At 44.0% G+C, this 72,089-nt stretch overlaps 1 protein-coding gene and 1 pseudogene across 2 annotated transcripts; both read right to left on the reverse strand.

The window, feature by feature from the left end:
- Nucleotides 1–26,065: 26,065 nt before the first annotated feature.
- Nucleotides 26,066–30,519, reverse strand: LOC136514069 (hexokinase-10-like). 2 transcript variants are annotated; one of them, XM_066508049.1, is made up of 9 exons: nt 30,066–30,519; nt 29,205–29,352; nt 28,961–29,128; nt 28,516–28,590; nt 27,502–27,657; nt 27,287–27,385; nt 27,054–27,181; nt 26,710–26,791; nt 26,066–26,604 (listed from the first exon to the last, which is right to left on the reverse strand). In XM_066508049.1, the coding sequence occupies exons 1-9, from the start codon at nt 30,341–30,343 to the stop codon at nt 26,233–26,235; spliced, it is 1,506 nt and encodes a 501-aa protein (XP_066364146.1). In that variant the 5' UTR covers nt 30,344–30,519; the 3' UTR covers nt 26,066–26,232. The 2 variants fall into 2 exon arrangements, with proteins under 2 accessions (XP_066364146.1, XP_066364147.1); XM_066508050.1 differs by lacking the exon at nt 28,516–28,590.
- A 1,742-nt stretch (nt 30,520–32,261) lies between these two features.
- Nucleotides 32,262–34,197, reverse strand: LOC136510797 (uncharacterized; annotated as a pseudogene).
- Between the last annotated feature and the right edge of the window lie 37,892 nt (nt 34,198–72,089).

Consider the following 72,089-nt stretch of genomic DNA (forward strand, 5'->3'; position numbering starts at 1 on the left):
CGTGTTAAAACGGGCCTGGTGGGTCGCGTTTTTACTGGTGTAAAATCTATTTAAAGGCCTTTCTCCTCCTTTTCTTTGGTACCCTACCTTTGCCTTGAAAACCCTAGCCTTTGCAACTCCGTCGTCGCCATTGCCACCGCCATCTTAGCGCCGCCATCCAAGCCTTTTCTTTCCCTAGTGCCTTTTTGCCTCCGTTAGTACATGGGTAGGAAGAAGGCCGCGAGCAAGTCCTAGGCAGCCTTTGTGGACGAGGAATCATCACTTTCCGTGATCGAGAACCAAGAGTTCATTGCCATGAGGGCTGCCCAGAAGGTTTGGCCGGCTCCGACAACGACTGAAGACTAGCTTCGCGAGCTTGTTGGCGATGGCCTGATCCAGAGCAAGGACATTGCTGAATGGAGGGCTCCGGGCGAGCATCGGGTCCCTGCTCTAGGTCCTGGTGAGATCATTCTCTTCGTTTCCTTTGTCCGTGCTAGACTTTGCCTCCCAGCTTCTGCTTTTCTTCATCAGTTTCTTGGCTATTTTGGGATTAGCCTGAATCATCTTGCTCCCAATGCCGTTCTCCATCTTTCTATCTTTGTTCATCTCTGTGAAACCTTCCTTGGAATTCCTCCTTCTCTTTCCCTATTTCGTTACTTCTTTCGTCTGAAGCCCCAACCTCGCCGTGATGACACCAGCGTTCTTGGCGGCTATGGGATTCAGTTTCGCCAGGGTTTTAGAAGTAAATTCTTTGACTATGACCTGGTTGATTCTATAAGAGATTGGCGTGCTGATTGGTTTTATGCTACCAACTTGATTCCCCCTCTTTCTGTTCACTCCGGGTCTGGTCCCTTGGTTAATGACCGATGGGAAAAGAACCCGGTGACGACTGCTGAGCTCCAGACGATCAAGCCCTTTCTCGAGAAGATTTGCACTCTGAAACAGCAAGGCTTGACCGGCTTCGGGATTATTTCAAGTTTTCTTCGTCACCGAGTTCAACCTTTGAAGGAGCACGAACATTACGGTTTCGAGTACTCTGGGGCGGAGGACCCTTCTCATATGGTCCCTGCCCTTGAGTTAACCGATGAGGAGGTGCTCGAGCATCTCCAGAAGATGCTGAAAGGAGTAAGCGTTGTTCCGCTTGCTGTTCTTGAGTATAGCACTAAGAACCCACCCCCTGCTGTGAGTTGTTCTTTTCTTTATGCGGGTACTTTTGATTCTCTTTCGTCGTATCCACTTTCGTTTAATCTTCCTTGTCTTGTTGTTTTACTCTTTTATAGGAATTGGGGTGTAATTTCTTTGATCCAATTCCCCTTGATGATCTCCCTACAAATGTGGAGGCTGGGGGTAGTCTTGCTGGGGCATCCTTGACCAGTAAGTCTCAAACTACTATGATGCTTCCTGGTGTTTCTTCCGCATTTTCTGACGTATATGAAGAGTATGTTCCTCGTCTAGTTCCTCGAGCTCCTCGTACTTCTAGAAAGAGGGGGCGAGCGGATAGTTCTTCTTCTGCTCCATCTGTTGCCAAGAAGTCCCGTCAGACGAGTACTCATCCAGGTACTCCAGTTGTAGCTAGCATGCTCTTAGGTGAGCATATTAATATGCTCTGTCCTTTTGTTGCTTGCTTATATCTTTGACCGAGTACTTTTGTCCTTTTTTAGCTGGTGCTATGGTGGCCTTGGTTGAGAGTGAGGAAGAAGAAGATGATGATGTTCCCCTCGTTACTCGTCGGTGAGTTTTTTTCTTGTTTTCCTGTTGTTGAAACCCTCTTCTTGTTTTGACTTTGGTCTTGTTCTCTTGTAGTAGGCGGTCGTCGGGTACCAGTTCTTCTGAGGCTCCAGCACCGAGTTCTTCTGTAGCTCCGGTACCGAGTTCTTCTAGTGCTTTGGTACCGGCTACGCCGCTCCTGCCACCGAGTGGCAGTGATGTTTTTGCTACCATGGTTCCCCCTGTGAGGTCTTCTTTTGGTTTTATGAAGAAGAAGATAGCTGAGTGAGTGAATTATGGTTTTATTTCTCTGCTTCTGTTCTCCTTTTTTCTTATTCTTTTTTATGGGTTTCCTTGTCAACTTTTAGGCCTTCATCTTCCCCGAGCCTCCAGTCGACTTCTTGTCAAACCTCTAGTGCACCCTTGCGTACTGAGTCTCAGGACTCAGAACGCATGGGCGCCGAGGTGGCTGTGAGGGGGATAGAGTCTATAGCTACTAATTTGCTAGCTCCCGAGGTGACCGTGGCCATGGCGGCGGGTTCATTTGAGGGATTGGCCTTGGCTTCCCAGGAGATTGCCCTGGTCATGCCTTCTTCACCTCGGTCGGCTTCTCCTTCTCCTCTTCTTGCCTCCAGTGGTCCGCCTTTTGCTGATGATGTGGTGTAGCAATTTGATGCCACTCATCGACTGTCGGAGCTAACTGCCGCCTGGGGAAGCTTATCGACCCTTGCGACTTCTTTTGGGGAAAAGCTCTAGGTAAGTTTTCCTGCAGTTCTTTCTTTGGATGTTCATTTTTCTTCTATCCTTATGTCTTATTTTTCTTTGTCTCTTTTTGCTCAGTCTTTTTCTCATGATCATACCGGCTTCTTTTTCTCGTCTGAAAACGAGAAAAAGTTGTCCTCTGGGGTGAGTACCCAGAAGGCAGAGCTTGACCTCTATCGGGCCGAGCTAGAGACTGAGCATCAGACGCATCAGAAGGAGGAGAAGGCTCTTCGTGCCTAGGTGGTAGAGGCGGAGAAGCAAAAGGATGCTGCGGTGGAGTCCATGAAGAATGAGTGCAAAGGTATTGCTTGTTTCCTTTTGTATTCTAACTTCCCTTTCTGCTGACTTGTTCTTGTTGCTTCGCCTAGCTCTCTGAGTTGAAAAGCAGAAGCTCTCGGAGGGTATCGAAGAGATGAAGGCACTCGTCCGTACTAACCACAACAAAGCTGAGGAGGTAATTACTCGAGCTGAAGAAGAACTCGCGCTTGCTAAGTTGATTAGGCGTGGAGCCGATAGGGATCTTATGTAGGCCCAAAAGACTGTTCAAGACTTGACTAGTAGGTTGGCAACGGCTACTGATAACTAGAATGCTTTGTGGAAGTCTTTTCGGTCAGTAGCCGACCTTCTCCGGACTCCAGTGGATGACGGTCAATCTTGGGCTCAATTTATTCCCCAAGTGTCGACTCGTTTCTAGGAGTTCGTGAAGAGGTGCGCCCATCTGTGTACTAGGAATGTCATTGCCCAGGTCTAGGTCCTTTCTCTGGACTTTCCTTTGTCCAAGGTTGCCAATGAAGCCGAGAGCCAAGAGTACTTGGATGCTGTTGAGAGGTTGGAGCCTGAGGTCGATGACTTAGCCAGGAAGATTGTAGATAATCTTAACATTGATGTTTCTTCTCCTGATGACAATGCCTGATGTAATCGACTCTTGTATTCTAGCTTCTGTAACAAAACACTATACTTGAAAACTAAATGGAGATTTTTTGTTCTTTGTTAATGTATTCTTTGTTTGTATTTCTTTGTCTCATAAACAACCTGGGTTGGGTAAATCATTGTCTTGACAAACCTTCTTGATCTGTCGATTGCCTTTCTGGCTTTCGTTTGTGACTTGTAAACAACTCGGTATAGACCGTTGTGTCGACAAACTTTGTGTTCTTGTTAGTACTGAAAAGACTTAGGATATCTCCAGCTTCTTCTTCTTGGCTTAGCTTGTAGTGTGGTCAGCATCTGGTCCTATCTCTGGTTGCAAAAGTATCCTAGGACCGGCAAGCCCCCGAGCACTTCATGGTAGAGCTCTGGAAGCCTCGTCTTGTTTTCTTCAAGTCTTGTTGAGCAGGAACAAGCGTTGTCCAAGTGCTTTCTTGAGCGAAACCATGTAGCGCTTCTTGGGATCTTCTAAGTGTAGCCCTCGAGCCTCTTGCTATTTGGAACAAGGAGTTGGAGGGTCTTGTCTTGAAGTTGCTTTGATTAATGTTCAGGCTTAGTTTCTGTCGTTTTGCTTTTTGGTTCGGGTGTTAGCTTATTAGCTACACTCATCGGTGGGCCCAAGCATCTTTTTAGCTCTTTTGCTCTCGGCCGATATGCTCAGGCGTCTTTTTAGCCATTTTGCTTTTTGGTTCAGGTGTTAGCTTATTAGCTACCCTCATCGACGGTCTCAAGCATGTTTTCAGCTCTTTTGCTCTCGGCCGGTATGCTCAGGCGTCTTTTCAGCCATTTTGCTTTTTGGTTCGGGTGTTAACTTATTAGCTACCCTCATCGGTGGGCTCAAGCATGTTTTTAGCTCTTTTGCTCTCGGCCGGTATGCTTAGGCGTCTTTTCAGCCATTTTGCTTTTTGGTTCAAGTGTTAGCTTATTAGCTACCCTCATCGGCGGGCTCAAGCATGTTTTCAGCTCTTTTGCTCTCGGCCGGTATGCTTAGGCGTCTTTTTAGCCATTTTGCTTTTTGGTTCGGGTGTTAGCTTATTAGCTACCCTTATCGGCGGGCTCAAGCATGTTTTTAGCTCTTTTGCTCTCGGCCGGAATGCTCAGGCATCTTTTTAGCCATTTTGCTTTTTGGTTCGGGTGTTAGCTTATTAGCTACCCTCATCAGCGGGCTCAAGCATGTTTTCAGCTCTTTTGCTCTTGGCCGGAATGCTCAGGCATTTTTCAGCCATTTTGCTTTTTGGTTCGGGTGTTAGCTTATTAGCTACCCTCATCGGCGGGCTCAAGCATGTTTTCAGCTCTTTTGCTCTCGGTCAGAATGCTCAAGCGTCTTTTCAGCCATTTTGCTTTTTTGTTCTTATTGGAAACAACTCAGGGAAAGCCATAATGAGACATATGTTTGTCGAGAAAAAACCATCTTTATTGATCATGAATATTGATAGGTCACAATAGTACATATGTTTTTGATGAGCGCTATGTTTGTTGATCATGAACGTTGATCTCTTGTGTCTTGTATACATATTTTCCCTTGAGTTGTTTTCATGCATAGAATCTTTGTAGCTGACTAATGTGCCATGTATTGTTGACTTCTTTTCCGTCTTCGGTTATCAACTTGTATGTGCCTGGTCCGATGACTTTTTTGACGATAAAAGGACCTTCCCATGGACTGAGTAGTTTATGGCGTCCGTTGGTTTTTTGTATTCTTCTTAGTACTAGGTCTTCGACTTCTAATGATCGAGACTGGGTATTCTTGTTGTAGTGGCGTCTTAGTCCTTGGAGGTATCTTGCTGATTGAAGGATAGCGTTTACTCTAACTTCTTCTGTACTGTTGAGTTCTAATCTTCGGGTTTGTTCTACTTCTCCCTCGTCATATTGCTCTATCCTTGGTGACGTCTAGATCAAGTTGGCAGGTAGTACGACTTCTGATCCATAAACTAGGAAAAAGGTGAGTGTCCGGTGGCTCTGCTAATTTGAGTCTGTAACCCCCATACGACTTTGGGTAATTCTTCAATCCATTTTGATCCATAGTCTACTAGTTCTTCATACAATCTTGGTTTTAATCCGGCTAGTATGAGTCCATTAGCCCTTTCAACCTGTCCGTTGGCCTCTGGATGTGCGACTGATGCATAATCTATCCTGAAGCTGCAGTCCTGTGCCCAACTTTGGAATTCTATGGCTATGAAGGAAGAACCCAAATCCGTAATGATTCGATTGGGCATGCCGAAGCGGTGCATAATGTCTTGGATGAACTCGACTGCTCTAGCTGCGCTGTATTTTGTGAGTGGTTTGTATTCGATCCACTTGGTGAACTTGTCAATTGCTACAAAGATGTACTCGAAGCCGCCTTTTGCTTTCTTGAGAGGTGCTACTTGATCTAGCCCCCAGCAGGAGAAAGGCCAAGCAGGTGGGATGCAGATGAGGTTGTGAGCTAGCACATGAGCTTGTCTTGCGAACATTTGACAACCTTTGCATCTTCTGACAAGTTCTTCTACGTCTTTCAAAGCGGTTGGCCAGTAGAAACTGGTGCGGAATGCTTTGCCGACTAGTGTTCTTGAAGCAGCGTGATTTCCACAGCAACCTGAGTGTATTTCATCTAGGATCTCTTTGCCCTCTTCAAATGAGACACATTTTTAATAGTACTCCTGATGATGCGGCTCTTCTGTAGAGCTTGTCTCCCACTAGGACGTAATTCTTGCTTCTGCGAACAACTCTGGTAGCTTCCTCCTTTTCCGCTAGCAACTTATTCTCTTTGATGTAGTCAATAAAAACCTAGGTCCATGAATTGGTGATTACCAAAATCTAGATGCCTTTAGCTGAGATTTTAGGGGTTATCTCACCGGGTTGTTTGATAGAGGGAGCTGATAATTCCTCTATGAATACACCGGGTGGGACCTTCGCCCTATCTAATCCAAGCTTGGCGAGGACGTCTGCTGCTATGTTAGAATCACGCAGGACGTGTAGAATTTCTAATCCTTGAAAATGTTTTTCAAGCTTTCGTATTTCAGCACAGTAAGCGCTCATGTTTTCTTTGGTGCAGTCCCAATCTTTGTTGACTTGATTGATTACCACTGTTGAATCGCCGTAAACGAGTAAACGCTTGATTCCGAGGGTAATTGCCACTCGTAGCCCGTGGATGAGGGCTTCGTATTCTGCTTCATTGTTTGTAGCTTGCCATAATATCTGAAGGACGTACTTGAGTTGCTTTCTGTCTAGAGAAATTAGGAGGACCCCTGCACCGGCTCCGCCTAGCTTGAGTGATCCGTCGAAGTACATCTTCCAGTGATCAAGGATGGTATTTGACATAGGTTGTTGAATTTCTGTCCATTCGGCAACAAAATCAGCCAGGGCTTGAGATTTAATTGCTTTCCGTGGGGTGAAATCGATATTGAGAGCACCAAGTTCAACTGCCCACTTAGATATGCGCCCTGTTGCGTCTCTGTTGTGTAGGATGTCTCTGAGTGGAAAATCTGTTACCACGGTAATCTTGTGGCTTTCAAAATAGTGGCGAAGCTTGCGTGAAGTGACCAGGAGGGCGTAGAGTAGTTTTTGCACATGCGGGTACCGGATTTTTTATTCTAACAGTACTTCGCTGATGTAGTATACGGGGCGTTGTACTTTATATTCACGCCCTTCTTCTTCTCTTTCCACGACAATCGCTGTGCTGATCACAGTAGAAGTTGCCGCAATGTACAGCATCATGTCTTTGTATTTCTTTGGAGGTGTGAGAACGGGTGAGGATGTGAGATATGCCTTGAGTTTTTTGAAAGCTTCATTGGCTTCTTCTGTCCACTCGAACTTGTCTGTCTTCTTTAGCAATTTAAAGAAAGGTAACCCTTTTTCGCCCAGTCTTGATATAAAATGATTTAGTGCCGCGATGCAGCCTGTTAGCTTCTGCACATCTTTGACACTTCGAGGAGGGCTCATCTCTGTTATGGCTCGAATTTGCTTGGCGCTTGCTTCGGTTCCATGATGACTGACTAGGAATCTGAGTAGTTGTCCTGAAGGAACTCCGAATACACATTTGTTTGGATTCAATTTCCACCTCCATCTTTTCAGGTTTTTGAAGGTTTGCTTTAGGTCTTCAATTAGTGTATCCGGGTTCTTTGTCTTTACCACTACATCATCCACGTATGCTTCTATGTTTTCGCCGATCTGATCACCGAGGCATGTTTGGATAGCTCTTTGGTAAGTTGCACCAGCATTTTTGAGTCCAAATGACATGGTTTTGTAGCAGTAGGCACCGAATGGAGTGATGAAAGATGTCTTGCTCTGGTCTTGTTCCTTTAATGCAATTTGGTGATATCCTAAATAGCAATCAAGGAAGGATAATAGGGCAGATCCTGCTGTTGAATCAACTATCTGATCAATGCGTGGTAGCCCAAACGGATCTTTTGGGTAGTGTTTGTTGAGATCTGTGTAGTCAACAAACATGCGCCACTCGTCCATATTTTTTTCTATACCAGAACTGGGTTTGCTAGCCAATCTGGATGGAGGATTTCTCTGATGAATCCGGCTGCCATTAGTTTTGTAATTTCTTTTTTAATTGCTGCCTTCTTGTCTGGTGAGAATCGTCGTAGTCATTGCTTCACAGGCTTGGAGCCTTCATTGATATCAATTATGTGCTCAACCAACTCTCTTGGGACCCCTGGCATGTCGGCCGGCTTCCAACCAAAGATATCTTTGTTGTCCCGAAGAAAGTTAGTGAGCACGAGTTCCTATTTTGCCAATAGGTGGGCGCTGATGGTTGCCGTTTTTGAGGGATCACCGGTGCCCAGGTCGATTTGCTTGACATCGGCTTCTTTTGGTGGTGCTAGGATGCTGGGTTTTTTAGCTGGTATCTCTAGCTCTTCTGGGCTCATTTCTGCTACAACAGTGGTTATTTCTTTTCTTCCATCGTTGGCCTATGCTTTTGCTGCAATTTGGATTGCCTGAACATCACAGTCAAATGCACACTTCAAATCACTCCAAAGAGAGAGGACACCGTTAGGCCCTGGCATCTTAAGCAACAGGTATGGATAATGCGGTATTGCCATGAATTTTGCTAGTGCTGGGCGCCTGAGGATTGCGTGATATGATGAATCAAAGTCCGCAACTTCAAACTTAATGAACTCTGTGCGGTAGTTCGAGGGAGTCCCAAAAGTAACCGGTAGAGTGATTTGTCCAAGTGGCATTGCTGCCTTGCCGGGTACTATGCCATAAAAAGGCGTGCTTGTAGGTGTGATCATCCCGGCGAGTTGTAGTCCCATCTTCCTTAGAGTTTTCGAAAAAATGATGTTGAGTCCGGCTCCTCCGTCGATTAGTACTTTTGTAACAGTCATACCGGCAATGGTTGGATCTAGAACCAGTGGATAATGGCTTGCTTTTCCTACACTGGTCCATTGGTCTTCTCTTGAAAATTGGATTGGATACTCCGACCAATTGAGATATCTTGGTGCAGCAGGTTCTGCTGCCATGATGGTTCGTAACGCTAGCTTTTCTTGATGTTTGCTTCTAGAATCTAGAACCCCGGCAAAGATTACTGCCACTGTCCCCCTGGATTTTTGGAATCCCTTGTCTTTGTGGTTGTCGTCTTCTTTTTTCTGATTGCCTTCTTTGGTATTCTCCTTACTATCTTTCCTTGTGTATCGATCTTTGAAGGTGTAGCAATCTCCGATGGTGTGATTTCCTTTGGGGTGCAAGGGGCAACGTATGTTCTCAATGTTGTCATATCTTCTGGGTTTGGAAAACTTCCTTGATTTGTCAGTCACTACTACGGTGTTGTCTAGTCCACGTTTTCTTTCCTATTATCTGTTGTTTCGAGAATTTTGTCTGTCCGGGTTGTCTCTGTTGTTTCTATCTAGGAATCTTTCTCGTGTCTTTTCCTCTGCGGTAATCATCTTTTCCACTGTTCATTTGAATTCTTCATTGTTTCTTAGGTTTTCTTTGCAGAAATCTTGAAATTGCCACCTAGCCATGATTCTATGAGAGAAAGCTTCGATTACTTCTCATTGTGTGATGTCATGTACTTGAGCTCATAGTTCACCAAATCGTCGATAGTAATTTCTAAGACTTTCACCCCCTTTCTGCTTGAGTCCTTTTAACTCTACGTGGGTGATTGGGTGTGTAATGATACCCATGAAATTTTCACAGAAAGCTCTTTGCAAGTCCTCCCAATTTCTAATCGATCCTAGATTCAATTTGTCAAACCATTGCAGTGGCATGGTTTCTAGGGCCATGGGAAAGAACAAGGTCTTGATGTCATCGTCTCCTCCGGCCAATTCAATCGATTGTGAGTAAATCCTGAGCCATTGCTTTGGTTCGGTCTTGCCGTCATACTTGGAATGGTTGGATGGCTTGAACTTGTGAGGCAGTCATATCGAAGCAAGTCTGTTTGCAAAACAGGGGAATCTATCGTGCGTACTGGCTTCTGTGTATTCTGATTCGGCACCCCCTTCTTGCCAACTGTTGTCTTGGTGAGAGTAGTTTTGTGTGGTTGTCCGAGTAGGTGCTTTGCTTCTGGCCTTTCTTGGTTGTTCGACCCGGTCATTTTGACTATGGTTTCTTTTACTTTCTCTGTTGTAACTTCCACTTGGTCCAAGTCTCTCGAAGGCGGACTTCCTCTGATTTTGATCTTCATATTCATGAGATGTTGCCCTTCCATCATGCGTCCTAAGGACTATTGATCGGAGGAAGTCCCAGAGCTATTCTTGTTTTTCATTGGGATATGAAGTCGCGCCTGAGTTCTTCTAGTGCTTCTCGGATCTTATCGTAGGGTGTGTTCGCTGCTCGTCCTTCTTTGACCTCTCGCTCTGATCTTCTTCTATTGTACTCAGCTAGGTCTGACTCATATTTGATCTAAGTTTCCTTTCGTTGTTTAGCACGGCGTTGATGTCCTTGCTTCAATTTGTTCTTTCTACCTGACGTCGGGTGCTTTTGGGGTGACCAATGGTGATCGAGGATGGCGAATCATAAATACTTCTCTAGCGTGAGTTGTTCTGCCATCGTCGTTGATTTCCATACTGCTAGAGCTGTTGATGACTTCAGTAGAGGTTTCACGGTCATAGATCAAGTCTCCTTCTTGGTAGGGTAGAGTTGCTGTTGTCGTATCATCGACTAGTTGGGTGCCGTCATCCTTAGGAATGGAACCTGGCCAGTGGACGATGCAGTTTTGAGATGTTATAGTTAAGACGAGACCTTCCTGGGCGCCTTTTAGCGGCATTCTAAGCACAGGATAGGTGGATCCTCTGGGCCATGTCTAATAAGATGTTGCCATGTCATGGAGTCTGAATGGAAGAGGACCCGACTTCTTTGAAGTACTCTGAGTGTACTCCGAGTAGTATTCTTGATAGGTTGACGTCGTGTTCCAGAGCTTTGTCGGAAAAGAACTCGGTTTTCTGAAAGAAATCGGATAAGACTCTATCTCGGAAGCGGAACCTGAGTTTGAATTGGATGCGTGAAGTCACGAAATCCGAGTTGGATTGGACATCACGAGCTGCGCAAATCTTCTGGCAAGCTGATCTTTCATTGTTGCCGAAATGAAAAAGTCCTGATGATGATCTGAATCTTCGAGGAGACGGCCTTGGAGCTTGCCATCGTCACCTGCCTCACAGATCCACGAACCGAAGATGAAGGTTGATCCCTTTGGGAAGATCATGTTGTCAAGGTCCGTCGAGCTCTCGGATGCAAAGTCGCCGAAATCCCCTACCTGGCGCGCCAGCTGTCGATGTTTGACCACCAATAGCCTGCCACGGGGGTCCCCAGGGCAGTATGTTCAGGCTTCAGCGTATGCGGAACTCGACGGTTAACGCAAGAGACAGTCGATTTATCCTAGTTCGGGCCCTCGACCATGATCGTGTAATAGCCCTACGTCCAGTCGGCGTTAGCCTTTGCGTTGGATTGATTGTAAAGTGTTGTGTTGCGTTGTGTTCTCTGAACTCTCGATCCAAGGAGCCCTGCCCTCCTTTATATAGTCAGGAGGCCAGAGTCCTAGTCGGTTTACAATGAGAGTTCCTAGTAGGATTACAGAATAATACTGCTACTAATATTACAGGGGAAGAATCCTAGTTAGACTAGGTCTTCTCCCTTCCTTGCGGGGTATCCTATGGGTCCCGCACCAACACCGACCTCGACTATGGGGCGCCGAGGGTCAGGGCGTACAACGAGCAGGGAGCCGCGGCATTCCTCGAGGATGCCCTAGATCAGCTCAACGAGGCGTGCGACGTTGCCCTCCTCTGCTCGGCCAAGTACCAGTAGGCGTTGTGTCGATACCATAGCCGTTGGGTGCAGGGTTCACCCTTCAATGTTGGGGACATGGTACTCTGCCTCGTCCAGAGCAACAAAAACTGTCACAAGCTCTCTCCACCGTGGGAGGGACCGTACGGCATCACGGAGGTGCTCCGAGTAGGCACCTACAAGCTCAAGACCATTGATGGCAAGGTCTTCATCAATGCATGGAACATCGAGCAGCTACGTCACTTCTACCCCTAGTCTATGCATATACTTAAGAATGATATTTCCGAAATACGAAAATGTTTTCTCTTATCGGTTTCGCTATCGTTCCCTCTATCTTTAGTGACATCCAACCCTGGCAATGGCAGGGGGTTGGGCATCACTTGAGGGCTGATAAGAGTATATCTACTTAGAGACATTCTCTACGCCCAACCCTCCCTTACATTAAGATCTCAAAGTAAGGGCTACGGAAACAAACCCTTAGTAAAACTGGTAAAACTACAAGAAATATACGCCCCAGCGGTTACGACGGTTTTGCTCACCAGCGTGATCAGAGTTGTTTTGCCCTTATCCCAAGCTTTACAGCCTTAACCATGGAAAGGATTGGAACACATTAACCTTTTTATAAAAAAGGATGAGGAGCCAAAAGATTGTTCAACCATAGCAGAAATTTAAATATGTCCATTTATTACAAGGTCAATATTTGGCCTAACTAACTAATTTTTTGGGGGGATGATCTCATCCTCTATCTTGACAGATAAGTCCTGCGCTAGAGGGGCCACCTCCTTCTTGATGTCCTCTAGCTCAGTGTCGGAGTAACCGAGCGTGAAGCCCTAGCTCATCATCTCTAGATCGATGTTCTCATAGTGAGAACGAGCGATCGCGAACGACTAATGAACGCCAAAGCGGAGTGCGTCCCTCGCCATCTCACGTGCCCAATCCATGATCCAGACAGCGCGAACCGCAAGCGAGCTAGTCTCCTGTGCCAGGGCCAGCTTGAGGTCATCGTAGACTAGCTAGATGGCGACGCACAGGGCATCGTGCTCATTGCTCTCCTTTAGGAGGGTGGCCTTCACCTCACTGAGCTCCTTCTCTAGGCTACGGCTCTTCATCACCTCTGCCCCGAGCCTATGATCAAGACCTGCCCAAAACATGCACCAGCCATGTCAAAAAGCCTGCTGTGGATACTAGGGAGAAGGACAGCAAAGGAAGACCATGGGCTTACCGTCCACGTCTGCCTAGAGCTTGCACGCCTTGTCACGCCACTAGGTCACCTCGACCTCCAAGTTTTGGGTCTGCTCCTGGCACTGGCTGACCTTCGCGGCAAGTCTGGCAGTCACCACCTTAGCTATGGCCTTCAAATCCTTCTCCCCCCAGAGCTCGCCCTTCAGGAGGTCAATCCGCTGTTGGGCGTTGGTGCGCTCCTGACGAGCTAGGTCGCGCTCCGTGCACAACCCCTCTATGGCTTGGAGCAAGTCACCGCACTCCTTCCATAGCCACTCGATCTCCGTAGCGTCCTTGCGTGTACTCTCAACCAGGTCTAGGAGCTTCTCCCCAGCTTCACAGGCATCATCACGAGCCTCCACATACTTGATCTAGAGGTCAGCCAACTCTTAGCGAAAGGGGGCAAGTTTGGCCACCTCTTGACGTGGCAACGAGCTGGGCAGCCAATTCCTCACGTAGCCGCTCCCTCATGGCTCGCAGCTGCTCCATCACTGCGAGGCAATCCCAAATGCCTTTCCCACAGCGAAGGAACATAGACTTCTCCTAGCTATGGTCCATGAGAACCTATGAAAAGGGTACAAGTTAAAAGGCAAGAAAAGGGAAGACAAAGGTCGAAAACGCTGATGCACTATACCTGGCCAACTAGAGCGATAACATCTTGCAGCGAACTCAGTGCGGTAGTTAGGGCGTGGACCATGGTCCCCACCTCCATGTGGATGCTCCCCTACTCCCTCTTCTCCATGGCATCATCAAGGGTGAAGAGCATCGCCCCTAGGTCCTGACGGTCGGCCCACCTGATCTGGGATCCCCCCTAGGTGTGAGGGTCACCGCTAACCCAAACTATAGGCCAAGATGCCTCTACGTCGACCCTAGGCAGCGCCAACTCCTCTCGCAACCACAACTCCTTTGGAGTGGGCCTCCCAATAGTAGAGGGGGTGGGCGATGCAGACAAGGAAGCCTGCCCCACCATCACGCCTACCAAGGGTGCACCAGGTGCGACCTCCTCTGTCTATCCCACCATAGGTGCTACCGTCTGCCTAGACAATAGCCCGGTTGCGCCGTCTCCACCGACGATGTCATGGCCGCACCCGGCCATGCCGTGCCCACCGAGGATGCCTTGGAGATGGCTTCCCCTATCTGCCCCATCACCGACACTCCTGCCAACACGAACGATGGCTCCAGCTACACCATCTCTACCTGTGATGTCTCGACCACGCTCGGCCATGTTGCACCTGCCATGGGTGCCCCGGACATGCCTTCCGCTACCTGCCCTCTCGTAGATATAGCCGACGGCTATGACTCCCTGGTCGACCCCATGGTTGCCCTAGCCACACTCCCACTAGCCTCCGGTGTGGCGCTCGATGGGTCCTGGAGTGCCCGTCGAAGGGCGAGAGTCTTCTTCGGTGCCAGCTTTAGGAGGGTCCCACGCTCCCAACGCTGCCGTCGAGTGCTGATGTTTCGGGGCCGGCCTGCCCGTCCACGGCTATGACTCCTCATCACACTATCGTTTTGAGTTGTCCCTTTGCTCGGGAGGCTTGGACGAGGCAGAGTCGCCGACTCCCCTCGGCTCTAGGGGCACCATAGAAGGCCCAGGCGGAGCCGGGTAACTTGCTCCCACCGTCTCAGGGGGTGAGTCCTCCCCCTCTTGCTCTAGGAGATGCCACGGGAAGGGCCCCACCTATGCGAAGGTAGGTCCTCATCCCTGCTGGCCAGATCATCCCACGGGATGGGTGACCTAGAGCCGTCCCTCCCCTCTTCCTCTTCTTCCTCCTTCGATGAGCCTTGGCGCCGCTTCCCTCGCTGTAGCTTCGCCTGCTCCTTCGCTCGCCGTTTCTTCTCCTTATCATCCTTCTCCTTCTTCCTCCGCTCATCTGCAGCATGGTTCATCGCCCCCATGGCCATATGTTCTGGCAACGGTGTGACAAAGGCCCAAAAGCCCAAATCCACCAACAGCTCGATGAAGCCTAGCTTCGTTTGCATCACGGGATGTCCTAGGATCAGGAACATGGCATTGAACTCATCCATCATCTCCTTGATGCATTATGCGACCTCGCTATCATAGAGCCACGCATCGGGCGTCATCCAGTATAGTGGGAGGACGTGCACCATCAGCGACACCACCCTCCTCGCGTGGTATGCCCCGATGACGCTGATCCTACGAAGGCCGCGGTCCTTGAGGAACGCGATGGCATCAAGGAGGTCACATAGCCTTCTCTTCTTCTTCTTGGAGGCCCCCACGACCACATCTGTAGCACCTCTCCGATGGGCACCAAGTGAACTCCAGCAAAGGGGCGGCGACATCATTCTTTGCGTAGAACCACAACGTGTGCCACCCCTTGTTGGATCTAGAGAGTTGGTAGGGCATGTACTCCACTGATCGGTGCCCCCGAAGGTGGATGCTCGCGCATCCCATCGGCACCGGCGCGTCCCTCTTCTTGTTCTTTTGTAGGGAGACGGAGAAGAAGTATCTCCACAACTCGAAGTGGGGCTCGATTCCCAAGTACCCCTCGCACAGTGCAACGAAGGCCACGATGTGCTAGATCCCATTCGGGTTTAGGTGCTGCAGCTCGATTTGGTAGTGGTGCAGCAGCCCCTGAAAGAATGGGTGAGGGGGATCATGAATTCGTGCTCGTGGAAGGGCACAAAAGACACGATGTAGCCGTCAGGCGACGCCGGCACCTCCTCATGACCAGGCATGAGCCACTCCGCCACGTCGGTTCTCCCATGGAGGAGGCCACGCTTGATGAGGCTATCCATGCGCACATGGGTGACGTCAGAGCAATACCACAACTCCATGGGAAGCAAAGGCGGAGGAATGAGAGATTTGCTGGCGGTGACAGAGCGAGGGCAAGATATCCGGGGGCTAGTGGTGGAGGAGCGGAGATGGTGAGGTTAAGGTCAGACGTATTAGGGACAAAGGGAAAGGCCCCTATTTATAGGAGGAGGTGGAGCGAGAGGCGAACCATCCGCCTCGATCCATGTGTCCACCATGTCCCGTCACTTTGCCTCTCCAAAAATTGTGCGCACGCCACCTTTGGTTGCTCCCTCGAAGGACGCGCCACATGACGGTTCACGCCATTCGATGGGCCGAGAACCACCACAGGTAAGAAGGGATACAGAGCTAAAAACACTCCCACGGCCCATTAAAGCCTAGGGGTTCGAAGGCTGGCCCATTGATGGGTTCACAGCCGCTCCAGGGCACCTTTAGAGTGAGGGGTGGAAAGGGATGGGCCCGCTAGGGGCTAGTACTAGGGCGCACGAGCGCCGTAGGCATCCTGGTCCACGTTCGAGTCTTGACAGAGCATGGTCTATGGTTTTTCCTTGAAGAAAGGCAACGAGCCCTCGAGACCGGTCAAACGGACCTAAAAACTATATGGACTGGCCGTTAGGAACCTAGAGTCGGTCACTAGCTGACCCATGCTGGACCCCCGCAAATGGGAAGCCAGGGCCCCACTCAAACTAGCCGGTTAACAGCTCACCGACACCATGATTCATCCATCGAGGAAAACATGGCACGGCTCAGCCCCTCCATTTTATAAAAAAAAAACTCTTGAGGAAGGACGACCTTAAGATGAGCTAACCCCTCGACCGGACCCTTGCTGCGCATGGGGGCTCGAGAGTTGGACTTGCAAGGAGACCAAATATGCGGTCTCATAACAATGGCGAATCGGTCGGATCCTAGGGAGGAATCAGAATCAAGAGAGATCTTTTCTGATCCCCCAAATCGTGCAGCTACATGCTCCTAAGGAGTCCAAAAATGACGAAAAGGAATCTCGACCATACCAAGATATCCCGTGGATCGTAAAGGGAGATCAAGATCCTCAGAATCCTTCCGTCCAAAAAAGCCTTCGAAGGAGTATCCTACTCCTCCGCATGCTCGGGGGCGACTGTCGGGTATCAGTATCAGGGGTACCTGGAAGAAGGAAGCTAATGGCCGCAAACGCTAACTCCCTCAGGTGGTCAAGAGCGTATCTTGGTCTTGCCCGGCCCTGAGGGCATGGGCTCTGTCTCACCCGACCTCAAGGACATGGGATCCGGGTCATCCGACCGCAAGGGCGCGGGGTCCGTCTCGCCCGACCCCTCGGGCGAGAGCTCCGCCTTGCCCGACCCCGATGGCATGGGCTTCGCCTCGCTCGACCCCGAGGGCGAGGGACCCGCGTAAAGGAGATGAAAGATGTCGCAAGCCCGAAAGCCTTCCTCTCCTCGTCTCTCTCTCTCTCTCTCTCATGTAACCTACATTTTTTCCTTCATCTATAAAAGGGGAAGCAGAGCGTCCCACGGAGAGGGAGGGCATTCCAACACATCTAACACGTCTGAGCGGCTGAAGGTTTAGGCGCTCGATAGTAGACAGAGAGCTCAACCAGACTCACTCTTTTCACTAGAGACTTGGGACCTTCTCTCTCTCTCGCCTGTTTGTAACCCCTACTACAAACCAAGTGCCGATAACACGAGCAACAGCAGACTGGATATAGGGACGTTCTGCCTGAACCAGTATAAATCCTTGTGTCCTCCGAGCACAGTCGTCCGGGTCAGACGTGCAAACTAGAAATTTACTAGCCGGTGATTCGAAACACCGACAACGGGCTTATTCGATATGAGGGTCGAGTCTGGATTGGGGCATCACGCTCTACGCTCTAAATTGATTGCAGCTATGCACAGTGGGGACGTCGGTGGTCATTCAGGTGTCCCAGTCACCTATCGCCAGATGAAGCAGCACTTCGCCTGGACGGGTATGAAAGCCGATGTTCATGATTTTGTCACTGCTTGTCAAATTTACCAGCAGGCTGAGCCTGATCGTTCCAAGTTGCCGGGGCTGCTACAAACTTTACCAGTCCCTGACCGTGCCTGGAAGATTGTTTCTCTGGACTTCATCGAAGGCTTGCCGTTGTCTGAAGGATTCAATTGCATACTGGTGGTGGTGGACTTGTTTTCGAGGTATGCTCATTTTGTCGGCCTTCTTCACCCATTTACTGCTGCTGGTATTGCCCAGGTATTCCTTCAAACAGTTTACAAGCTCCATGGTATGCCATCTACTCTGGTGTTAGATCGTGACAAAATTTTCACTAGCACACTGTGGAGGGAATTATTTAAACTTGCCAAAGTGGAATTGAAGATCAGTACCGCATATCATCCGCAGTCGGATGGACAAACTGAGTGAGTTAATCAGTGCTTGGAAACATTCTTGTGCTGCTTCGTTCACGCCTGCCCGCGTCAGTGGCACCAGTGGCTCGACCTCGCCGAATTTTGGTATAACACTAGCTTTCATTCAGCCTTGGGCAGGTCTCCGTTCGAGGTTCTGTATGGGTACTCACCTACTCAGTTTGGTCTGCAAGCTTCTGAAGACAAACCAGTCACCGACATCGCCAGTTAGCTCAATCATAGGGAATTGATGTCGTCTGTCATTCATCAGCATCTGCTGCGAGCCAAACAACGCATGAAGAAGTATGCTGATGGCAAACGCTCTGAGAGACAGTTCAAGGTTGATGACTGGGTGTTTCTCAAGCTCCAACCATATATTCAGTCCTCACTTGCGGACCGCATTAGCCAAAAGCTTGCCTTCAAATTCTTCGGTCCTTACAGAATCCTCGCCCGTGTTGGCTCGGTTGCTTACAGGCTTAAGCTCCCGCCTTCATCTTTAGTTCATCTCGTGTTCCACCACGTATCGCAGCTCAAGAAGGCGGTGGGTGCTCGCCACACGGTCACTCCTACTCTACCTCCATCTTCAGTGTTCTGGAGTGTGCCTGATCGAATTTTGCAGCGGAGTCAAGTCAGCAAGGGTAAGCGCTTTGTTCAGCAAGGTCTTATTCATTGGTCTAATCTACCTGCTTCTTTAGCCACTTGGGAAGATCTGGAATTCTTGCGGCAGCAATTTCCTCGTGCCGGTATCTGGGAACAACCGGGCGCGCAAGGGAGGGGGAATGTCAGCGCCTCTGCTACTGACGATGAAGAAGAAGAAGCATCAGACTCCACTGCTGCTCGGTCTGATGCTGAGCCGGTCACAGGGCTCTTGTCGGATGGGCTACAGGAGAACTCGCGACCCACAAGGCCCAAGAAGCAGAACCCACGCTACTACGGCCTGGCGTGGCAGAGCAAGTGAAGTTGACGATAGCGTAGCTGTGTGCGTGAGTCCTATATGTATCGCCCAGCTTCTTGCTGAAGGGGCTATGAAGAATCTTGTAACAAACTTATTCCCTTGCTAAGAACTCGTCCTTCGTCTGCCTACTGCTTGGTTATCTTGCCTAGCTCCGATTCCTCTATTCCCCAATCCTCTGCTGCTAACACGCACTTGGCACTCGGCTCCCAGGGTACACCGGTCCAAGCACTACCCTCTAACTAGGTCTGGGATATGAGAATGGACGGGGAAGGAGAACACACTAGGAGGGGCGGCTCGAGCCGCTTGACGTCGGGAGACAACGTCTGGTGTCAGGCTGCGACGGCGGATTGCGATTCGCGGGCAGTGCGGGTGGATCGGGTCCGTCCGGACGGACGCTCTAAACCATGCATTACGGAACATTAACACATGCATGTTTTTGTGCTTGGCCCACAAGGCTAACGTATGAGTTAGAACTAGAACGACCAGATTCTTGAGCCTCTCCGATGACGATCCCAGCATGAATCGGAATGTTGTCCGACCCTGTATCGGATTGGGAAGCCGCGTGATCCATATCCAACAACGCATCGGACTCCATGCCAGCCGCCATGCACCCCGGCCGCCCTCCCTCTGCCGGCCGTCCATATCCTTATAAATATATACGCAGCAGCAGAGCAAAGCGCTCGACATGCGACTACGGCCTAAAGTCTTCTCTCACGGCTTCCTGCGGCGGTCAGCCTCGCAGTCTCGCACACGCGGGCAGAGTTCGATCGGAGCTTGCGGCTCATCGTCGTCGCCTCGTCGGTCGATCGACCAATCGACCTAGATCTCGATGGCAGCGCTCTGCTGGGCTGAAAACGGTAGCAGCAAGGCCGGCGCCCACGACGTGCAGGTGGCGCCCCCGTGGTGCTGCCGCCGGCGCCCGCCGGGCCCGCCTCCTGTCCGGCGGTCGGTGGCGCGAATCCTGCGGGGTGCCGTGGCGGAAGGTGACGGACTGGTGGGCCGGGCTCAACGCCGAGGGCCCGGACGGCCGCGTCGCGCGCTGGGACGACTCGGGCGCCGTCAAGGCGCTGCTGGCATCCAGGAAGCGCTACTGGGCGGGGATCAACGGCGGGCTGAAAGTCGCGCGCGGCACCGCCGTCCCGCCGCTGCCGAACCCTGACATGTACATCGACGTGATCGTCGAGCATGATGATGACGGAGTAGCGCGACCTGAGGTGGAGGCGGAGTACGAAGCGGCTGTGCGAGACATGGAGCGCGCGCGAGAGAGAGCGCCCGGCTGCACGCCGCCAAGCTAGGGACGACTTCGTGCCGGTGCCCACGGGCTGGGACGTGTGATGTACTACGTACTTGCATTGGTGCAAGTCGCAAGAGATGGCTGCCTGGAGGTGGAGGACGCATGAACGATGGTTCATGCATGCATACCTCTCCTGCATACGGAGTTACGGATCGACTACGCTGTGAGCCCTGTGACTAGCTAGCTCTGTCGGTAGCTACTGTAGCTAGGGTTGTTCAAGAATCAAACGGGCTCCTGTATGTATACTCGCTCTCATCAGTTCTTGATTTATTTGGCGGATGGGTTGTCGATCCAATGCCTGTGTGATCCAAGGAACTTCATGTATATATATTGCGCTAGTCTGTATATATACGGCCTTAGTTCCTATACTGTATAAGATACATCTCTGAATAATAAGTTGCAGGATGTGAGTTTAGAATATGGAAACTGGGAAATTTGGTCTGGATCCATACCTAGGTTCTCGAGTCATGTTCAACTTGAATTTGGGTGTCTATAGTTTAATTTCTTCTTAGTGAAAAATAGCCTATCCTCCCTGGTTGGTTATATTTTTTCTGATTAATAATTCAACTCAAATTTGGGTGTCTATTTTCTTCTTAATGAAAAATCACCTCGTTCTGATCTTAGGTTGGTCAAAAAATTTTCTTTTCTAATTAATAAGTTGCGCAGCTGCCTGAAAATTAAATGGAGATGATATTTCATTGAACATGGATCGATTGATTCTACCATAGATTTGACTCGCTTGTGGGATGGCATATATCCCGATCTGGAAGTAATTCATGAGGTATTATACTATTCCCCTTCTTGTTTATGTTACGCCTTGTTTAGTTGGACCCCAAAGTCCAAAAAGTTGCTACAGTACCTGTCACATCGAATGTTTGCGGCCCATGCATGGAGCATTAAATGTAGACGAAAATAAAAACTAATTGCACAGTTTGGTGGGAAATTGCGAGACGAACGTTTTGAGCCTAATTAGTCCATGTTTGAACACTATTTGCCAAATAAAAACGAACGTGCTACAGTAGCCCCAAAATCCAAATTCACCCAACTAAACAAGGGCTTAGATTCAAGCACTATTCTTAGTTTTTCTTTTGTTCTTGTTTCAACTGATGAATGGCAACCTCACCAATTGAGTTGGATATCTAAAAAATGACAACTCTTTTTTTTATTGCCCCTCCTTGTTCTTTTAGTACAAGGTGGCACACAAAATATAGCCAACCTTTGTATGAGGCCCTTTTTCTCATCATGCACACATGCTATTAATGTCATATGCTTGCATATTCTTGGAGCATCATAAGGGAGCCCTGCTTTAGCCAGTGTATCTCTGATCTCGCGTCTTGCCACCGCATGACACTTTAGTGTCTGAAGCCCATCCTGAAAATACTAGATCCTTGTCATTGCTAATTTAGTAAAAAATAATATACATGTATTTAGTGTTCATTTATACATCCATCCATCTACACTGTTTAATTCATAAATATAAACCCTAATCTCTCCATCATTCAAGCATGGGTTGGAGGAAGAAACTGCTGATCTTGAGGTTGTTGGCTCCATTATGTGCGTATCAATTTGTGTCCACCTCATATACCCAATGGATACTGAACTAGCCAAGTAGTAAAGGGCAATTAACTTTCTTGGGCACACTGCCGTGTGCTCCACACCCATTTCCAATAACAATACCATGACCATGAGCACCAACTATGACCACGCATAGCGGCATTAGCAAAGGATTACTGTCCACTGCTGTCCGCTGTAGTTCTCCTAAAATATCTCCAAACACATAAGCCTTCAATTGAGCATACATCTCACTCAGAGATCGAGATGAGGTCAATTGGCCAAGCACATGATCATAATAAAAGTCCAAGCCATTTAGGATATAAGATGCAATGTCCTCATCATCGATCAACTTACTAGCAGAGGCGATCTCATCTCTAATGGTCTTCATCTTGGAAAAGTAGACATTTGTCATGCTGCCTTTCTGGAGACTGTCGAGTTTCATCCTCGGGTTCATAACTTTAGCACAAGAGTGAACTTAGAACATAGTCTCCATCACTGCCCGAACTACAACTGATTATGGCAACATACGTAGGGACTTGTTTCAGCATGCCTTTTTGGTGATAGAGTTGAGCAGGTGCTAGGCAGCTCAAGAATTGATGGTCCTTTTGCCAACCATACATGCCTTATACACAAAATTGGTGATAAATTCCTTTTTTTCACGAACACACAGGAGAGTTGCATATCATTATATTAAGAAGAAGAGAAAGGTTTGTAACCCATACACCAAATAGCCAGACACACACCAACAAAAAAATCGTTCTTGCTTCTTCATGACCTTGATGGTCTTGAGAGGCACCTTGGCTGAGCCATCAAGTATACTCATGAAAGTCATGAGATGAGCACCTAGAATTTTTTTTGGAACTGAATGAGCACCTAGAATTACTGGGAGGATTGGAGCCTTCCACAACACAAAGTTTTCCCTATCAATTTCTCAAGACCATAGGACCAAGAGCTAATGGCACTGATGATGTGGGATACTCCATGGGCAAGGCTGGGTCTGGAACATGTATCTAAGAGGAATGACTCTAATTACCATGAAAAATTGTGTGAAACATGGTTGCCTATCTTGTCTCTCTATGCTTGCTTGTCAATATATTGGCCAAATTAAACTACCTTAGGGTTCTAATGATTTGTTACCTTATGTTGCACTTGGTTGGAGATAGGGGTGAAAGTGGTCGGGATAAATCCTGGTCCATCCCATACAGATTTCTACATTTAACCCGCTCGATTTCGTATTGACGATTTCGATTGTTTTCGATTTTGCTATTTTCGGTAAATATGAAAACATGGCGAAAACTATATGGCCGTTTTTTTTACTGTTTTCATTTTTTTCCATATTTATTAGGCTATCCCGTTTTTATCCGCATAGGATATCCTATTTTAGCCCCATGGTAGCCTGATGGTTGGCTTGCTGTGTTATGGACTCATAGTATAGCACTCTTATAGTCTTGTCATATCTTATGAACCTTACGATATGAATTAGTACTATTTATGTGTTGTTGCCATGCCAAGTTGTTTAGGTTAGTATGTGAAGTTAGGTTTCTTAGTTCTATGTGTTGATATTCCTGATTTGTCATTCCATACCTCGATCGTTGTCGACACGTTTCCGATCGAATTGACCCGTTTTTTATTTCCAGTGAATCCTGTTTTTGTTCCCGTTTTTGGCTTTCTCGACTTCGATTTCGTTTCCATAATAAAATGTAAATGTGAAAACGGGGAGGGTTTATCCAGATCAACACCATTCATTTTCATCCCTAGATGGAGCTAACTTTATCTATCTCAAAAACGTATATCTAGGTGCATCCAAGCACAACTTCCTTCAACATGGTTATAGCCATGGTTTGCAATATCACAAAAACTTATGATAAGACCTTCTATTGACCAGATTGATCCTATCCTATAGTTCTTTGAGGGTGCATCAGCCCTTGCCACCAATGTCAGCAAATGATCCTTCACTCCCATCAGATGCACTCTTACGATCATGTGAGTGTTGCATTGCACATTTCCTCACGTTTATTGGCTAGTTTCCCAACAAAGTGCTTGGGTATCCCTCTCTCCTTCCTCAAATTGTCCATTGTGGAGTAGCAAACATCTCATGGACATGGTGGTAGATCGTTTGCCTGCTTCGGCCTTTGGGCTTTTATTGGCATTAGCTATGTGAACCTACTTATACTTCATGTGCATAGTGATGCTATACTTTATCTGAAGTAGTATTCCAAGGTTTATATCGATCATAGGGAATAAAAGAGAAGGTTAAGTGTAGCTAAACATAAACAACACCCTCTATTTATTGAAGCTCGAGATTGTTGTTTGTTGTTGGTAGGTTGAAGATTGCACATGTGAAAGGGGTGGTCGCAAGGGCTTAAGATTGAATGACGTCAGGTGGCGGCGGGAAAGCTGGAGCCAAGGGATTACAAACAAGGTTTTGCTTGTGAACTAAGATAATAACATATTCTAATGCACGGATATTGGAAAGTAAAGAGTCAATTACTTGAAGAGACCTTGACTATTTAAACTTTTCCCCCTCTATGGCAGCCCCTGAATTTCATGTCCATTGCAATGGATACTGCCATCTGCTGGCACTAGAAGTTGAAGCATGAGGAAGGAAAGACCAATGTGAGAGGAAAACTAAGGCGAAACTTTTGCTAGTTTCCAGTATCCAAACAAAGTTTTATCTAATGCAACTTGTTATACTAATCACCTAAAAACTAGTTTTCCTAACCCCCCTGTAAAAACTAGTTTTACTTTAACACTAGCTTTAACTTTGGTGACCCAAACAACCTGTAAAGGTTAGTCGCAAATCTGTCTGCAGCGATTCCAACCAAGATAAGAAACACTAGAATAATGCATAATGGTCTCGCCAATAGAGCTTGGGTCAAATAACGACTGAGGTGCTATTTGTTTCGGCTGTGGGAACGATAATGGTAATGCAATGAGTAAACGGTGAGATCTGTTACCATGCAACAGAAAGTGAGATTTGTTTGGCTGGCTATTTATTGCATGTGGAGAGCATGCTCACTAGGGAGAGGGACACACGATCTATGCAGACGGAGTGGCAGCATTAGATACTACCTAGTGGGGAGGGGTAACAAAGTTGCATGGCCCGTATCAGTTCATGGTGTGATCGATTGAGGCTGTGTCAAACCAAATGCCAGCCAATGTGGTTATGGTCCAAAAGATCCAAACCAAACAACACCTTAAGTGTACAAGGGATCCTAGAATACTTACACATCTAGGAGTTGGTCAGGGATTTTCCCTCACTGAGGAGTGGGGAACATAATAGGTTCTACCGTTCTGGTGGAAATGATCTAGTGATGCAAACTATTCCGCCTACTCTCTCCTCCATGGTTTTGTTATTAACCTATTCTGTAGAAGGAATGCTGGAAAGGGGGCCCAACAAATGTGGCTTGTTCATTTGGTGGTGCTTCACAACCGGGTCTAAACTTCAGAAAGGTTGTAGAGGTGTGGCCTTTCAAACTATGCGATGTGTGCGTTTTGTTTGCAGCTACCGGAACTGATCGACCACATGTTGATTACTTGTGTTCACCTAGAAAACATGGTTCAAAGTCCTCTGGAGGTTCAGTTATTGTGGCGGCTAAAACACCTTCCACCCAAGACTATTTAGTCGCACCGCATGGTGGCTAACTTTGCATAGCTAGACAAATCCAACATAAGGAGATAGAAAGACATTTGACTCGGTAGTTTTTCCATAATCAATTGGAGTTTGTGGAATGCAATAATGCTCTGATTTTCAGAGGTCAGGCTATGCAAACCTATAGGTGCTGGCGGCAAAGAATCATGACAGAAAGCAATCATGCATTGGCACAGGGCAGGTGATGGTGGCAGCCTTGCCCAATGGCGTACAATAGCTAGCTGGACAACAACTCTTAGTTTTCCATGCATGTTTTCATTTCATTTAGTGTTCCTTCTTGCCTTTGTGTTCTTTGTACTTGTTGAAGCTTGGGTTGGTTGGGTCATTAGCCTTTGATGTAATGATCTAGTACTGATATTTCTAGTAGCGTGTGCACATTCTCAAAAAATAAAAAGCATCAAAGAGGCTGATGCAATTAATGTCTGGACTGGAACAAACTGCCATGTTTCTATGAGTAAGTAGTACATATATTCGAGGCTCCTTGCATGCAATAGCCCGTTGATCAAGCTGGATGTATCCACATCATATATGCACTAATTAACACACAAAGATCAAATACATTTGCAGTTCCACATTCATTCAATCAACATTTGCACTACCTCATTGGGCTCCTAGTTCATGGACATTATTCTCTGATAGTTACCTCTAATGATCCACTGTTAAACACTAGATATCAGTTGCACCACTGCATGTACATGTACATTGATGAGAAGAGAACATGTTCAGCAAAACAATGGGACGATGTACAACAGTACAAGAACTGATTTCTACTAGGTACAACATTTGGATGGACAGATGCACATTTTACCTTAGCAGGAGATAATTTAACTCATGTCAAGCTTAAGCAGAATTTTGTCTAGTCGACGAATATGATGCTGCAAGGAGCGCAGCCCCAATCCCTGAACCCTCCTCCATAACTCTAAGACTAACTGTGGAGGCGATCTCATCCCCTAGGATCTCATCCACTGCTTCGTTCAGATACTCCCTAAAGATAGAATAGCCTTGGTAGAGACCACCTTCAATCGCGACAACCGATCTCTTTGGCTCACCTCTTATCTTTCGAACAAAGGTGGTGCCACAAAGAGTTCCATCACGACCAATTTTTTGTAGTACTGCAACAATCCCAGCAGCTGCTAGACGGGCGGCTCTTCGGGTGACAATGTCACATATTCTAACAACAAGTCTTCGAGTCTTCAGTGGAACATCTTGTATCTGTAAGGAGAATGATGTAGTTGATGAGATGATTGTCCGATTAAAATATACCATATTAACATATAAACATTGTTTCATATGAGCCAAGTAGTAGTGACAACTAACCTTCAGATGTTCTTCGAGCACCCTACCAACTACTCTAAGATCTGGGGAATCATCCTCACGAATAGCAGCTAGAGAAGGTGTACTGGATGGCAAGAATAGAGATATGTCAAGCCAATATCACAACAAAAGGATCAGAACAAAAGTAAAACAATGGAGCATACTGGAACATATTGGGGAAGCTTATCTATAAAACAATGTATCAGATTTAGTGTAAAGATTAGGCATACCGCATATATTTTATATTTCAGTAGCAACTAGCAGTATGAAACTATTAACAAAGAAGAATCATATAGGAATAAATATAATTTTGTAAGATCACAATAGAACTAGAAAAATACAAGTACCTGAATATGAAAGGGGTAGATAAGCAATTCACAGAAGAACCAAATAAATCTGATTCTTGAGCCATTCTTTGGAATACCAATCTTGCAATTTCCCCAAGATACACACCAGAGATCATTTTCTCAAAAGCCTATATATGCATCCAAGGTGCCAGTTTCAGATTCATTAACACAAGCCTCTTTAGCTTGATTTTCACAAACAATGCCACAATGGAAAAGCTTTAATAAATTCTTACTTGGTCATAGTGATTGCGTTCTGCTTCACTGGAACATATGTCAAAAGGAGTTAATGGTACTTGCGGAGACCGGAAACTACCCCATTCTACATTGACAACCTAATGAATAGAGCATATAAATTAATAGTATAAGCTACAATAATATTTTCACATTGAAAATTTATCAAATCAAATTAAAGAATACAAATAAAGAAGATAATACAAAACAATATTACCGTTTGGTCGGAATCAGTAAGAAGACCCTGACATTTTGCGATAGCAGCATTGCGTTCAATATAGGAAGCATTGGTACCAGCTCCTATAATCACTGCAGCAACTGTATCCTCATCATAATAGTGCCCCATGGCCAATGTACCCACAGCATTGTTCACCTATTTTGTAGTAACAGATGAAATTAAAGAAAGATATGATGAGTATATTATTATATACTTTAGTGAATAATAAATTGCAGGCGACAGACTTGAAAAGCAAATTTGCTACACTCAATCAAGAAGCACATATTTATTCATTAATTACAAGATATAGAAATTATTATAAGATTATGTCTGCAGTTCACAAAATCAGGAACTACATGTCCATTTTTTTAGTATCATACAACATGCAAAGATCTAGATCCAACACTCCAACACTGGTATTTATTTGAGCATAGATACATATAAGAATTGGTTGTAATATATATCTTTACTATTTAAAAGCAAGCCACAATCATGTATGGAGACAACAATAAAAAACAATAATCTCATATCATTTTCGTCTGTTGCACACACTAGAAAACAGTAGTACATATGTGTTTAAGCAGCTGTTATCAAAATATTTACATCACAGACAATTCTTATACATGAAAGATTATCTGATAGGATTTTTAGATAGAACAGATAATATTTCAATATGTTCCAAGAGATAAGAAGGCTAACTAAGACGCACATGCATACAATAAACGATGGAACCAATCAAGTAGGATTTTTTTTATAAATGGAATTAATTTTCTGAATCTAAATGCAAACTAGCTCATGTAGCAGCAATGTTTTAAATATCCATATGTCATTTAGCTGAGGGCCCCTCACTAGCACAGAAAACTTATCTAAGGCGGTAAAAAATCAGACTAATTAATAGCAAAGCTAAATGAGACTATAGCGGGCGATTGCCATTAAAAATTATACATGAAGCATCCTGCCTCAAACCACTATATTGAAAACCTAGTTACACAGCAGAAGTAGTTAGGAGCATACCAATGCAGTGACCTGCAAATTTAGTCCATTCCTAACAAGGGCTTCATTCAAGCATTGAGCAACATCTTTTCCAACCTAGTATTGCAAAAAAGTTCAAACAAGCTAGTGAGAAAAAGAAAATTATAATCTCAGCTGTAATCACAAAGGCAACCGAGCAATACTTCTTTTCTATGTGCTTCATCTATCGAGAAAGAAAGATAGAATTTAAATGTATAAGGCTACTAATAAGGTAGTCTAAGGATTGCATATCAAGTTATTATCAGCATGCAACAAGATACTATCAGCATATAATGTATATATACCAACAAGATATTAGTAGCATGATATCATGTCTAAATTTGAAACATCATCTCTTATAAAAGAAAGATTCAGCTATTTGAATGGAAACTTCACTTCAACCCATAACAAAAAGAAGAATAATTGAAGGAACAACTTTGTAACTTACAGCCTCTTCAATTGAAAATTCCTTAGTCCACCTAATTAATGACCCTGAGGATATGGAAACTTGTCGGACAGGGAAGGAAAATGTAAAACCAAGTGCCCTTCCCTCATCGTCCCCACCCTCTCTTTCAATAAAGTTCTTTAATGCCAAGGCAATTAGATTGAATAAATCCTAAACAAAGAGTTACATTAGTATTAGGAACAATATAGATCTTGCAAAGGAACTGAAATAAAATGATGATAGTTACCTCGCTTGTACCCTTGGTCAAGTCTTCTGGAATAGGTCGATGCTCAACTTTTTTATTGATAACCATAGATCCTGAACCAAGCTCTAGTCTCATGACTCTAAAGCTTGTCCCCCCAAGATCAACAGAGTAATAGATGCCTTCCTCATTCCTGCCCATCACATGTATATATGAATAAGTATCTGATCAAAGATCCATATGCTAAAAATCATGTCATATAAGACTCGATTAAGTTGCCAATTGGACATCTCAATTCAAAGAAAAGAAGGCATTAACATAGAAATTCTATGCAGCTAATATAATGCAATATCCTGCTGCATCAAATTGCCTGAAATGTTTTAAGAGGCAAAACATCGTCACTATATAGTGTCGACTCAGACACTGCCTTCAGAAAAAGATTTCGACCAATTTTATAGAAAGTTTCAGTGAAAATTAGTCCCACAACAATTGTGTCATACTGCAAGATGAACCAACATGCAAGATGACAACCGACTCGAAAGTTTGCTGTGTTATATACGGAGTTCTAGTCTGTCGTGAGCATCATATGGACCAATTTTTTTTTCGAGGATCATAAGCACCAAATGTTTGCTCGTGGCCGTACGTGACTTTTTGAAGATACAGAGAAAAGAATAAGAAATGCGGATAAATTGGTGCCAATAAAGAATGAACCAGGTTAAGATTGCATTCTCGCACGAAGAAACTTCGCAAATTAGCAATTGCAAACTCATTTCATTTGGCTAGAACCCTAGCATGAAGCCATGAACCCTCCCATGCATGAACACCACAAAAACACTGAAGCAGACCGAGGAGAAACAGAACGAACAAAGGGAAGCGCAGGCGTGGGCACGACCGTTACCCACTTACCCGTCGGGGAGCGCGTCGACGCAGGTGAGCAGCATGCGGACCTTGCTGGCGCCCTCGGACGCGAGCCCCGCGAACATCTCGACGGACAGGGAGTTGACGATCCGCTGCAGCCGCTCCGTGGGCGTGGCGCAATCCTCCTCGAACCCGCGCACCACCGCCACGGCTCTGCTCCACCGAGACCGCGCCACCGCCCGCCTCGTCACCAGCGCCGTCGCCACCACGCACGTCACCGCCGCCACGCAGCCCAAGGCCACGCTCAACCACTGCGCCTTCCCCATCGATCCCTATCTCCTGACCCGATCGATCGCGCGCGGCGCCTCTTACCCCGGTCCGCCCCACCCGCGAGCTCGAGCGCTAGCGCTAGCGCCGGAAGGTGTTCTACGATATGGCTGGCTGAACTGAGACTGCGATCGGAAGGAGCGGGGGAAGCGCGGCCGCGGCGAGCGAATAAATAGGCGAGGCGAGGAAAGGGACGGGGGCGACGTGGATGCTGTGTAGTAGGCATGGAATCCCTGCATTTATTTCCTTATATCTTCTCTTGTAGTCTAAGTTTTGGATCACAATCAATACGTGCTTTCCATAGTTTGTCCTCCACAATCCATAAATTTGGAAGCACTCTGCCCACCAGATACTCTACTCTGATTTTTGCATGTTTATTATTATTATCATCTCTTTCATAGGTACAACATTAATTTCAACAATCTTTGGGAAGAAAAATGATTTACTATTTAATTATTAGTGATATAAATAGTACTATATTGGTAGGAGGAGGAAGTTTTTTTATTATGCAAATAAATGGTGCGTATATCTTGTAGTATCAGAGTTTTATAAAATATATAGTACTACTTCCATAGCATTTAAAGCTATCAATTCTATCAGTAGATCGATATAGCTAGACTCTTATCATAGTATAATTTTATGAGATTTATTATAAACACTTTTTTTTGCGAATAAACACTTTTTACTGAAATATGATGACTCATTTGCATGAGATGCATGATTCCAAGTTCTTTTACCCCACTAAAAAAATGTTTTCCACCGAACGGTTCCTAGGAGGTGAGAAGGACCCTGAGTCCATCCGAAACAGTATACTATCAGCCATATTAGGCAGTATCTACCTACACAAGTTCGATAAGGAGATAGAGAGGATCTGACAGAAGCACGAAATCACATGTAGTGAAAATAAGATCGTTTTTATTAAGAATAAGTCGTTGTACAGACAATTAAAAAAATATAGAAAAGAAGCAAGCTTCAATGCTAACCAAGATAACGGAGCCCTCATAGCGGGGAGAGTAGAGAGCATCCTGCACAAAGTGACCATAACCCTTTTTTGCGAGGAGATGTGATATTAACAAATATAATATTATTATACCAACAACAAAGGGTCCGTAATAATTTCCTTGTACAAGGGTAGTTGATTTTTTTTCGAAAACACAGGAGACACTACCGGAGGCGGCTTCTTTGCCGAGTGCCTGAGACACTCGGCAAAGGCCGATATACACTCGGCAAAGGGCGTTCGGTAAACAGTTTATCGCCAAAGACCTCTTTGCCGAGTGCACTTTATCAGGCACTCGGCAAAGGCTTTGCCAAGTGCCAATCCGACACTCGGCAAAAAAAAGTGGCCGTGACGGCGAGCGCCACCGTGACGGCGGCTTTGCCGAGTGTCAAGGTCAAGCACTCGGCAAAGGTACTCGATTTGCCGAGCGCCATTGACTTAGACACTCGGCAAAGGTGGCTACTTTGCCGAGTGTCTTGTCGACGACACTCGGCAAAGTGGCGACCTTTGCCGAGTGCCTGGACCGTGGCACTCGACAAATCTGTGATGTTTGCCGAGTGCAATGGCCATTGCACTCGGCAAAGCATGTTCCCAGATGGTCACTTTGCCGAGTGTCATGGCCATTGCACTCGGCAAAGTGACTGAAAATAGCCTTTTTTATTTGTTTTTTACATCCCATCCAAACAAACAGAAGATATATATAACAAACATCACCAACATCACATATATATCATCAACATTACATATATATCACCAACACCACATATATATATCACAAACGTCACATATATATCACAAACGTCACATGTCTCACAATATATCATAAATAAGTTCACAAGCAATCCAAGTGCTCCATCATCATCAACCACAATTGCAAATAGAAGTATCATTAACAACCACAAGTATCGTCACTGATTTGGTGAAGGATTCGCTGAAGCATGAGGATCGTTCGATGCCGCCCATCGATTCTGCACAAAGGAGAAGAGATTGCATGTGTGAGACAAGATAAATATATACCATACATGAATAAAACTTTCATACTCCACTAGGTTTGACCGTAATCATGAACATACAAACTAAAACATTTATACTCACAGGAGTAGAATAGCGAGGAGGTGGAGGTGGAGGTCGAGCGAATAGCGAAGGTGGTGGAGCTACACCCGTAGCGGCGCCAAGACTTTGCATGCACTGAAGAATCTCTGCCATCCTCTGCTGCTCGGCCTCCCGCTCGGCCTCCACCCTCTCAATCTTCGCCTGCATCTGCTCCCGTATCCTCCTCTCTTGTTCCAGCTAGGCCTACAATATATTTACCCCAATGTTACAACAATGCAAAGGAAATGTATGAAAAAACCAATGAACGACGAATAAACCAGGAATAACCTCGAGTGCCTCCACCCGGTGGTGTGAAGTGTCCTGCCAAGGTCGTATGTCCGGGCTCCTGTTCGTGCTGCTTGCTCGAATCTAGGAGAGACTGGGAGTAGCGGCCGAGTCGATTGCGTCGTCGCCAATCCAGTACCGCCCATGCTTCTTGCCTCCTCCCACCCTCATGACGACTTCTCCATCAAGGTCCTCGGTGCTCGGATTGTACTCTGACCCATGGACCTCCTTTGCCATCGATGTGTACTCACTGAGGCGGTTGTGGACGGTCGCATTGCTGTATGCCTCGGGCCCGTCCTCTGGGTTGTAGTCGATGTTGGACGTCGCCTTGCCCTTGTGGGCCATAGCAAATGCCTTGAAGATGGAGCAAGGCTGGCCACCATGTGACGCCGACTGTGAGAAAAAAATGCAAGATGATTAGAAATCATGCAGAATTGAGCGTTAGAATAAATAAATGAATTTGCGTACCCATGTTTCTGCGTATCCGCTAAGGCTGTGGCTGCCTTGATGGTGTGCTACACCTAGCATCATCAAACGCCGCTCCCAGCACAAGTTGTCTGTCTCATCCCACTCGCGTGACCACCACCTATCCACCATCTGTTCCCAGCACTGGGGATGCGCGGTGCACCAATAAGGAATCATCTACATGCCATCAAGTACATGACATATCAGAAGATGAAATTAAGCCTACTTAATCTGAAAAGGAATTAGTATTAATGTTTTGTATTTACCTGTAGGTACTGGTCTCGGGTCAGCGTCATGGATCTTGTGTCCCTTTTGGTGACCTTCATTCCAAGGATGCTCCCGTGGTAAGTTACAACGGCCTAGATACGCGCCTCGTAATGCATGTCCACGATAAGTTTTTTGCAGCATTTGGTAGCCACCGCATCCACCCTGACCTCATGTCCGTCCTGACATCTAAAGAAATCCTACATACAAACATGATGTATCCATTCATTATTTCAAGAATGTATTGAGCAATGTAGTGCAAGGAAGACTTACCCACAGCTCTTGCTTCACCCGCTCCGCCTTGTTGTTGAATACCCTGTGGGCCTGATCTAAGCATTGGGGGTGGCGGCGTAGTGGTCAAATGAGTTGGCTGGCCCCATCACTCCGACGTACTCAACCAGGCCAAGGAATTGCTCCTTGCATAGAAGACCGAGGATGCCATTGACTTGGCGTGTGTGACCACCTCCACTCACCACAATCATCTAGTTCCTGCCCAAGTGATTATGAAAAATTATTAATTTCTATTTTGATTTTCAACATATCATATAAAGTAGTGATAACATCTAAAGTTACTTACTTTTTCCCCTCGGGTCGAATCAACGGGCGTCTCTCACGAGGTATCGGTCGCAGAGGGAGGCTCGCAGGACCTCTCAAGTAGACGCTCAATGAACTAGAGGAAGCGGAACCCCCCGCTGTCGCCTCATCCTCATCGTCCTCTTGTGCGTCCTCCTGCGCCTCCTCGGCATCCTCCTAGGGCACCTGCTCCTCCTCCTCCTCACACGACGGGGCGGCAGGCGACGACTCCCTCCTGCGGCTGCTCCTCCTACTACTCTCCCCCGGTGCAGCGGTCCTTGTCCTTCGGTACAAGGACGTTAGCTTCCTCATCCCACCGCCCACCATCTTTGTTCAATCACCTGCAATTAAAAAGAGTAAACCAATAAGCATAGATAAACAAGAAGTACTTAGAAATAGATGCAAAATAAACAAAACATAATTACAAAATAACATAGTATTACATGTATTAGAAATAATCTTCATGATTAGGATTAGCTGGATCATAAGTCTCATCATCACTATCAATCATGTCGAAATAATCAACACTATCCGAATGAGCAATGTTGTCATTGTCATTGTCTAAATGTAATCGCTCAAGCATTTGTAAGTCCTTCACATTTTGCACCTCATCTCCAGCGTCCTCTTCAATAACCATTTCATTGTCTACTTCCATTCCGATCATTTCGGTTAAGTCTATCTCAAACCTCCCTTCTAGTCCCTCTTCTTGAAAGAACTCTCCGTCATATGTGTTTGGGTCTAAGTTGTAATCTTCATCGTTTGGGACAGGCACTTTACCGTGTGGCGATACCCTATGCACAATATCCCAACCCTTAAGATGCCTTATGGTTTGACATGCATATGGGAGATAATAAACTTGTGTGGCCTGTTGGGCCACAATATAGACATCATCTTCCGGTAAGATGGAATCATGTCGAATTTCGACTAGTCCAAGATTAGAATATGTCCGTCTCGTTACTTTAGGATCAAACCAATGGCATTTGAATATGACGGGATTAAAAGGTTTGGAACCATGAAACTTGAGTTCGTATATTTCTTCAATTCTTCCATAATACTCGACCTCATCAACGTCGGGCGTAAAAACTCCAAAACTTGTGGTTCTTCAATTGGGCTGACTCTACTCGTAGCTTGTTGTGCGAAAGTGATATCCATTCACGTCATAACCAGAAAATGACCTGACCCTATAGGCAAAGCCATTGGCAACCTGTCTCAACTCGGCATGCATAGACGCATCCCTCTGGCCCTGCAAGCTCAAGAAGGATACATCGTTATATTATTCGCACGTACGATTAACTTGGATTGCCAAACTAAGTACGAGCTAAATTGGACGGTACCTTCCGTTTGAACCAAGAAATGAAATCAGGCATTCCATTTCCCGCACCCTGTCTAAGAAGGGTATCTACCTGCTGTGGGGTAGGATCCCTTGATTGACGCCAGAATTCATGAAGAAATTCCCTGTACCAACGAGAAACAAGGGGGTTGGATGCAGAATAGTGACGGCGTATTTAACAAGTTCGTTGAGAACTTACTGCATGTACGGCGCCACTTCATCAAGGTTGGTCAACACGTGTAGCATGATATGGTGCTACTCTTCATGATTCAAGGTCTTGGGGGTCGATGCACTTGTGCTTCTGAGTTGCCCTCGGAAAAGGCTGAGGTTCGATTCATTTTTGCCAGCATTGTAACGAGGGGGTGGATTATGCACGCTAGGGAGGTTGTCACCATAGTATGTTGTTGTGAAGTTCGCCACCTCCTCCAGAATGTATGCCTCTGCAATGGAAGCCTCGATTTTGCATTTATTTCTACATTTCTTTCGAAGAACCTTTAGACATCTCACGATTGGATAGCACCAACGGCCCTGCACGCCCCCCCATTCGTGCCTCATATGGGAGGTGCAAATCAAATGCTACATCGGATTGAAGAAGCTGGGTGGAAAGATCTTCTCCAACTTACAGAGTGACACAGGTGCCATTCTTTCCAAGTCAGCAATCACGGTCCGAGATAACTCCTTGGCACAAAGCTGGCGAAAGAAATAGCTCAACTCTACCAACACTAGCCAGACATGCTTAGGGACATAGCCTCGAACCATCACCGGAAGAAGCCGCTCAATCCATATGTGGTAGTCATGACTCTTCATCCCTAAGACTCGCATAGTAGATAAGTTCACTCCCCTCCTCGGATTAGCTACATACCCATTAGGGAACATTAACGTCTGCATCCATTCTAGTACTTCCCTCCTTTGGGGCTTGCTCAAGACAAAATCGGCCTTAGGCCTTCTCCATGTCTTGCCGCGACTAGGAGGCTTCATATGTTGGTTTGGTCTATCGCATAACGTTACCAGATCCACTCTAGCCTTAACATTGTCCTTTGACTTGTTAGGAATGTCCATGATTGTTTCCCAAAGTGCCTCGGTGACATTCTTTTCAGTGTGCATTACATCAATGTTGTGTGGAAGGAGAAGGTCATCAAAATAGGGGAGCCGAGTCAAGCCCGACTTATGAGTCCACATATGTTGCTCTCCATATCCCACAAAACCACCTTCTGGATTGACCACGAGACCATCTATCTGTTCATGAACCGTGGCACCAGTCATTATCGGTGGTGCAGGGTCTGTCACTATGACACCTTTCGTAAAGTTCTTGATGTCTCGTCTGAATGCATGGTAAAGAGGGAGGAATTGCCGATGTTTGTCGAACAATGAATACTTACCACCCTTCTGCAACCAAATGAACCTCAGACCTTCCTTGCATACTGGACATGGAAACTTCCTGTGAACACACCAGGCGCAGAATATCCCATATGCCAGGAAGTCATGCAGGGAGTAGTGGTACCAAACATGCATTTTGAAGTTTTTCTTTGTAGCACGGTCGTATGTCCATACCCCTTCCTCCCAAGCATGGACCAATTCATCAATCACAGGCTCCATGAACACACCCATATTATTCCCTGGGTGTCCAGGAATTATCAACGATAAGAATACGTTCTGTCGTTGAAAGCATATGCCGGGGGGAGATTGAGGGGGATAACGAACACGGGCCAGCATGTGTATGGGGCAGCCATCATTCCATAAGGATTGAACCCATCTGTTGCTAGTGCAACACATACATTACGAGCCTCTTTAGCTTTCTCATGATGAATGCCATCAAAGTGGATCCATGCTTCACCATCGGATGCATGTACCATCCTGTCAGGATTGTATCGTTTGCCATTTTTGTGCCATGTCATCTGTTTCACGGATTCCTCGGTCATGTATAGCCGTTGGATCCTTGGTATGAACGGAAGGTGTCATAGGATTGTCACGGGAATGTCAAGCTGCCTCTTCTGGCCATCACCAGAATCTACCTCCAGGAACCTAGAGGATTTACACTTTGGATAGTACTTTGCTTCCACGTATTCTTTCCTAAATAGGATGCACCCCTTTGGGCAAGCATATATCTGCTCATATGGCATCTTAAGTGCATGAAGGAGTTTCTGTGACTCGTGCATGCTCTTTGGCAGAAGGTGACCCTCTATAAGCAGGCTGCCAATAACTATCAACATACCATCGAAGGCATCTCGACTCAGGCTATACTGGGACTTTAACGCCATTACGCGTCCAATGGCATCTAGTTGAGAAACCTTTGTCTAGCCATGAAGGGGTTTCTATGCCGTGGCAAACAAGTCATAGAACGCCTTTGCGGTTGCCTCTGGCTCCTCCTCCGTATGTCCTTTAGCGAACTGTGCCTCGTGATAGTCATTTAACATGTCTGCTACCCCGGCATCAGCATCATAATCCTCGATGCGTGGTCTCACCACCTCCTCTCTCATACGATCGGCTTCACCATGGTAGACCCACCAGGTATAGTCTGCCGTAAATCCATTCTTCCAAAGATGTTCCCCCATGACCTTCTTCATTTGTCTTTTCCTGTTTGCACATTTGCTGCAGGGACAGCAAATTTTACTCGCTCCTTTAGCAGCCACGCCAAATGCCCATTCCAAGAAAGCATCGGTCTTGTCGATCCATTCATTGGTGACCTAACCCTGACTTGCGTGGCCCATGTACATCCACTCACGGTCCTCCATCCTCTAACATATATAGCGACGAGTAATACAAACATTAATTGCATCTACACGACATTCCTACTATCTAATAGGTGAGGATAGGTCCTAATCCCACGCGAGGATGTGTATGTGGGGTTAGTTTCCATGCTCTACTCCTATCCGAGACAGAATTTCGGCAGCACCTCCCCGCTGTTCTCCAAATACACGTCCTGCCAGGGATAGTGTGTATCCGGAGAACAATAGGGAAATGATGCCGAAACTCTATCTCGGATTGGAGCAGACCATGGAAACTAACCCCACCTATGCATCCACGGGCTGTCCAAAAAATGTGGACAATTCGAAACAGATACGGTTTTAGATATGGAAATATCTGCATATTTCCAACCGTATCTCTTTCGAACGGGAGACGCCTAACTGGGTTATGTGATCTACGACCATGATACGGAAAGAGGGGTTATACCTAGGGTGGCGGTGGAGTCAGGCTAGCGGGGCCATGGCGGGTTGGTGCAGTGGCGAGGCAACACGGTATAGGCAGACCTACAGTGGCGAGGAAGGCGATCGGGGTCGCCGAGGTACTCCGGCTCCGCTCCGATGGGCTCTTCTCTACAAAAAAAGAAACATAAAACTATCAATACAAAATTTCGGCAGCACCTCCCCTGCACGGTGAGGTTTCCAAAACCTACAAGAAAACTAACAGCACGATGGCCGACATGCACATATATATGAACGACACGATGGCCGACATGCACAAGATTATATCCAACCACATATATATAACAATGTCACAACCACTCCTATGACTACCACCACTGCTACTCTACCACTACTACTACCGCAACTACTAGTAATACTATGATGACGACGATGGTAGGGCATACCTAGTGGGCATCGTAGGGCAGTAGTGGTGAAGGGGCCAGGGCACCGGTGGACAAGGCGATGACTAGGGAAGCGTCGGGGACGGCACGGGCGTGGGCGGGGGTGGCGGTGGGGCTGGCGCATCCTTCTTCTTTCTCCTTCCTCCTTCTTCCTCCTCTCCTCCTCCTCTCTTTCTCCTCCTCCTCCGGTGGTGCAGCACGGGGGGCAGCGCGGGCGTAGGCCGGGGCTAGAGCGGCGGCGCGGGCGCGCTAGCGCGGGCGCGGGCGGCTGCGGCGCTGGCGTGGGCGTGCGTGTGTGCATGCGTGCAGTGTGTGGGCTGGGAGGTTAAATCCCCTCTTTGCCGAGTGCCCCCGATTTAGCACTCGGCAAAGTTTTTTTTTATTTTTTTTAATTCTTTGCTGAGTGCCACCTGGCCAGGCACTCGGCAAAGAGGGGTTTTTTAATTTTTAAAAAAAATCTTTGCCGAGTGCCATAGGTCCTGACACTCGGCAAAGAGACTCCTGTGCCGAGTGTCTTCTCCTAACACTCGGCAAAGAGACTCCTTTGCCGAGTGTCATTTTTTGACACTCGGCAAACCATATTTTTTTCACTTTTGACCTCCAAACTTTTTCTGCAGTACTCAGACAATACCTGGTACTCCATGTTCCAATGTGGCACATTTCTCGGACTTTTTCTATATTTCTTTATTTTATTTCATTTAATTGAATTTTCTTGGATAATTCAAATTATAACTGCTAGTCATTCGAATAATGAAAAAAATGAACGGAAAAATGATATTCATATTATTTAGTATAATGTGAGGCCATATCTAGGAACAGACCACCAATTTTGAATATCTTGTTTACGAAACATGACCATGAACTTGCGACCGAGTTGTTTTAAAATTCTATAAAAAGCAAACGAAGTCCGAAAATCATGAAACTTGTCAAGATGTCAAGATATCATATGTGGAGGCTGTGATAAAAAAATTGAGGAGGTTTCGCGCAAGTTGTCACGTATGATGCTTGTTTCGTGAAGAGGCCGACTTCGGTTTGCAAGCATCGTACGTGACAACTTGCGTGAAACCTCCTCAATTTTTTATCATAGCCTCCACATATGATATCTTGACATCTTGACAAGTTTCATGATTTTTGGACTTCGTTTGCTTTTTATAGAATTTCAAAACAACTCGGCCGCAAGTTCGTGGTCATGTTTCGTGAACAAGATGTTCAAAATTTGTGGTCTGTTCCTGGATATGGCCTCACATTATACTAAATAACATGAATATCATTTTCCATTCATTTTTTCATTATTCAAATGACTAGCAGTTATAATTTGAATTATCCAAGAAAATTCAATTAAATAAAATAAATTAAAGAAATATAGTAAAAGTCCGAGAAATGTGCCACATTGGAATATGGAGTACCAGGTATTGTCTGAGGACTGCAGAAAAAGTTTGGAGGTCAAAAGTGAAAAAATATGGTTTGCCGAGTGTCAAAAAATGACACTCGGCAAAGGAGCCTCTTTGCCGAGTGTCAAGAGAAGACACTCGACAAAGAATTAACGGCGGCTGCCGGCCGTTAACGGCGGCGGCCCTTTGCCGAGTGTTATTGTTTGACACTCAGCAAACCTAGTCTTTGCCGAGTGTTATTCTTTGCCGAGTGTTCGGCACTCGGCAAACAACCTTTTTGCTGAGTGCCATTTGTTTGCCGAGTGCTTTCTCTCTGGCACTCGACAAATAGCCTCTTTACCAAGTATCCGATAAAAAACACTCAACAAAGTCTGGGACACTCAGCAAAGAAGCCATCTCTAGTAGTGAGAGCTGCACTTCTTTGTATTATAGAGAGAGAAAAGAGTAGTTGATTTTTAGCTGTAGAATCCATGGCCAAACAAATTCATAATCATGTCGCCAGAATATAGAGTGGGCATCCTTTTGTAACAAACATTATAGAATCTGAATCTTGTATATAGGAAAATTTTTTATGGGGACATTTGGAACAAAAAGGTTGAACTTTTAAAATTCCAACAAAATTCACTCGGAATATTAATGACTTGTTCCATAAGAATTTAGGAGGATTTCTAACATGAGGCTTTGTGTATTAGAACATTATTTGTGTCTATCTCTCTTTTGATTTCTTGTGTTTTTTATGTTTCTCCATCCAATAACTCACTCATACAATGTTTCATGTGCCTTTTGTCTCAGAATTTAAGCTGCAAGGACACTCTAATCATGTGTTTTTTATATTACTATGTTTTGAGAATCATGTGTTTAAAGGAGTTCTTAAATTAGTCCTTGTACAACTCATTGAACGACACTTAGGCTATGTTTGGTTCTGCTTCTTGAAAATGCTTATGTTTGGTTCTGCTTCTTGAAAATGCTTCTACTGCCAAAAAACATAATGCTAACCAAACGTGTAGAACCTAAAATTGCTTTTTTCTAGAAGCAGGTGCTTTTACATAGTATAATTTTTATAGCACCTTGGACCTTGCTTTTGGCTTTTAGCTTTCAGCCTTTCCTAATGGGTGGAAATAGAGAGATGTTTTACAGCTATTTCAAGGGAGAAAAGAGAGGGGGTAGGTTTTATAGTTGTTTCATCCAAATAACTTATAGATTTTTCACAACACATATATAGCTCACAAGAACTTTTCCATGGCTCACAATCCATAGCAACTTCTCCACAGCTCACAAAAAACTTCTTTACAACTCACAGTTGAACCAAATAGACACTTAACATTGCTTATGTTTTTCTCAGAATTCAAGACTACAAATGAATGAAGAGAAGTCCTATTTCACATGAACTATATTATTTGTAGCTTCTGTTTTTTAAGCCACCTCCCTTCCCAAACACTAGACATTTTTAGGCTTCTCTAGTAACCACCTATCCATCGATTGTTCTTGATCTCTTTTTTTACCAAAGTTTGCTTCTTGTGTTTGCCCTTATTCCTCCATTAGTCTATGGCACTGAACTTGCCTTGCTACCACTAACAAACACCCCGTCCCATGAATCGTGATTGATCAATCCGCTAATGACGACCTAGAGTGCCCCTCCGTAGGATGCCATAGAGTTCACCTTTGCTAGCCACCACTGAGATTCTCAAAATTGCCCCTCCCTCTACCTTAAACCTCCCCTTCGCTAGATTCCCTGCACCTCTCGAGTGCCTCTTTGCCATCGAGATTCCCCTCCACCACCCAAGCTCTTCTTTGCCACCATGATTCCCTCAACCGCCGGAGATCCCCTCCATTGAGATTCCCTCCTCCACCCAAGCATCCCTCTATTATCAAGATTTCCTCCATTGATCGAGCTTCCTAGCGCCATTGAGTTTACCTCCATGAAGCACAAAACCATGTCCAACGTGGTCTCCATGGTGATGCTGATGCTAGTGGAGTATGGCCTCATTTCATGGTGTGATAATGAGGCTGAGCTCTCCCCTCTTGATGACTTGTGGGTTCCACAGGAGAGCACCCATAAAAATGCATAGCTTCTATGGGTAGACAACAAAATGTTATTTCCAAAAAAGGCCTAAGCCATGCCAAATAGGGTTGACACCTGACATGTTAAGTGCTCCAACCCAATATAAAAAGAATGTTGTTGGGTGCATAATAGTCATTGCGTCTCACATATGCCTAGATGTGCTCTTGGTTCTTGAAGTTACCTAAGCATCTATGAAAAATTTTTACATTGAAATGTAGAGCTCATTGGCATAATGCTTAACTTTGTGGTGTTGTATTTATTTTCTCCTTAAGAACGTATACAAGTTCATTTGCATTATACATGCTCTTAGACTTTAGTCATCTTTTTAGATGAAAACCTTACCTACATGCAAATTATTTGCTTCCTCCTTATCCATGCAATTGAATGGAATTTACCAAGCTAAATGAAAATAGATGTTCACCTCTAGGCAATAATAATGCTTGTCCAGTTGGTCTGACACCTTAAAGAAAGCTACATTTTAAGTTTTGAACATATGCCAACCTTCTAGATACCTTATCATAATGATCAATAACCATATTGTAAATACCTAGGTTATAAAGACTTCTAACCAAGAACGTTCAAGTCTTCTCATGACACCTTGCAATAAGATCAACATGTCCATGCATCGGCAAATTGACATTTGCAATCTCATGCACATCTAGCATGTAAAATACATCCATAATCCATGTATGGGTGTTTCAATCAATGTGATATGAAACCCACCTATCCAAGTTACAAGATTTCATACCAATAAGAGACAAGGAGGATGTTTCTCTTTGAATCCAATTATTGCACTAAATTCATCGAACCATCCTCTAACTGCCAAATCACATTGTTTTGAGGTTGTCCCTCAAAACACAACATCAATAATGTTCATATTTCCTATAAATAGAATATTATTTAAATGTTCATGACCTTCAGTTAGCTTTCATAATCCATGCACAAGTTAAATACTTCATGGACAATTAACTAACCTCCGTATGCAACAAGATACTAGAGCTTGATTGAAGAGACGAAGGTCTCGAAACCCTATGACATGTCTATTGCTGCATAGTTTGAATTTGTTGGTATATTTTAGATGCACACAGATTAATCCGCAAGCGCACGAATATCGCTATAGCTTTCACCTAGGAGTATTCCAAGTATCATATCCACAGGGAAACATGTGAGATTAACTACAGTCTAACTTAACTAGGGGTAGCAACAAGGCTAAGGATAAACAAGAGCGTAGAGAGGATCGCTAAGGTTTTCTAGTTTTAACTTGGGTGTAAGGAAAATGGACCCTAGGCCCATTTACTTTGGATTTTGGTGTTTGATGACCAACACAACCAAATTGGACTAATGAATTTTCAAGTAATTGTTTTGTAGTTCAATAGGGTGCAAGACGTGACTTGGACGAAGGCGACATGATGATCCGATGATCAACACCTTAGTGATTCATTAGGTGATTAGCGTAGGTGCTTTGTGAAGTGTTTAGGTTGATTAGACCACCGCTTATACGCTTGCTCTAGGTTTAGGCCTAGCATTTAGTGAGGTTTGCACACCTCTTACCACTTGGTGCTTGCGCGCACCATTGTTGTACATCGGAGGGGCTTGTAGTCTTGCGAGATCACACCAACCGCGTTTGTGGTGTGGCCGCCACTATGTACCAAAGGAAACAAGGCCCGTGGTGGTTTTGTTGGAAGCTTGATAGTGAAGACGGTGGGGAGCGGTCCGGAAGAGGCTTGCCGAAAGGCACACCAGAGACCCACTTGCATGTGGAGAAGGCCTAGGGCTATCCATAGAGTTACTCGACCAGGAGCTTGGCCCTTGCAAGGGATTCCTTGTGAGGGGCTCCAACGAGGACTAGGGGGAAGCTTGCGCGCTTCTTGATACCTCGGTAAAAATACCAGAGTCATCAACGGGAGTTTGCATATCTCTACCTTACTCTTTAGCTTCTGCATTTATATTGTTTGCATAGCTCCTTTTGCGGTAGAGATAGCAACACACTAGCAAAATTGTAGTTGCACATTTAGATAGTTTATCTTTTGCATATATTTTGACTAGGTGAAATTAGAGGCCATAGTTTAGAGTAGAATTTTAAGTTGCCTAATTTACCCCCCCCCCCCCTCTTAGGCATCACGGTCCCTTACAAGTGGTATTAGAACTGGTTGGCTCAATTTGGACCATTGGCTGCACCGTCGTTGAGCCGACGCTATTTAGAGTGGTTGGGATGGATACCTCTAGGCCTCTGCACTTTGACGGCACTAACTTCCCTTACTATAAAGCTAGAATGGCTTGTCACCTTGAGGCGGTAGATTTAGGTGTTTGGAGAGTCACTCGTAATAGGATGAACCCCATTAAGAATCCTAATAAACCCACAAAGAGTGAAGAAAAAGAAATCTATTTCAATGCTAGAGCTAAAAATTGCTTGTTTGAATCCTTTAGCATGGATGTGTTTAACCAAGTGTTCACTTTAAATATGGCACATGAAATTTGGTTAAAACTCCAAGAGCTCCATGATGGCACAACTAATGTCCATGAGCAAAAACATTGTCTAGCTAAACAAAATTATGATTCCTTTAAAATGAATGATGATGTGCTTATTCGTGATATGTATTCCCGTTTGAATCTAATTATCAATGAGCTCCATTCAATAGGATTAATGAAGCTAGATGGTGTGAACATCATGAGGAAGATCATCTCCATGCTACCACAAAAGAAATATGCAAGCATCATCACCATCCTTCAAAACATGGAGGACTTGAGCACCATGACCCTGGCCATAGTCATTGGCAAGATAGTGGCATTTGAAATGTCATGTAAGATGGGTCAAGAAGAAGCCTCTTCATCAAGCAAAGGCAAAGCTCTCGCATGTAGTGAGAAAAAGAAGATGAAGGGCAAGCAAGTTGAGACAAGCTCAAGCTTAAGCTCCTCAAGTGAAGATGAAGAAGAAGAAGATGAGGATGATGATGATGATGATTCAAGTGATGATGATCAATCTTCCTCCTCAACCTTAGACCTTGATGAAGAATCAATCAAACTTATCAACAAGGTGGAGAAGATGATCCAAAGGCTCAATGTCAAGGGTGTGCCCATCCAAATTCAAGATTTTATCTTCACCAATCAAAGAAATGAGCAAAGAAAGAAAGGATGCTATGGATGCGACGAGTTGGGGCACTTTGTGGAAGTTTGTCTAAACAAGCCCACACCTAAGACAAAGAAGAAGGCATGCAAGGACAAAGCCCTCACATCAATAAGGTCATGGGATGATTCTTCAAGTGAAGAAGAAGACCATCACAAGAGGCGCGGGCATAAGCACTCATCATCAATCACCTCACGTGTGTGCCTTATGGCACGAGGTAACAAAAAGCCTATCCCTAGTGATAGTGACAATCATAGTGATAGTGATGATGAGCTACCTTCTTATGATGAAATTGTGCAAAAAAATCTTAACTTTGCTAAAGTTTGCACTAGTCAACAAAAGAAGCTTGAAAAATGAAAAGAAAAACTAGATAGCTCACAACAAGCTTATGCTACTTTGCTTGAACAATATGAAACTTTTGCCAATCTTAATATGGAGCTATCTACTAAAATTGAGCAACTTGAGACTAGTGCAAACACAAATAATTGCACAATCAATGATGAGCAACTTGTAAAGAAAAATAAAAAATTAAAGGAAAAGTTAGCTAGCTCAAAATATGCTTATAAAAGTTTGCTCGCTCAAATGGAAACCATGTGCAAACATTGTGATGAGCTAACTAATAAAGTTGTAAATCTTGAAGCCGTCGGTACAACCCCTACCGAGGCACCTAAAAAGAAAGGTTCAATTCTTGACATGCCTAAAAAGGATGCCTCTACTTCTTGTAATGATTTATGTTTAGACTCACCCTTGTGCAACCAAGTTTGTGTTGAGAAAGTTGTTGTAGAAACATGCACACAAGAGGTCGCAATGGAGAATGAGCAACTCAAGCAAGAAGTGGCTCACCTCACCAAGGACTTGATTCAAGTGAAAGGCAAGACAGAACAAGCCCAACTTTATCAAGATAACACCATCAAGGGAGTGAAGAAACTTGATGAAGGACAAACCATGGTTTACTATGTGTGCCACAAGGAAGGCCACAAGTCCTATGAGTGAAAGGTGAAAAATGGGGGAGAAGAAAAGAAGAAAGAGAAAAACAAAAAGCAAACAAGCAAGCTCTCCAACACCTACACCAACAAGGTGGACAAAAAGGCCTCCACACCTTATCTCTTGAAGAAGAAAAATGACAAGGTGGTGGCCATCAAGGTGAACAAGCAAGCCAACAATGGGGCCAAATGCATTTGGGTGCCAAAGGAGATCATTTCCAACATGAAGAGCATCAAGATGGTTTGGATCCCGAAAGGGAAGTGAGAAGTCCGATGGACTTCGGGGAATTTGGAGACTTGGCAAAGTATGGGTGCATTTCATGGGGTGCATCATTATGGACAAGGTAATTGCCAAGTGGGTTAGTGAATACTATGGACCCAAATTCCCCTTCCCATGTTAGGTAACTAGATTTAATTTCTTGCAATTTCAATTAGCATCTAGTTCCTTTTCATGCCTAGGTTTGCATTTGTATGTTTAATCTTTTGTCTAGCATACACTAGGTATATCATATGGTAGGTTTGCTCGGTTTCACTCTTAACCCTTGGAGCAAACCTACATGGTTTAAATTGTTCAGGAGCACAACACATAGCTTGTTTTACAATTGTTCATCTAATATGTGCCAAAGTCCAAATTGTAGATAATTTCTCCCGAATATCACTTTTGAAAATGATTCTCACATTCATGTGATGTCATCTTTCAAGTGGTATTTTTTATTCTAAAATCAATGTGCATGTCTCCTACAAGTATTCCATACTTGTGTGCACAAATTTAGGGGGAGGTTACTCTACAAGTTGGATGCTTTGAGACTAACACCTTTTCAAGCTTATCATGTGTGTAGTAGTCTCATTGCAAGGAAAATGGAGTCCCCAGAGTTAAGCATCATACTTCAAATATCCACCACCTATTGCAAGTGGTATAAATCAAATTGGTTTCCACATGTGGTATTTCTAAACTGATATCATCATGTTGATTTCACTTTGGTATTTACATGCTTTCTCCATGTATTATATAGATTAAACTCCCTTGAGCATTAATTTGCCAATTATGCATAAACTATATTCTCCATCATATGTATGCATATATTTAGGGGGAGCTTAGTCTATGTAATGTGAGAGTCAAATTTTGTGACCTATTCCACTCCACATACAAAGGATCATAAAGTTTGACCCTCCCTTGTGCTACTAATGTCTTCCTTTTTGGTGTTTGATTCCAAAGGGGGAGAATTTGTAGGACCAAAAGCAAGCGCGATCATAATAATTTACAAGTAGTAATGGTCCGAGAAAGGGAGGATAGTGGATTATGGAGTTAGGGGAGGCTTAAATCCATAATGCCACATGGGGACATATTGCAAGGGCAAGATAAGTTTCCAAAGATGTTTATATGTGGTATCTTTTAGCATCATATAACCTTGTCCTTTGCATTGCATCCTAGCAAGTAGATAGTTTTTAAATTTCAAAAATTTTATTATTTGCTTGTTTTGGTCGTGTTGTCATCAATCACCAAAAAGGGGGAGATTGTAAGGAAAATGGACCCTAGGCCCATTTACTTTGGATTTTGGTGTTTGATGAGCAACACAACCAAATTGGACTAATGAATTTTCAAGTAATGTTTTGTAGTTAAATAGGGTGCAAGACATGACTTGGACGAAGGCGACATGATGATCCGATGATCAACACCTTAGTGATTCATTAGGTGATTAGCGTAGGTGCTTTGTGAAGTGCTTAGGTTGATTAGACCACCGCTTATGCGCTTGCACTAGGTTTAGGCCTAGCGTTTAGTGAGGTTTGCACACCTCTTACCACTCGGTGCTTGCGCGCACCATTGTTGTACATCGGAGGGGCTTGTAGTCTTGCGAGGTCATACCAACCACGTTTGTGGTGTGGCCGCCACCGTGTACCAAAGGGAACAAGGACCCATGCTAGTTTGGCCGAAAGATTGATAGTGAAGACGGTAGGGAGCGGTCTGAAAGAGGCTTGCCGGAAGGCACACCGGAGACCCACTTGCGTGTGGGGAAGGCCCGGGGCTATCCATGGAATTACCTAACCAGGAGCTTGGCCCTTGAGAAGGGCTCCAATGAGGACTAGGGGAAAGCTTGCGCGCTTCTCGATACCTTGGTAAAAATACCAGAGTCATCGACAGGGAGTTTGCATATCTCTACCTTACTCTTTAGCTTCCGCATTTACATTATTTGCATCACTCCTTTTGTGGTAGAGATAGCAACACACTAACAAAACCATAGTTGCACATTTAGATAGTTTATCTTTTGCATAGATTTTGACTAGGTGAAATTAGAGGCCATAGTTTAGAGTAGAATTTTAAGTTGCCTAATACACCCATATAAAAATGTTGGAAGAAGCATCAGGTCTAGAATAGCAAGGTCTGGGTAAGTGGTGATAAGACTATTAAAATGATCCCATGATGCACCAAGAGACCCTTTCTCTTTTCGTTTAAAGGTTAAAACTTTTATTCAAAGGCTAACTACTCTAAAGATGGGAAACAAAGATAAACAAAATTTAGAGCATAGCATTTCCCAATCTCCTTGCTTACTTTCTATGATTTGTCTGTACCATCGCTTAGCTCTTTTTGTTAAAGAGAATAGAAATAACTTCTATCTTAAGGTCTCATCAAACATGCCAGTGATATGCAAGCATGCACAGGTCTGTTCAAACTCTCGTAGAAGTATGGGTTTTCATCGCCTTTTTCTGAGAAGGATTGTTCCCGAGTTATTTTTATTAAACACGGACGTAGCTCATAGTCAGGGGTTAGGATAGGCTTTGAAGATTTTGGTGTCTCTAAGCACGCGCTTGTAGGTATAACACATTGATATATAGGTGTGTTATCCATGCTAAAAGAAAAAGAAAAATAAAAGATACAAAGTTAAGCTAGGTTCGTAGTTAAATAGGCAACTATTTCTCTAGCAATGGCCCAGAAAGCTTGTTGGTATATTTTAGATGCACACAGATTAATCCGCAAGCGCACAAATACAGCTGTAGCTTTCACCCTGGAGTATTCCAAGTATCATATCCACAAGGAAACGTGTCAGATTAACTACAGTCTAACTTAACAAGGGGTAGCAACAAGGCTAAGGATAAATAGGAGCGTAGAGAAGATTGCTAAGGTTTTCTAATTCTAACTTGGATAAGCTATGTCTTCTACTATTCAACTAGGGACATTACTAAGGAAAGACACCGACAGAGGATGCTTTCCATCGCAACCAGGTCCTACTCGGCCTACAAATGGGAGGTGAACTATAAAGGACTTAGTGAGGCAATATAGTCACCATCGTGATCTGCCATCCGGTCATGAATGCAGGGTGCATTCTTGAGTAATGAAAGTCTAAGCACCACACTTACACAACTGATTACTACTTTACTTCCTCTAGAACAAGAATAAAGCACTCAAAAGAGTCGCGAACCTAATAAACAATATAAACATGAAACTTACTTGAATCAAATGTTGATTACTAGAATATCTCAGAAGCAAGCCCTGAGTAGAACTTGATTCCACCAAGGTACAAGTCGTAGAGAGAGCACCGAATAGACCAGCACTTCCTCCAAACTCTTTCCCTCACTCTCTATCTCACTATTTCTATTTACAAAGGCTAGATCCTAATGTGGAGGACTATTCTTCTCTTGATTGTTGACGTACCCTCTAGAGGACGGGGTTGGGGGGCCTTAAATAGGGGCACTAGGAGTCCTATGGGCCCATAAATCCAAGGCAACATCAAATCTGAGCCCTCAATATGAACCAACCTTGAGCAAAGGCGGAGATGGACTCTCAAAGGCGGTGAGAAACCGATGTAGCGAGGAGGGGCTGACCTATGGGACCCACATGCCGGTCAGGCCCCTCCCTGCAGCCTCTCAGGTCGGGTCACGGTGTATTGTCTTCTAGATGCTTCTAGGTCCTTTCTAAGTTGGTTTCGTTGTGGATAAACATGATTTGATCTGACGATTGGGTCCACCTTGCTCATTTTCTAGATAGATTCTCCTGCAAACACATATTCACCAAAACTTGTGGAATTCATTAGTTAAAACCTTAAACCTATGTTTGGTGATGGAATTAAGTATATATATATGATATGTTGATGGTTTATAATTGATGATAATGACCATCAACAAGTTCCCCCAAGCTTAACCTTTGCTCATCCTGAGCAAAGCTAAACTCAGCAATGGATTAGGAGTTGCTACAATGTTTTCATGCCCTAAAAGTACACATGTGTTCAATAAAGAATTCTCCTCTGGATTAGAATAAACTGATCTGATTTTCAAACTCACCCATATTACCTTCAACCATGGGGCTTCTTAGTCTTCACTTGGGTCTTGAGCAATTGAAAGATAGAACGATCAAGTCAAGCACTATGTCTCAAGTTCTTTGTTCCACCATTGTTCTAGAGTTTTTATAAGTTTTCAAAGTAAAACTCAGAGATTCCATTATACTGACACTCTCAAGTCTCTCAATATATATGGTATTTGTGGATCCTCACCAAGATAATAAAGATATTATGCCTTTTTCTCTTCCTACCGCTAAGGCTTATGTGGAGTTCATAGGTAGGGAGAAAGCTAAGCATACTTGCAATGCATATATTGTAAAGTCAAACCTCGGATCCAAAGAGAAAATGTCATACAATCATATCGAAATGTGCATGTGTGTGGAAAATTTGGTGGATATATAAGGTGACTAACCTAATTCTACTATGCTCCTTGAAAACATATCTCTCTCTTGAAACTTGGAAATATTTTTGCAAGAGAATAGGGGCTATCATTATTTATCTTTATTTTTTAGACAGGGCATCTAAGTACCCATTGTTTTCAATATCTTGGACATTTTTGTGTCCATTTTTTTCTTCTCTTTTTTTTCTTTTTTTAAACGTTTGCATAGCCCCATGTCTCTTTTCTATAACAAAACTTTGAGAGAGATATCAACAAGAACTTGGAGCATTTATTTTGAGTGGAAACCTAACAAGCATGTTTTTATGTGTCACCCCCAGTGTTGGAGTAGAACATTTTTGGATGGATCTAGATGGCCGGCATGTTTTTGCGCCTACCCCTAGTATAGTAGTGCATATTTGGGTGGTGTGTACTGTGATCTTGATTTTAAGAGCATGATAAATCTCTCATAAGGGTCAACAAACCTTGACTAAACTCAATGCAAAACAAGCAGCATATAAGTGAAAGTTTTCCTAGCCTAAATAACATGTATGACTCCTGGTAGGAATTCAAGCTTTGTCATATAGGAACTCATCATGTAGCATTTTTTGTGTTTTTCAAAAGATAAATCTCTAGAACTTTAGTGTTACTTAGAATAAGATAAATAGTAGCTCAGACATTCTCATATCATATCCGTCAACTACCTAGACTTAGATCAAGCATATGCTACCTATGAGTTTCAGGTTCAAAGTAAATCTTTATATCAAAACAGTTTTATCCAAAACTTGGGAGAATTCAAGGCTGAAAATTAGGTACTTGAAAGGAATTACAACCAAGGCAACTATTTATCATTTTCATTTAAGAGATTATTTAGAGTCCTCTTTATTCGTTAATAGCTCTTAAAACAAACTATCATACACACTCTTTTTATTTTGTTTTCATTCATCATTCATTTTTTAACTATTTAAAAGAAACTAAAAACTAAAACAAAGGGGAAAGAATACTTACCTAGATACTTGGAGATGTGTCTCCCCCAAGCTGGCTCTTTCGGTGAGGGTTTGGTTTTTTAAGTCCTTCGAACCAGGACTTCTCCTCGTGAAGTTCATTATTAAGCACCTTGGTTGGCTCCGAAGATGAGGATTCTTGTGGTGGCGCCTCTAATGGTGATGCCACCTTCTTCCGTCAAACCCCATCTTGGTTTTGAGTTTGATTTTGGTTTGACAGGTTCAGAACTTTCACTTGTAGAAATTGGAGAATCGACTAACTTCCCCCACACTTTGCTTGAAGTGTGTCCTGCTCATAAAGACAAGGTAGAGATCAAGTGCATGGGCTTGTTGGTGGGAAAACACCAACAGAACCAAAACTTTATTTATTCTTCTCTAACCTTAGGCACTTTGAACAAGATAAGTTGATGTTATAAGCCGTGTTAACATGGGTGATAAGAAGATTGAGCTTGAATGTAGTATTTAAATACTATTGCACAAAGGGTTAAGTTTCTTAACCTATGGAAGGATTATCCATAATGTATCAATCTTTACATGATTATGACTATCATCTTCTAGAGATAAGTTGTGCAACTTTTCAGCTCATTTGGTTAAAACTACGAGATCAAGAAAGTGGTGCTAGGAACAAGCTTAAAGAACTAAATATGTTGAGTTAATCAGATTGGATTAAGTTGTAACTCAAACATGTTTGTTTCTTATTTATAGTGCATACCAGAATCAAGGAAAAACTCTTTAAATAATGACCATTTACCTTAGGCTGTCACCTTTGTCACTTGGAGCGCGATAGCACCATGTGATGAAGGATAGATGACTCGTGATGGTCCTTCCCCTTTTGCTTGAGGTTTTCCTTGTTTGGCTAGCCTCGCATCTTGAGCTAGTCCATGTGCTTTTTTTCTTCTAGGATTACACCATTTCTTTATTATCCTTTTATCATGCCATCTTTTTGCTTTCTGATCTTGATAGTTTGTTTGGACCTTCTGCTCTACTCATTATTTTATGTCTGCAAAGGATTAGTGGACAACACATACCCTAAGGATTGTACAAATAATTTAGGACAGAGGTAGTGTTGTAAAAGGGCTAAAGGTCATCTTTCTATGCTATAGAAGAGTTGGTTTTAACATGTTAATTAGCATAGAACTTTTTATCCCATGTTTTAAATGATGTGCCTTTATTGTTCACCAATACTCCAAAGCTTAAACAAGGTCAAGGCAAAGATTGTTTTAAAGAATACCTCAAACCTTGATTTGTCTCCACTGAAGGATCTCCTATTGGTGAGAGATTATGGCTTTAGGTTTGTCGAGTAGGATCTCTCCTTGCATTTAGCTTGTCTATGCACCATCAGATCTAGGAGATGAGGACAGTTACTTGTTCTTCTTTGTCAATATTTGTTGATTTCGTTGATTCTTGGTTGACAAGATGGTGTTCATTGGAGCTACAGACTTGAGTTCCTCCATGATGGTCTTTATCTTCTTGTGGCATGGTAGAGAGTGGTTCTTGGAAATATGCCAGCCGTCTTGATGGTCGAGGGAGGAGCCTTCATTGGTTCTTGCATGAAAGCTTCATCTCCAATGACCTTAGGATGTCATTTTGCGATCATGGTTGTTCACAACCTCACAAGATACAATCGACAAACCTCCATTGATATGATGTTTGTTAAAATGAGGAAGCCATTATTGGCATCTCATTATCTTGGTCCTTGCTACTGGCATGCGAGATGGTGTCTTGTGGCCTGTTGATTTGTTCGTCCAACTCCTATGAGTGAGTGCTTTGATTGTAGATCTTATTTTATGGCACTCATCTTCTTTCTCTTTGTTCCATAGCTGCAGTGGTGGTTGGGTTTGTAGATTCATGCCAAACCATGAACAGGCATAGCATATATTCATTCATCCCTATAAAATGTTAGTGGACACATACCCAAGGGAATATAACAAATTTGAAATATGGGTTGTTGTCCATAATTTTTTTAAATTACATCTATGCTAATAAAAAGATGGTTTTAAGATTACTTTAGCACATATTTTGTTTATCATGTTTTATACAAAGTATTTCATTTGTTTGCCTGCATTCTAGCATGGCTCAAGGCAAAGGTAACTTGCAGCAAAAGACAAAGTGAATAAACTTTGATACTTACAGTTCTTCCATGCATGATGAATGAGTTGTGTCTTCTTTGCGCAATGTTATTGGAGTTCATCATGTGCCTTGCTTCATCTTCAATTTGAATTCATCTTGGGACTTACCCAAATTGAGTTGAGAGTTTGCCTGCATGGGTTAGTCTACTTATACACCCAAATTCTATACAAGCATAGTTTTGATCCCATAATCAAGTTCAATTAATACTCCAAATCAAAATATACTAGTGTAGAAAAGGTAGTATGAAAGTACTACAAAGATATACTCAAACGGAGATGAAAGAGCATGATTACAAATTGAGCATGGCTTAAAGGTAGAGACAACCAAGATAAATTAGCAACATGGCAAGAGATGTTTTAGAGTGGTCCACCCCCCACGCTTGAATTTCGCAACACACAAAATCAAGTTTGGACGATAGAATTCTCCTATGAATGTGATTCATTGTTGCATGATGATTGGTTGAGCATACCTTGTGTTTTCATGCTTTTTGCTTCTAACCTGAAATGATTAGTGACAAAAATACCCGAAGTAATAATTTCATGATTATATCTCTATGCTCATTTCACAAAGACATCACAACAAAAGGTGAAAGCTCATGTTATTTCCTAGAAGTGTTTGTTTTAGGACAAAAGCTTGTACTTGGGAAACCTTCAAATTTTGCCTCATGTTGGTGAAGTGGTTTCCCCTCCAACACCAATCTTTGTGTACCTGTCTCAAGATTTATGTCAACAACACAATGAGATTTGTAATATTTATGATATACAAACACATCTACAACCACCCTTTCAAAAATTTTATGAGCAGGAAGTATGAGGGGGTTGAAGATCTCATGTGTGGTAGTAGAGAGACCAATTAATTCAGGAGATTTCTCATGTGAGCATGAATTCGATGAGGTGTTTATGAAGTAGCTTCCATGCTCATTGATGTCATCTTCCTTTTCAAGCTCCAAGGTTGATTCTTCATGAAAGTCCAAAATTTCACTTGGATTGGTGACTCTTGGGTTGATCTTGTTCAAGGCCTCCTCCAAACTTGGATGAGTTATGTTTATTACAGAGATTGACTTAAGCTTACCGTTTGGATCTAAAATGGGGTTAGGTTCTACCATAAAGGTTTCAGCCTTGTCCATTCATTCTTTACTAGCAACAGGCATATGAGTCTTTAATACCTTCTAGCCATTGTCGTTGCTCTTCTAGGTCATCCATGTGGCCTTCATGACTCCTATGCTTTGGGTGTCTTAGTAGATTTCTAGGATCATCATGAGACTTAGGAGAAAGAGCATAAGATGGATCATCAGGGTCAAGGATGGGTTTTGATAAGATATCTAATGTGGGCATAGAAGGGGAGAGGATAGGAATAGCTTCTAAATGGCTTGGTTCTCCTTCTATGGGTTTAATAGACATGCCATCCTTGAATTGTTCCCATGTCCTACATGGGAATAAGGAGGCTTTCTAAGTGACTCTTCCTCGAGAGGATTTGAAATTGAAGGTCTCTTTTGTAGATGAGAATTTAATGTTCTCCCCAAATCAGCATCAAAGCGGTCATCCTTAATTTCAAAAGGGATTTTCAAAGGTTGAATTTCTTCTTCCTTTAGAGGATTTAGATTTTGGGATATTGATGGTTCGGGATTCATAACTAAATCTTGGGATTGGAGTGGTTGTGATTTGGCTATCAACACTTCCTCTTCTTGATTGTGACATGATTTCTTATCTTCCTCGGGGAGTTCATCATGAATGCTAGTGCACGGAGTGATTCCAATAATTATATCAAGGATAGTCCTTGCTTTACTAATAGACAAACAAAGGAAAGCTCCTCTAGAGGCTATATCAAGGGATTGCGCAGAATCCTTGATAACACCCGATATAAAATAGTTGAAGAAGCATCAGGTCTGGAATAGCATAGTCCTAGGTAAGTGGTGATAAGACTATTAAAATGATCCCATGATGCGCCAAGATACCAGTTTCTCTTTTTGTTTAAAGGTTAAAACTTCTATTCGAAGGCTGACTACTCTAGAGATGGGAAACAAAGATAAACAAAATTTAGAGCATAGCATTTCTCAATCTCCTTGCTTACTTTCTATGATTTGTCTGTACCATTGCTTAGCACTTTTTGTCAAAGAGAACAGAAATAACTTCTATCTTAAGGTCTCGTCAGACATGCCAGTGATATGCAAGCACGCACATGTCTGTTCAAACTCTCGTAGATGTAAGTATGGGTTTTCATTGCCTTTTTCTAAGAAGGATTGTTCCTGAGTTATTTTTATTAAACACGGACATAGCTCATAGCCAGGTGTTAGGATAGGCTTTCAAGATTTTGGTGTCTCTAAGCATGTGCTTGTAGGTATAGCATATTGATATATAGGTGTGTTATCCATGCTAAAAGAAAAATAAAAACAAAAGATACAAAGTTAAGCTAGGTTCGTAGTTAATTAAGAAATCGTTTCTCTGGCAATGGTCTAGAAAGCTTGTTGGTATATTTTAGACTGCACACAGATTAATCCGCAAGCGCACTGGATACCGCTAGTAGCTTTCACCCTAGGAGTATTCCTAAGTATCGTATCCACAAGGAAATATGTCAGATTAACTACAGTCTAACTTAACTAGGGGTAGCAACAAGGCTAAGGATAAATAGGAGCTGTAGAGAAGATCGCTAAGGTTTTCTAATTCTAACCTGGGTAAGCTATGTCTTCTACTATTCAACTAGGGACATTACTAAGGAAAGACACCGACAGAGGATGCTTTCCATCGCAACCAGGTCCTACTCAGCCTACAAATGGGAAGTGGACTATAAAGGACTGAGTGAGGCAATATAGTCACCCTCGTGATCTACCACTGGTCCAGAATGCAGGGTGCATTCTTGAGTAACGAAAGTCTAAGCACCACACTTACACAACTGATTACTACTTTACTTCCTCTAGAATAGGAAGTAAAACACTCAAAAGAGTCGCGAACCTGATGAACAATATAAACATAAAACTTACTTGAATCAAAAGTTGATTGCTAGAGATATCTCAGAAGCAAGCCCTAAGTAGAACTTGATTCCGCCAAGGTACAAGCCATAGAGAGAGCACCGACAGGCCGGCACTTCCTCCAAACTCTTCCCTCACTCTCTATCTCACTATTTCTATTTACAAAGGCTAGATCCTAATGTGGAGGACTATTCTTCTCTTGATTGCTGACGTACCCCCTGGAGGAGGGGGTATGGGGGCCTTATGTAGGGGGCCACCAAGAGTCCTATGGGCCCATGAATCCATGGCAACATCAAATCTAAGCCCTCAATACGAACCAACCTTGATCAACGGCAGAAGATGGACTCTCAAAGGCAGTGGAAAACCGACGTAGCAAGGAGGGTCTAACCTATGGGGCCCATAGGCCTGGCCGGCCTACAGGTGGGGCCGGCTAGCCCCACCCTGTAGCCTCTTGGGTTGGGTCGCGGTGTATTGTCTTCTAGATGCTTCTTGGTCCTTCCTAAGTCGGTTTCATCGTGGATAAACGTGATTTGATCTGACGATTGGGTCTACCTTGCTTATTTTCTAGATAGATCCTCCTACAAACACAGATTCACCAAAACTTATGGAATTCATTAGTTTAAACCCCTTTACCTATGTTTGGTGATGGAATTAAGTATATATATATATATGATATGTTGACGATTTATAATTGATGTAATGAACGTCAACAACATCTTAACATTTTTTCACATGCATCTCATTGCATCATTCTCATGCACCCTTATTCTACTTGCTACCAAAATTTCCTTATCTTTCCCATCAACTTTTCACAAAGACTTGATACCTTTTCTTAAAAAATACAAACACTATGTTGGTACGGTGCTTGGCATACTAACATATTATTGAGTTGATTAGCTTTCACCCATCCACTAGACATATGTTTTCACTCCAATCATTAAGCATTATTCCAATAGTTGGCATGTTTCTCTTTTTGTGGCCATTAAGGGTTTCCAACACTAACTCAAGCGTCAAAGACTTCTTTTGGATATGTAAAACTCTCCAAATATTGTTCTTTAACTCTAGTCTTACCGTACATCAAGGAAATATATACCACTTTTTAAGCACTCGTTAGTTGACCCAAACAAGCTTCAAAATCATTGGGAAACACATGAATATGTCATTCATGTGACAAATCTTTTAAAAAAGTGGAGACTATCATCATCAAATTTTAAAAGTGAAACCAAGGGTGCTCTACTAAATACTTTTGGACTGTGCATGGTTCCATCATTTTCACCTATGACAATCAATTTTGAGAAACTAGTCAACAATGAAAAGTTAGCAACAATAAAAAATAGTGTTACTTGGTGAATTTGATAATGAGACATGACGCTCCTAATGTTGATAGATTGTATTCGAATACTACTTTTCATTTCAAGCCATACTATTTTTCTTCACTAGCACCCATTTTTCATTTGAAAGGTTGAAATAACTACCTTTCTATATTCCAATTCTACTTACCTGATTTCCTAATTATGATACATATACTTTAAATTAATAATACAATTATGATATAAAATAATTTAATTTTAGACTCTATACCTCTAAATATTAAAAACATGAACATATAAATGTTATACCATAAACAACTAAAATATTAGTGATTACTAAAAACTCTTCTTTTTATCAAGAATAGCAAGAGCAGTTCATGTTTTTATTGAGTATATGTTTATTAAGGTGTCATTGAGAAAACTATAAATTTGTAATAACTGCAATGTTGCGCCAACAATGCTAATTTCAACAGTAAATAAATATGATCAAATTAGTAGCAATCCAAGCGAAAGTGTCATCCTTATTGCATTACTAGTAGATAAGCATGTGCACCACGCATGTGTTTGTCCATGAAATCTCCAGTCATAATGAGTGAATGTCACAATAAAAATTTAGAAAAGCCAATTTCTATATTCCTATATCGTATAAAAAGTGTTCCTGATCTGGATCGACAACATATATATACCACAACAATTCAATTAGTATCGAAATTAAAATTCCTTTGCTACTTCTACCTATAATTATTTTCTTCTAACAAACAGGCTCTTCTATACTTCTACCAACAATAGCTCATTACATTTTACAAAGAAACATAGAGCATAAATCTAAGTTATTATTTTATTTAATAAGACTAAATATTCAAACCCTAGAGTTGTGGGATGGAAAATTAATAAGCTTGTACACCAGTACAGATGATGAGGTATCAGGTTATCAGTGAATCCTTGATCTTCACATCATGATCACTAATGGATCTATTGTCCTTATTTGCTATAGTATGTGAATATCATTTATAGCTACAATACATGTACAATGCAGCACACATGTGTCTATCAAAAAAATCACAGGACTAAAGTTACATATCTGCATGAATAAATCTTCCCTTTCCATTGGAGATTGCCTATAGTGTAACTCATGAACAAGGGAATCTATATCTATATCTATATCTATATCTATGTCTATATCTATATCTATATCTATATCTATATCGATATCGATATTTATATCTATATCTATATCTATATCTATATCTATCTGTATCTGTATATGTATCTGCATCTGTATCTATATCTATATCTATTTGTCTCTCTATCTATCTCTCATCACTCTCCCTCTCTCTCTCTCTCTTTATATGTATAATTATTTTTTATGCATGCATTCCTTTTGATTTTAGCATGAACTCAAAATGTAAAACATACAAAAATAACTAATGCATTCATTTTGTCTTGTACTCACCTTGGCAAATACAATTATCTCACACTAAGTTATTTAACAAGAAAAAATATGAAATTTCACCTGACAGCGATCAGTGATCCTTGAAAATAAAATGTGAACCATTTGAGATTCCATGGATCACATGATACCAACAGGGGCAGATTCATATAGAACCATGTGGGTGCAGCCGCACCTAGGCTCAAATGCGAAATACGTTATAGTATACAAATTTGTGCCGTATTCGCACCCCCCCACCGGCCAAACGTTTGCACCCAGCACGCCGGCGCTGCTGGATTGCTGTCCATGCGGCCAGCTGCCTCCACTTAGGTGCTAAGTCTGAAGCACTGAAACACCAGGGGAGAGGAGACAGGAGTGCTGCCCTATGTCCCTACCCCTTCCGTGCTTTTGTTCTTAACTTCTTGATCAAGATTCAATGGCAAAATAAGACTTAAAAATTTCTCTACTTTCAATTTTCCATTAATCTGACTATCTGAGTATTTAAATTGGTTTCAGTTTGTGGTTCTTACCTTCTTCATTATCTGTTCGGATTCTAGGGTTAGGCTATTTGATTCTTTCTCTGATATTTGAAAATTGATGTCAGTGGAAGCAACTAAAATTTAAATATTCTTATGGATGCTAGAAAAAATATGGAAAGGTCTCCCTCAACATAGGAAAAAAGGTAATCCTAAAATGTTTGAATCGGAATGCTTCGATGAGTTTAGAAATTGGCTTGAACATAGTTACAAATGATAACGTAATGCGCCTATTTTTCTTTTTTCAATGAATCATTCTTTATTTGCATAAAATTGAATAGTTTGTTCTCTTTTTCTTTAAATCACAAAGAGGATCTTGCTGGTTGAGGATTGAACTTTGTCAATGTCGACAATCTTTTGTTTGTAATTGTAGCATCCTCTAACTATATTTTGGTAAATGGTAAGCATATTACCGCTACTTCATTATTGATATACATCATTTTTAATTAGTAGGTCTCAAATGAAAAGGGTCGAATAGTGTTATTAATTACACTATCGTTTGAATATATATCTAAGTAATTGTTATGAAATAAGCCCACACGGCCGCACCCACATCAATATTTCTCAAGCTCCGCCCCTGGATATCAAGTATTGCCTAATGAAAGCCTTCAAACCAAACACAAAGTTTGATGTAGAGGTCAAGAAAGATGATAAACAAGAATCTAACCAACAAATAGTATATGTGCAATCATACAGATGCAAGGTTACTTCCCGTGATATATTAGAAAGGTATGAAACTTGGTGTATCCCAATGCATCTAGTTTTATTTCACCTAAAATTATCATTCTTATCAAATCATAACATGTCTCGTGTTGCAAGAATTATTCCACTAAAGGGTGTAATCTTAAGGGATGTTACTTTTGCATAACTTCATTTTATCTCATTCCAAGAGAAAAGATGAATAAAAATTTGAATTCACAAGAAAATGTAGCAAGTGGTAGAAGGCAACAACGATCAGGATGAGTGAGCTTTCTCACCATTCTGGTCAAGCGTTTCAATAATGTTCCTTTTAGTCATCATTGAATGTTACTTAGCTCTGCTGCCTGCATCCACGCAGCAAACTTTTAGGAAAAATGACACATTGGCGAATCTAGTGGAAATTCGATATCATCTTTTAAAAGTTTTCTTATCAAGGGTTTACTTTTGGCGACGGTCAAATAGGGAGTAGTAGAATTGCAGGTCCCTCCACAATAGACCCACACTTTCCATGGCTCAAACCTTCTCACAGCCTCTCATAAACATATGCAAAACAACAAAGAAGATGGAGAGCTGATGAACATGTCTTCAAGTATATTCGATCATGCATTAATATGTTTGAGCTCTCCAATTGTACCACATGATTATGAAGCTACCAACACGAAATTATATGAGAGGTGTCAAAACATGTAAGATGAAATTTCAAAGTCTATAGGGCATAGGTCATATGCATATCATCACCTATTCCTCAATAATTAAGTAACCCTACAAAAACACTATCATACAGAAGTAGGAAGATCAAAACTAAATCCCACATGGGGGGCATGTGCGCAAAAATATATATTCAATGATTTAATATATCAAAAAACATTTGATGTATTTCTAGAAAATTGTCCTATATTGCCAAGGACCAAATTAACTCTCATAGAAGCACAGTGCCATCTTGAACTAGACACAAATATGACAACATTAGTGTATGTTGTACCTACAGTATGCAACAAACAACTGTGATCATACCTTTTCGCGCATCAGTCTAAAAATACTAAATTGAAGAGGCCATAGGGACTCACGGGCATGCAGTAGTGGTAGGAGAAATTGTTGATAGAATACCAATCAAGTGCACCAATATTAAATGAATAGAAAAAATGGATAAGGATGGTACCTCTAACATGCAATAGTCTTCCAAGAAGGAATACCAATTGTGATGGTTTCAATCATTCACTAAAAGACCTGAAAGTAAGATTGAATCAAACATTGTAAGACGCAAAAACTTCATAAACAAAGACGGTCACACCGTTTCTTCAGAACCTTATTACACAAAACCTTCAAAAACTTAAGACTGTAACACTTTTGCTTCGTGGTGGTGTTCACACAAGATGCCCTCTATCCATGGATGAGAGCAGCATGACACGATGTTGATTGCATGGAAATGGGCCAATCTGCTGATGGTGGTGCATCTACCGTTGTCAGGCGGCCTGTTGGTCCATATGGATGTGCCTATGGTGTCTATGAGCGACAACACACAACCGTCATGGTCCAAATGGAGACGGTGACATGTTCATGAGATGGAGACGACCATTACCTAGCGATGGCAGTGAAGAAAGAGCGATATGCTCACATTTACATTTTTGTTTGCTATAAGTCAGTAAGTGCAATAGGAAAGGAATCTACCGGTGCTAGATGATTTATTCAAGGAGGCACAATAAGGAATGGGTCACCTAAAGATGACAACAATGATTTGAAATAAATCAATCATGATTACACAGGGATGAGTGACCAGGTATTCATGGGCAGGGTCAAGAAAATCTAAGGTGGTCAATTAACTTTGTTTTGTTCGACAATAATGTATAAGGTGTGTAGCAGTGATCGTAACATCTCATGTTCGGTCAGAGTCAGATTATTATGCATCTTTAGATTTTAAGATCTGAGTCATCCAAGTGTCCTAGGATAGGGTAGGTGAATAGTTTAATTTCTAGGTTAGAGTTATTTTTCAATTCTTTCGCTCTTTATAGTCTAGTATAGATTATTAGAACAAGTTGGGTTTGGTCAAGTAACTTTTTTGGGAAGTTGTAAATATATTTTCTCAAAATACTTTAAAATAACTAGAATAATGAAATAGAATTGGAAGACCTACTTTCGTGCTTGTGATTTGTCTCAATACCATGTTGTGTACCATGTGTCATGTAGTGTACACCATCCAATTTGATGGGTTAGTATAGGAGTGGGTCAACTAAACTTTACATCATCATCGACAATCAATAGATGCTTTTGATGTCTAGTATATTAGTCTGTCCTAAATAAATTTTCAAGCATCTTTTTAAGATCCCCCACAACTTTGTTTAAGGAATGGTAAGATTATATTAGACCAACAAAGACTTTTCAATTTGCTTCCACAAGGGTAGCAGGAAATTCTGGAGTGCAGAATAATGAAATAACGGATCACATCTTCTTGTAAGGCTAATTTACTAGTAACTTTGTAAGACGTATCTACAAAACGTTGGCCAAGCTTATATAGGATCATTGCTTTCAAACATGTGTTAGGATCTAGCCAAATGTCACGTATGCAATGCTTGAGATGCTTGGATACTTATGTGAGGAAGTTTTTCCAAATGTTGACCATGACCAAGTCAACAAATTACTTACAATTGCTGCTTATGTTATTCATGTATTGTGTAATGCATTGAGCTTTCCTTAGGCTAACTTCTCCAACGACATGGAGTTTGATTACATGATGAGCTTGTGAAAGCAACAATCACTAGAGGTGAAGATATGCTAGGCTATCGTCGATTGTTTAGTACTTTTGTGGTTATCTTGTCTACTTATTATGACAAACAAGTCACTTACATGCTATATAGGTTGTTTTCTGAGCTCTATAATAATTCTAAATATAAAAAGCATGATCATCTCAAATGTTAACAACATAAAGAACTAGTCATAACATAGTCAAAACTCTTATCTTTTTTTACCTTGAGAATAACAAGTGATTGTTGTTAGCTTCGTTAATTATAGGAGTATGATTTTTAGATATGTAGAACAAAAATTTACATGTTAAAGATAAAATATCACTGAAAATATAAAATTATTAAACTTCACGATTGCTCCAACAACTATAATTTAAAAAATAAATATGGTCCTTGCAACAAAAAAACAAGAGAAACAAATATGACCACTTTGTAGCAATATGTGTCTAGAACAGTAGCTTGTGTTAGCCCCAACAACAGCCCACACTACTACAAAGATGATTTTTAGAGGCATCCCATTTTTGAAGAGGTGGTTGTAATCTAGCTGCCCGTAGAAATGGCTGTATAGGGGCCTTGCTAACGGAAGGTTTATGAAAATCGACTTCTAGGGACAGTTGGTAACACTAGTCCTATCTAGAAATCCCTCCATTTCTAGGGCCTATTTTATAATATGTTAGGACAAAAAAATTAGTTCAAAACTAAGGATAGTAGATCATTCCATACAAAGAAAAAAACACCAATAAATTTGACTAGTGCCTTCTATTTCAAAACCACCACATGAGGCAGCTCATCCAATGATTGTCCCATGCTAAGTTTGTTTGTAATTCTCATTCTGAGGCTACTTGTGTGGATCTATGAGCGGCGCCATCACATAGAAGCTCCACAAGTTTAGGATGATATCTCAGCTTATTTAAGCCAATTTATCCTTGTTGAAAACGTTTTTATTTAGCAGCATTCTGATATACTTGATTTATTCTTAGATGGGATTGTTCAAGAGGCACCTATATAGTCATTGGCCCTGTTTCAGTTTGGTACAATTTATTTGGGAAGCGCTTACTAGATAAGTTGCATAAATAGAGTAAAAGCGCGACCAAAATAAACTGTTATGATCTAGTTTCTGCTTTTTAGCGTGTCATTTGGTTGTTGGTTTCAGTTTATTTTGGCCATAAGTAGTTTATAAGCTATACCAAACAGACTCATGATACTGTGAGCAAAAATACATTGTTGCCTGACCATACCTAGTTTTCAATCCCCATTACGCATGAGACATTTACACATATGATATATAAAATGGGAGCTCACGACAATTTATAATTATTGCAGCATATGAGAACATCTTGACCACATCACATGCAAAAAAAAAATCAAAAGAGAGTTGTGGTGAACAGCGCTGTGATGATATGCAGTTTCCTTATTTTTATACTTTCTTGAATATCTTCCATACTTGCTTTGGCACTATTACAAAAAGCTGATGCATATCTATATCGATGTAGTGGAAAAAACATGTTGCTAAGATCAGGAAGATTGTAGTTGATGATGATAATAATAAAACACCATATTTTTCTGGCTCATATTGCAACAAAATTTTGGCTTCCATGCCAAAGCACGGGCACATGACTTCTCTAGAAATGTTTGGACATGTGAATTATTTTCCTATTTGTTTGGCATTGTTTTGCATTTTTTATGATTTTACTAGAAAACATATCTAACGGCACAATGCCTTACCAACCACCCTAGAAATTGATATTTAGGGTCATATGGCCGTAGCAATCATCTCTAGAAATTGATTTCCAATGAAGGTTGTTGCATACACGCACATAGAAATACTTGATTTCTAGAGTCGGTTACAAAAACCCTCTATACAAATGGTTTTCATCGTGGCCAAAAATGATGTATGTAGTAGTGCCAAGCATGACCCACTACTACATAACATGCAACCACTGTCGGATATGATGGAGCCAGCAATGATTATGTTTCACTGCTGATTCATAAGCCTAGAATCCAAAAAAATGTCAGGGAAGCTATTCACCCAGCAGTGAAGACACATATCACTGCCGGTTCAAACCGCAAACCCGACAGTGATATATCACTACTGGGTCAAACCATAACCTGACAGTGATAAGTGTGATATCACTACTGGCTCTGGCGATGACCCGAAAGTGCTTTGTCGCTACCATTTTGTGGCTTCATCTGAAAGCAAATGTAAGATATCATTGTCAGGTTTTGTATTGACCCGACAGTGTTCTCTATCGTTGGATCCACCTTACCACTAATTGATTGATTCTCCACCATTACTTCTGGCCATAAAACATGTATACATTCGGACGCCTCCATGGATAGAAGAGGTTCCCTACCGATCGCTTCTAGTCCCACACCTATCCAATATGTAAAACTAGCTCATTGCTTCACCATACGTGCTCTCTGTGGAAATAATCCCTCAACATACACATTCCATTTGTAGTCAAGATGGTACATGAGAGGTACTAGAAGAATGTACGTGTCAGGTTCATAAACATGGGGTCCCTCGTGGACCGACTTCCCAACAAAGGCTCGGCCCAAGCAGACAACGCACAACTCATGGGCCGGCCCAAGTACCTAAACGATAGGCCAGAGGGGCGATCCAATCTCCGACCGCAAGGCCTGGACGAGGAGGAATGGCACCCGCTTCTGACTCCGGCCTGCCTCTCTGACTGGAGCGCTCGCTTAGGTCTCTAGCCCGCCTTTGGACGGCCTCTTCGACTGGAAGGCCTGGCCAAAAACCGCTTCCGACTCCAACCCATGTCTCCAACAGGGGATGCACCAAACCCCTTCTCACTGCTCTTCTCCGACTGGCGCGATCAGAGCCGACTGGGACCAACCAACTGGGGACGCCCTCTTGGTAAGGACCAGGAAACAGATGGAGAAAGTAAGGCAAGACGCACAAGTCAAACCGCAATACCAGGGACTATACCCTGTACACCTGTAGAAACTATACTCTATGACCTCCCTAGCACGACAGAACCCAAGCAATGTTGTAGGCGCTGACATTTTCCCCTATAGTATTGTGGGTGGCTCCGCCCACATGCCTCTAGGCATCGACAATGTTGTGGATGCTGGCATTTACCGTACCAGGCGAACATGGTAAAACCCCTTGCATGCCTCTAGGTATCAACAGTGTGGCAGGCGCTGACGACTGCCATACCCAAAGAAGACAACACAACCTCCCACGTGCATCTGACATTCAATAGTATTATGGGCGCCTACCATCATCCTGTACCCGTTGGCGTGGGCAACAAGGCTTAGTAGCATACGTACTCTCTCCCCCTCACTTGTAAGGCCATCCCCTTCATTTATAAAAGGGGATGCACTCTCTCCCAATAGGTAGATTCATTCGATCGATCAGTTCACTAGTCCACAATAATAGAACCTCTAGGTTCAAACCACGAGCACATGCTCAAACACTTAGCGCATAGCGGGGCTCCCGTCACTCTCAGCTCCTCTGACCATAGTCCAACCGGACCTCTTGTACCCCTCATATTTCTCCTTCTCGTTTGTAACCCCACTGCAAACTTCGAGCACCTGGGCTCTGGAATAAAGTCACCGACTGACTCAAACTGGATGTAGGGCACGTTGCCTGAACCAGTATAAACCCTATGTCATTGAGTGCTAGGCCACCTCCGATCACAACGTACGGCAAAACTACAAATATTTACGTGTTGGTCACTTTCTACACCGACAGTTGGCGCCATCCATGGGGAAGACGTTGTACGTTCAACATTTTTTGGTCATCGGATGGCCCATTTTTCCACCACCCTCGCCATGGCGGGCTCAAGCGATACGACTTGCTTCAGCTCACTGGAGTTTCCCGTACTCCCACCTATTGGGATGTGGGTTCCACCCGTCTTCGAGTCATCCCAGGCCTTCCTCTTCGGAAGCCTGGACTTCATCACCGACCGGCTCGGCGTACTACACCTCCATGAGGAGGCACTTGTTCTGGCACTCATCGGAGGGGCGCCCTCCATCGGCTCCGGAACGCACAATGACTTCAACGACGAGGCACCTGTGCTTCATTCCGAGCAAACTCTCTGCTCAAACCCCACTGTGAGTAATGTGCATACTGTTATTTACTCTCTATTCTCTATCTCCCACCGATTATCTGGGGGGACAGTATTGTCCACACCGCAAAAACCGCACGACCGGTTACCTTGTGGCCTCGCGTCCCCCACGGACGCGTGTGCTTAGGGGCTTCGAAGGATGCTGGTGCCACCCCCTCTCACATCCAAATTCGTTGGAATGGTGAGCTATGCTCCCACCACCTTCCACGAACTCCTGGACGACAAGGTCAAGAGAGACGGCTCTAGCATCGGCGACATGGCACCTAGCCACCATCTATCTCGGGAATGCGCTATGGCGGACGCTCTAGGAAAGCCACCGGTGGTTGTGGAGTCTACACAAACTCACACCCCTCTGGACCCATGTGCGGGGGCCCTCACGCTCGCACAACGGCACACCGAGGAGCTACAACAACGGTGGTAGAACCAGCCGCCACCTGTGTCGGTGCGCTCGATGCAGCACGTTGCGCCCCATGCGCATGACCTGGCCGGTGGCGCCTAAGGTTGTGCCCGCTAGGTCTAGCGCGACATCATGAATGAGGGAAATGACCCCCCCTCATAGTTTGCTCGGGCTAGCCAGAACATCGCCACTACGGCAATGCTTCTACGCAGCGTTCCCGAGCCCGTCGACCCCCATGAGCGGGCGGTCTACCGGAACTTCCGGGCACTGGTACAAGCCACCACCGTTCAATAGGTAGAAAGCTCCGCATCATGACTCTAACACATGCCCTCTCTCCCCACTAGGGGAGTGGGGACACACCAGACAGATCGCTCCATCCGCTCACTGCTACAGACGCCAAGCGCGGCTCAGGAGGCAGTGGATGCACCACGTTCTGACCTAGCACCTACTCCGCACCAACTACCGGTATGCGAATGCCCTGGTCCACACCGAGATGCTCGCAGCGTCATCAGCAACCGGCATCAGGCCTAGCATGATGATGACGTCCATCGGGCGGTGATGAGGGCAGGCGACATGGATCCCGGCCGAACCAACGAGGGGAGCAGTGAAACATGCCCCAGGTATGGTCGCCGGCCAGACAACCAGAGTTCCAACCCTGAGGGCCTAGGACCACAGGCCTTTGGCCGACGTATCCGGAGAGCGCCATTCCCACCGCGCTTTCAACCGCCCACCAACATCACCAAGTACACTAGGGCGACGAACCCCGATATTTGGCTCAAAGATTTCTGGCTTGCCTGCCGAGCTAGAGGGGTGGATGATGACCTTTTCATCATTCAATATCTCCCCATCTGCGTGGGGGAACATGTTTGGGCATGGCTCGAATTCCTCCTGCACGATAGCATCCATGACTGGGCAGACCTCAAGAGGGTCTTCGTTGAAAATTTCTAGGGGACGTATGTCCACCCTGGTAACTCCTAGGATCTCAAGAGCTGCCAGCAGGAGCCCAGCGAGTCTCTATAGGATTACATCCGTAGGTTCTCCTAATGATGCAACTCCCTCCCTGATGTCGTCGACACGGACATCATCAGTGCATTCCTCTCTAGGACGACCTGCAAGTCCCTCATCCACAAGCTTGGATGCCTGAAGCCCTGTACCACCCGTGACCTGCTCGACATCGCCACTAACCATGCCTCCAGCGAGGAGGTAGTCGGGGCGGTCTTCAATGGAGGCTAGGACAAAGGCAAGGCCAAGCGCGTGGACCAAGACGAGGGCCCCTCCATGCAGAGGGGCAAGAAGAACAAAAAGGACCAGCGCCGACCGAACAACACCGCGTTGGTCACCGCAACTGACCGCATGGGCAAGCAGGCCCAATAGGGCCTGCCTGACCACTTCAATAAACTCATGGATAGCCCATGCACTAACCACACCTACCTTGTGAAACACTTCTACAAGGACTGCGAGCTCCTCAAATGTTTCCTTCGATAGGCCGGTGGGCCGAAAGAAGGAGACGGCAAAGAGGCAGCAGCCATGAAAGGAGGCGTGGCGGGCAAGGATGGAGATGGCTTCCCTAACCTTGAGGACTGCATCATGATCTTTGGTGGATCCGATGCCATCTGGACGAAACGCCAGCACAAGGTGCGCTATAGGGAGGCATGCGCCACCGAGATGGCCGTCCCCTCCTTCCTCAGCTGGTCGGAATCTCCAATCACCTTCGATCAGAAGGACCATCCCTCCCACATTGCGAGACTAGGACACTACCCGCTCATCGTCGACCCCATCGTTCGCAAGAAGCACCTCACCAAGGTGCTGATGGACGGAGGCAGTGGCCTCAACATCCTCTATGTCGACACCCTCGATGCCATGCGCATCCCCTGGTTGGAACTCCGCCTAGCGGGTTCTCCTTTCCATGGGGTGATCTCAGGAGCATAGGCATACCCACTCGGGTAGATCGATCTGCCCATCATGTTTGGCAACCGAGCCAACTTCTGCTTGGAGGTCCTCACCTTCAAAGTGGTGGACTTCCTAGGGTCCTACCACGCCATCTTGGGGCGGCCATGCTACGCTAAATTCATGGCGATCCCCAACTACACCTACCTCAAGCTGAAGATGCTAGGACCGAATGGCATCATCACCATGAGCAACGCCTTTTCACACGCCTTCACGTGCGACCGCGAGCATTTTGAGCTCACCACCGTGGTCATCAACTCATCCAAGCTTCCACGGCTTGTGGAGTCATCGACCCCAGCAGTCCCAGACTGCAACAAACCAAACTCCTCAATGGCCTTCTATCCGCTTGAGGAAACCAAGGTGGTGGGAATCGACCCCACCAACCCAACCAAAACGGTGCAGATCGAGACCTAGCTCCTGGCCAAATAGGAATGCGAGCTCATCAATTTCCTACATGCCAATTACGATGTCTTCGCATGGAAGCCATCCAACATGCCGAGCGTACCACAGGACGTCGTCGAGCACGTGCTGCGCCTCATCCTGGGCTCAAAGCCCGCTAAGCAATGCCTGCGCTGTTTTGACGATGAAAGGCGTAGGGCCATAGGCAAAGAAATCACCAAACTCCTGGTAGTCGGATTTATCAGAGAGGTATTCCACTCTGACTGGCTTACCAATCCTGTTCTTGTTAAAAAGAAGACCGGGAAATAGAGAATGTGCGTTGATTATACTGGCCTCAACAAAGCATGTCCAAAGGATCGCTTTCCTTTGCCGTGCATAGACTAGATAGTTGACCCCACCTCGGGTTGCGAGATCCTCTCCTTTTTAGATGCCTACTCGGGCTATCACCAGATCATGATGAAAGAGTCCGATCAGCTCACAACCTTGTTCATCACCCCGTATGGTTCGTACTGCTATGTAACCATGCCTTTTGGCCTAAAAACGCTAGCACCACCTACCAAAGATGCATGCAGCAATGCTTTGCCGACCAAATCGACCCGCTCGATCAGCCTGATCAAGCCGAGCAGCCAAGACGAACGATCACCGTATATATTGATGACATAGTGGTCAAAATGGCTCAAGCTTGCGACCTGATCACAAACTTGGCCACAACGTTCATGGACCTCTGAAGGTTCAACATCAGATTGAATCCCGAGAAATGTGTTTTCAGGGTTCCAAAGGAGAAGCTGCTAGATACATTATGTCCGAGCATGGCATCGAGGCCAACCCCAAAAAAATCATGGCCATTTCCAACATGGGTCCCATACGCAACGTCATGGGCGTGCAAAGGCTCACCGGTTGTCTGGCCGCTCTGAGCCAGTTCATCTCTCGGCTCAGCGAACGAGGGATGCCACTCTACAAGCTCCTTAAAAAGATGGACGCCTTTGTCTAGACTGAGGAAGCTCAGCAGGCTCTGGAGAGCCTCAAAGCGTCCCTGACATCAGGCCTTATCCTCATCACTCCTGAACGAGGAGAACCCCTCCTCCTCTACGTCGTGGCCAACAACCATGTGGTAAGCACCACCCTGGTCATCGAAAGGGAGGAACTAGGACACCACCTTAAGGTCTAGTGGCCCATATACTTCATCGAGGAGGTACTCACCGACCCCAAGGTCTGGTACCCCTAGGTGCAGAAGCTACTATACGCCATGCTAATGGCGACTCGGAAGCTCCTGCACTACAGCACTGACCATGAAGTCG

Source organism: Miscanthus floridulus, chromosome 16 (genome assembly GCF_019320115.1).
Source record: "Miscanthus floridulus cultivar M001 chromosome 16, ASM1932011v1, whole genome shotgun sequence".
In the NCBI taxonomy this organism is placed as follows: Eukaryota; Viridiplantae; Streptophyta; class Magnoliopsida; order Poales; family Poaceae; genus Miscanthus; species Miscanthus floridulus.

Bases quoted from the DNA above. Each gene is read 5' to 3' on its own strand.
- LOC136514069 (XM_066508049.1), bottom strand. From the start codon at position 30,343: ATGGGGAAGGCGCAGTGGTTGAGCGTGGCCTTGGGCTGCGTGGCGGCG. The intron at 28,591-28,960 runs GTAAGTTACAAA...TTGCAATACTAG, and splicing joins AATTTTCAATTGAAGAGGCT to GTTGGAAAAGATGTTGCTCA. The intron at 26,792-27,053 runs GTACTTGTATTT...CTTGCCATCCAG, and splicing joins TCTACCCCTTTCATATTCAG to TACACCTTCTCTAGCTGCTA.